At 36.3% G+C, this 72,089-nt stretch overlaps 2 protein-coding genes across 4 annotated transcripts; one reads left to right on the top strand and one right to left on the bottom strand.

Moving 5' to 3' along the window:
• Positions 1–37,085: 37,085 nt before the first annotated feature.
• LOC127101481 (TOM1-like protein 5) lies at positions 37,086–43,464 on the top strand. Of its 3 annotated transcripts, none has more exons than XM_051038907.1 (12): positions 37,086–37,240; positions 37,371–37,517; positions 37,719–37,773; positions 39,202–39,310; positions 39,959–40,037; positions 40,258–40,356; positions 40,445–40,558; positions 41,109–41,269; positions 41,720–41,795; positions 42,173–42,258; positions 42,653–42,814; positions 42,930–43,464. In XM_051038907.1, exons 4-12 carry the CDS (start codon positions 39,210–39,212, stop codon positions 43,270–43,272), a joined length of 1,221 nt encoding a protein of 406 aa, XP_050894864.1. In that variant the 5' UTR covers positions 37,086–37,240; positions 37,371–37,517; positions 37,719–37,773; positions 39,202–39,209; the 3' UTR covers positions 43,273–43,464. The 3 variants fall into 3 exon arrangements, with proteins under 3 accessions (XP_050894864.1, XP_050894863.1, XP_050894865.1); XM_051038906.1 differs by having other exon boundaries at positions 37,105–37,268; XM_051038908.1 differs by lacking the exon at positions 37,086–37,240 and having other exon boundaries at positions 37,248–37,517.
• Positions 43,465–43,711: 247 nt separating this feature from the next.
• LOC127101480 (ferrochelatase-2, chloroplastic) lies at positions 43,712–47,959 on the bottom strand. The gene is made up of 11 exons (XM_051038904.1): positions 47,730–47,959; positions 47,532–47,649; positions 46,320–46,647; positions 46,082–46,225; positions 45,815–45,916; positions 45,546–45,649; positions 45,324–45,450; positions 44,891–45,043; positions 44,677–44,777; positions 44,365–44,566; positions 43,712–44,269 (listed from the first exon to the last, which is right to left on the bottom strand). The coding sequence occupies exons 2-11, from the start codon at positions 47,627–47,629 to the stop codon at positions 44,045–44,047; spliced, it is 1,584 nt and encodes a 527-aa protein (XP_050894861.1). The 5' UTR covers positions 47,630–47,649; positions 47,730–47,959; the 3' UTR covers positions 43,712–44,044.
• Between the last annotated feature and the right edge of the window lie 24,130 nt (positions 47,960–72,089).

Raw genomic sequence — 72,089 nt, 5'->3', positions numbered from 1 at the left:
TTTGTGAACCAAGAGTTGTTTTGTTTGTCTTGTCAGACCTTGTAGCTTAGACAAACATCTCCTTACTTACTTGGTAGCCGTATACAGGAAAACCTTTCTCTGTCGATTATTCCAATATAGTGACACTATTCTTGGGTCCCTCACTTGTTGGTTCATACAATTTTTACTCTTGGGTTCATATTTTCACCCCTTGTTGGAGTTCAAATCATACTAATTTTTTGGTTCAGACCATACTTATTATCACTCTTCGTTTCACCTCCCACCATCAGTTCTATGAATTATGGAGCTCTAAATTCCTCATTGCACTATGAGGATACTTAGGCATGAGGGCCCTAATCCTCACCGAGCACTTCATCTATTTTCTTTCCTTTTCCATTCATTCTTTTGTGAGTAATCTTTAGATATCACACCTATTCGAGCGAGAATAATCAAAATGATTCCCATGGAGTACCATGGATATTAAGGGTGCTAATACCTTCCCTTTACATAACCGACTTCCTTACCCAACATATCTCTTTCCCCGGGGTTTTATCGATGTTTTCCCTTTCCTTCGGGAATAAATAAAGTTCGATGGAGACTCTGTTATATGTTCGAGCGTGCGATAAGTTCGGATATATTTCCGCTAGCTTCAGAGGGAAAATTTTAGAGTATAACAGAAAGAACCATAATAAGGCTCTCCACTTTTTTGTGGAATGCTTAGACACTATATTGTCTAGAGTATTGGTAGACGTCGGTTCATCATTAAATATGTTTCCCAAGATCACTTTATCCAAACTGGTAGTGGATGGATCGACTTTGAAGCCTAGCTCCTTGATTATGAAGGAATTTGATGGCTCGAAAAGATCTGTGGTTGGAGAGGTTGATCTCCCAGTAAAGATAGGTTCCCATGTTTTCTCTATCACCTTATATGTGATGGATATCCTACATGCATACACTTGTTTACTATGAAGACCATGAATCCATGTAGTGGGCGCTGTAACATCAACTCTCCACCAGAAACTCAAGCTTTTGGCTGACAACAAAATTGTGGTGGTTGAAGGTGAGGAATGTATTGTGGTTAGCCATTTGGCGCCATTCATATATTTGAATATATATGAGGAGGTACATTAAACCCCTTTCCAATCCTTTGAGATTGTTAACATTGTGATGGCTCCCCCAGCGGAGAAGACAAAGTTGCCAATGGCCTCCTGGCAAGACGTAAAAACTGTTATTGAAGCTAGTCATCCTGAGGGATGGCGAAGAGTATTGGATCATCCAATTAATAAGTATCGCTCCGACCTGGGTTACAAGCCTCATTAGGTGGCGCTAAGGAAGTCTGCACCAAAAACTACTAAGGGACCCGTTCCCTCCATTCGAGATACTTTTACTAGCGTTGGTCATCTTCGAGAGAATCAAATCTATGGGATTAGTAACAAAGAGCAAGTTGTTGAAGAAGGTTGCTTCGTGCACCCAAAGACTGAAGAACTTGGGAATTGGACTGTTTCGGAATTGCCAACCGTGACATTTATGGAAGAGTAATGTTTTGTTTTTCTTTAATCAAGACCCATTGTTATGCCCAAGGCATTGTAGTCATTTTGTATGGGCCACCCTTTTCAAATTCCAATTAAATTTTAATTAAATCAATGAAATGAACCTTTTTGCATTCAATTTATGCTCTCTTTTTTTTCAATTTTCCATTTTTTATAATAAATTTTTTCACAAAAAATAATAAATGGCAATGAATCCTTTCTTTTGCATATTCCTTCATTATTTCTTAAAAGTCATTTAAATCAAGCATGAACCCAAACCATGCAGATCCACCTCGAATTCCACTGTTAACAATGCCACTATGACCTATTATAACTTTGACAACCCAACCTACCATGCCGACGAAAATTGTGACGAAGATTGCGAGCTCCCAGAGGATATAGCTAGGTTTCTCAAGTAGGAGGAAAAGGTCATTCAACCATACGAAGATTCCATAGAGGTCATCAACCTTGGAACTGAAGAGGACAAGAAGAAGTTAAGATAGACGTTGCCCTAAATGATGAAGTGAAAAGAAAGCTAATTGAACTCTTGAGAGAGTATGTGTACGTATTTTCTTGGTCTTACCAAGATATGCCTGGGTTGGACACCGATATTATAGTATCTAATCTACCTTTCAAAGAAGGTTGTCCTGCCATTAAACAAAAATTGAGAAGGACACGTTCGAGCATGGAAATGAAGATAAAGGAAGAGGTCCATAAGCAATTAGATGCAGGTTTCTTGGTTGTGGAAAAATACCCACAGTGGATAGCTAATATAGTTCATGTGCCCAAAAAGGACAGAAAAGTATGAATGTGTGTGGATTACCGAGACTTAAATAGGACTAGCCCCAAAGATGATTTCTCACTACCTCACATTGATGTATTGGTGGACAACACTGCCCAATTCTCGGTATTTTCATTTATGGATGGTTTCTTAGGATACAACCAGATTAAAATGTCCCCCGAAGACATGGAGAAGACCACCTTCATCACGCCTTGGGGCACATTATGCTACAAAGTTATGCCATTTTGCTTAAAGAACATCGACACGACATATCAACGTGCGATGGTGACTCTTTTCCATGATATGATTCACAAGGAAATATAGGTTTATGTTGATGATATGATCACAAAATCCCAAACCGGGGTAGAACACCTGGTTCACCTTGAGAAGTTATTTACAAGGTTAAGGAAATTCAGGCTTAGGCTTAATCCTAACAAATGCACCTTCGGGGTACAATCTGGTAAGTTACTTGGTTTTATTGTAAGCCAACGAGTAATAGAAGTTGACCCCGATAAGGTTAAAGCTATACAAGAGATGTCAGCGCCAAGAATCGAGAAGGAGGTTCATGGTTTCTTAGGTAGATTGAACTACATTGCAAGATTTATATCTCACCTAACGGCCACATGTGATCCAATCTTCAAGTTACTCTGCAACGATCAGGCGATCATTTGGAACAACAATTGCCAAATAGCCTTTGATAAAATCAAACAGTACTTGCAAAGAGCCTTCTATCTTAATGCCTCTAGTGCTAGACAGGTCATTAATCATATACCTAATAGTTCCCGAGGGATCCATGGGTTGCATCTTAGGATAACACGATGAAACGGGTAGAAAAGAACACACTATCTACTACCTAAGCAAAAAGTTTACCGACTATGAGTCAAGGTATTCAATGCTAGAGAAGACGTGTTGTGCACTTGCTTGGGCTTCCAAACGCCTTAGGCAATACATGCTTACGCATACGACTCTTCTAATCTCTAAGATGGATCCCATTAAGTACATCTTTGAGAAGCCTGCCCTCACCGGTAGAGTTGCTCGTTGGCAAATGGCATTGACGGAGTACGACATCCAACATGTAACTCAAAAGGCCATAAAAGGTAGCGTGTTATTAGATTACCTAGCTTATCAACCTGTGGAAGATTATCAACATATGTGTTTTGACTTCCCCAACGAAGATATCATGCTTGTAAGAGATTGCAACATCCTAGGCCCTGACGAAGGAGCTGATCCAGGCTCACGTTGGACGCTTGTGTTCGATGGTGCTTCCAATGTAAAGGCAATGGAATTGGGGCAATAATCACTTCCCCAATTGACTTTCACTTACCATTCATATCTATATTGTGCTTTGATTGCACTAACAATATGGCATAGTATGAAGCATGTATGTTTGGATTAGAGGCAATCATTGATTTAAGAATCAAAATTCTTGAAGTATATGGAGATTCAACCTTGGTAATCAGCCAAGTAAATGAATACTGAGAAGTCAAAGATCACAAGTTGATCCCTACAAGAACCATGTCCATAATCTCATTCCTTACTTTGATGAGATATCATTCCATCATATCCTTCATGGAGAGAATCAATTGGCAGATGCCCTAGATACCCTAGCATCCATGTTTAAGGTCAAGTGGGTAAACGAAGCATCGTCTATTCGTATTGAATACTTGGATGAACCAGCCTATTGTCTAGCTACCGAAGAAGAATCTGATGGAGATCCATGGTTCTATGACATTAAGAGGTTCATGTAGAAGCAAGAGTATCCAACCAATGCATCCATAACTGACAAGAAGTACCTACAAAGGCTTTCAGCTAAGTTCTTCCTCAACGGAGATGTACTTTACAAGAGAAATTATGATTCGGTCTTACTTAGATGTATGGACAAACACGAAGCAAACTGTGTCATAATGGAAATACATGAGGGCTCCTTCGGGACACACATCAGTGGGCATACCATGGTAAAGAAAATATTGAGGGTTGAATACTATTGGTTATCTATGGAGGTTGATTGTCACCGTCACGTGCAAACCTACCACAAGTGCCATATTTACGCCGATAAAATACATGTGTCACCTACACCACTAAATATATTGACATCACCTTGGCCTTTGGCCATGTGGGGCATTGACGTGATCAGACGCATTGAACCAACAACTTCTAATAGGCATCGCTTCATCCTTATAGCCATTGACTACTTCACCAAGTGGGTAGAGGTAGTTTCCTATGCAAACCTTACTCGGCAAGTGGTCTCTCGTTTCTTAAAGAAATAAATTATATGTCATTATGGGGTTCCCAATAAGATCATTACTGATAATGGATCTAACCTCAATAACAAAATGATAAAAGATCTTTGCAAAGAATTCAAGATCGAGCAACATAATTAATCGCCTTACCGTCCTAAGATGAATGGCATTATTAAGGCAGCCAACAAAAATATCAAGAAGATCGTCCAAAAGATGGTCAGAACATATAAGGACTAGCATGAAATGCTACCATTTGCTTTGCATGGTTATCATACTTATGTATGCACATCAACCGGGGAAACTCCTTTCTCTTTCATTTATGGCATGGATGCAATTATGCCTGTTGAAATAGAGATTCCTTTGTTAAGGATTATGATGGACGTCAAACTGGACGAAGCTGAATGGGCACATGCAATATTTGATCAGATTAACCTCATCGACGAAAAGTGCCTAGCTGCCATTTGTCTTGGTCAGCTCTATCAGAAAAGGTTGAAGAGAGCATTCGACAAGAAGGTTCATCCTCGAAACCTCCAAGTTGGTGACCTAGTGGTAAGGAAGATTTTGCCTATTCATACAGATCCTAGGGGAAAATGGACACCGAACTATGAAGGCCCATATGTCATAAAAAAGGTCTTCTCCGGAGGTGCTTTAATTATAGCAAATATGGACGGTGAAGATCTCCCCTCTCCAATCAACGCTGATGCAGTAAATAAATACTACGCCTAAAAAAATGTATAAACCCGGTGGACCATAAAAAGAAAGGTCTAGGCAAAAAAGGAAAAATAAAATAGCCTGATAAGTTGAAAACCCCTAGGGGAAACTTAGGCATAAATGGGACATCCCGGTAGACTTAAAACCCGAAAGGGTGGTCTAGGAAAAAGTTAGGGATTCAAAAGACAATAGACTGCAGTCAGCGAAGGATATGTACATTCATTGCAATCCCAGATACATTGAATGGAAAGAATAAACCTAGTCACTCCCCTTAGAGGTGAAGGTGCAAAGGACAATCAAAGATTATATAGATTATAGTGGTGTCGAAACCCGGTGGAAATCTGAATTTTCTCATTTCCATTTGTATATATTTCATATTCTTTTTGCGGTCCCCTCTTTTAGGATTTGTTTCCATATGTAAATCGCCCTATTAAGGTTCCATTCTTTATAATCAATAAATATTTCTTTCACCATATGTGCTTATCCTTTTACTTTTCTACTTGTTCGCAAAAATGTGACTTTTATTGGTTAATAAACACATTGGAATTTTTGGGTAAAAATAATTTCGTAAAACAAGAACTTACTTTTCTTTTAAGAAGCGCTTAAAGGATAACCACGATTTTCGAACGGTACACTTGGGGAATGAAACATACCTTCAAGCTACAAGGGCTAATTTAGCTTGTTCAAGATAGGGGAATTCCATGCCTAAGAACCGTGCCCTCATTGCTTAAACGGAGAAGATGTCGGGAAGTCAAGCTTGTCTCCCCTTTCTCCCTAACATAAAACCTAAGTCCAAGCACGCTTGGCAAACCTTATATTCATAACTATATTGCATTTTTCATATCATCATGACATTTTTCATAACATATGCCCATTGAGTCTCAACATGTACGCTTTCTCGAAAACATAATACAAAGGTTCCACCATAGGGATATTCTTTCCCCAACTGTAAAAGGTATAAGAGAACCGTTCATGAATCTACCCTGGTAGATCTCCTACAAATATCTTTCTCTTGAATGAACAATTTCTTTCACAAAGGAGTCGTTGCTACCTTTCGTACAAGACATTAAGTCTTTCTTAACCTTGTGTTAGGAAAATCCCTAGCAAGTCCTCATCACTTCTTTTGTGTTGAAGATCTATTTTTCTTTCTTCTTAACCTTATGTTAAAGAGTATCTTGTCATATTATGTGTCGAGAACCATATCCCCAAACAGAGTTTTCATTGAGTAGTTTGTTCATGGTTTTCTTAACCTTACATTAAGGAGTATCTCGTCATTTTATATGTGAGAGAAATCCCCAGTAGGATCCTAATCGGGCAGTTTTTCAATGATCTCTTTAACCTTACGTTAAGAAGCATCTTATCGTTTTTATTTCAAGGAACATTCCCTTGCAGTATTACTTTCCTTAGATTTATGCTAAGATATTTCTCATTACTCTTGGTATGAGAAATATTTATTCAGTTATTTCTTACTAAGGAGTCGTTGCTACAATTAGTACAAGAATTCATTGATAGTCTTTCCCAACTAAGAAGTCGTTGCTACCTTTATTATAAGGAATCTTACATACAATTGGAATGTTGTTCCCTCTTTGGAAAGTTTCAACTATATCACATAAGATCGGAGAGTCTTAGATACAATTAAGATGTTGTTGGTGTAAGCCCTAGAGGCCAATACTTTTGGTACTTGTATCAAATTATTTATTAATAATAAAAGGCTTTTTCTTTATTATGTTGGTTTAATAAAATCCCTAGAGTAGCTAGTCCGTTTAATGTATCAAGTGTGACTTAATCATGAGATCACATTAAACATAAGGACACTATTATTAAAGTATCTGTAGTCGAGCTTTATTGTGAATTGAGATAACATTAAAGCATTAAAACTATTATGTATATAGACTGATGATCACATCTCATAGATCATGTATCATGGATAAGGAGTTATCAAGTCTTAAACATAGGTAATAATATTAAGAGTAATATTTATATTGGATTGACCCACTATGAGAATACTATATAGAATGTTATGCAAAGTGTCATAAGTTATTTTCATGTTGATAATGGTGTATACCACCATTTGACCTGAAACCACTATGGACCCTGGATGTAGAGTCGAGTGCCTTATTGCTGATCAAACGTTGTCCGTAACTGGATGACCATAAAGACAGTTGATGGCTACTCCACGAAGCATACTAAGGGACATGAGTGACCTAGATGGAATTTGCCCATCCTCCGTAACAGGATAAATGTCTATGGGCCCAATATTGAACTGGACAAGGATGACACGGTCTATGCCTTGTATTCAATATAGACATAAGGGCAAAAGGGTAATTATACACATAAGTATTATCACAAAAGGATTTGTCAGATCACATTACATTTTCGTGTCTTGGGTAGCAGTGATGTGTTGTTAGATACCGCTCACTGTTTATTATGTTAAATGTGTGATTTAATATAATTGCCAATGCCGCGAAAACCTACAGGGTCACACACAAAAGGATGGATTGATGAGAGATAGAGTAACTAAGGAACATCGTAAGGTACGGTGCGCTTAAGTGAATTGTAGAACATCGTAAGGTACGGTGTACTTAAGTAGAATACAAAATATGGTAAGGTACCATGCGCTTAAGTGATTTTGGCATATTATAAGATATGGGCCACATACACTTAAGTGGGCTTTTTAGCTTGCAGCCCACATAAGTGGTTCTATAAATAGAACCCTTGTGCAGAAGCATTTTGTGCAGTTGCAATTTCGTTTCTCTCTCTCTCACTCAAAGCCTTCATTCGTAGCAGCTAGCACTGAGATTGAAGGAATCTGTTCGTGTGGACTGAGTAGAGGTGTTGTCATCGTTCAACGTTCGTGATTGCTTCGTAGATCTGCATCAAAGGTTTCAATCTTCACAAGAGGTAACGATTCTATCACTGATCATGCCCATTCATAATTGAAATTCTGGTATCAGATATGAGATGTCAAAGGTAATGTCACGACACTAATATCTGAACAATACAAACAGGATAAAGATAAAGAACAGTAATGCAGGAGACACAAGCAATTGTTAACCCAGTTCGGTGCAAACTCACCTACGTCTGGGGGCTACCAAGCCAGGAAGGAAATCCACTAAAATAGAATCAGTTCAAAGACTCTCAGTAAACAACACAAGTTACAGTCTTTTTCACCTAATCTCTACTCGTGTGACTTCTACCTAAGAACTCTTAGATATGAGATCCCACTCACTCCCCCTCAATCACACCAGTGATATTAAACAAGAATTACAATGAAAAGAAGACACTCTTCAAAGACACACACTTGATCTTACTTAACAGCTTCAATCAAGTAGACACACACTCATGCTTAAAAGTTTTGAGTGACAAATTACAACTTAAAAATCAGACCAATTCAATCATCTATGGATGAATTGAATGGCTTACAAGTCACACGATCACACAAGACTAAAACCCTTATTCTCTCTCAATATTTCGCTCTGTATTTCTTGTGTTTCAAATCAGGATTTCCATGTCCTTTTTATAGAAGCATTCAACTGGGCTTGGACATCATAAAACCCTAAAACTATTTTCCATTCATATCTTCTCATGACAGTTGATTAGATATCTTTGGAAAATAAGTAAATCACGTTGTAATTACTGATTGATAGTGTGTTCAATTAACTCATCAATCATACACAGATTGCCATTAAAAACACAATCACATAATACATAACATTCAAACTGAATGTTTTGTATACAGATGTCATGACATCGGGTCTGACATCCTGGAACAATCCTGCATAATCATATTTTAAACATCCAGCAGGTACAAGATATCTTATGTTAAGACATCACATGTGACATCTTGTGAACACTCTTGGTTTTACCAAAATTACTGCCAACACCTAGAACCAACAAACTCCCCCTTTGGAAAATTTTGGCTAAAACATATATCAGTCCATTTTGTTCACAAGAAAAAAAAACACATCAGCAGTTAAACAGCATAACAGCAGTTTAAGCAGCAGCAGAAACACAATTACTATCTATAATAGCAACTAGTAATACACAGATAAAACACATGGGTACTTCTTCCCCCCCTAAGTCTGTACACCAACAGACATCTCCTTCAACAACAACATCACCTGTAACAATCAGAATTTCCTTCTGACATCTCCTTCAACATCTGTAACATTCAGAATCACATTCTGACATCTCCTTTAACATTACCTGTACAACCACCTGTACAACACAGAACATTCTTCTGTTCAACATCAGCTGTCCCCTGTCTAGCCTAGCTAGCTGCTTCAGCACATAATAATTGCAGCTCTCCACATCTCCACACATTAACTGCAGCTCTCCACATAATAATTTCTCCCCCTTTTTAGTCAAAATAGACCAAAGTGACCAATTAGACAAAATAAATGTCAATCAGTCCAGCAGAGAATGTCACAAAGGATATTATAACATATAAAATGTTAAAACACAATGTCAGGAGATACAAAACCATAATTATACACAGCTGCATTAGCTTAGATAATCAAAAATCTAGGGAACTCATAAAGAGCCCAAATATTACATCATGGCATCAGAAAGACTGCCAAAAATTACAAACATCAAATAGAAAAACAACAGATCATCCAAGCATCCAAAACAGCATCCAGAACACACATCATTAACAGAGGGAACCATCAACACCATAACTTAGCCTGAAGAGGTAGCATCTTCTTCACCTTCAGATCCAGAACTGCCACTAGAATTGTCTTGAGAATCAGACCTCTCACTTGATGTATAGGCATCTGTCTCCTTGGCTTCACCAACCTTATCCATCTCTTTTTGCTCCAAGCTACTAATGAGAACCTCTAAAGCCTCTTTCCTAGCCTTAGCCACCCTAATCCCAATTTCCAACTCCTTATAGGTTTCTTTCAATTGAGCAATCAGACCACCTTGAGAGGCTGGCTTCTTCATTGCAAATGTCATGACAATGTCATTGACATGACTGCCTTCAAATAACTTGTAATGAATGGACAATGGAGGCTTCCTTCTACTGGGGATATCACTTGTGTTTAAAATACCAGGTTGCTGACTTAGAATTATCCCACAAATAATTGAGGGAAAGGCAATTGGCAGCTTCACTGCATTTGTGGAGGCATGTCTAACAATTTGTTCAAACATGAACCTTCCATAATCAACGTTGAGCTTGGTTTCAATAGCATATATAATCCTTCCAAGAGCGTTAGATATTGTTGAGATGTGGTTTGCTGGCACCCAGTTGGCTGAACCTATCTTATGCAAGATAGCATATTTTACAGTTAATTTGCCAGCTGAGAGATACTTTTTGCTTGGCCATTCCTTGACTTGACCAGCAGTGATTGTCTTACAAACTTCATTGTTTGTGGCCTCTAACTCAACAGCTCCTTCAGTTCCTCTTCCTAGGAATTTATTGATTACAGTTGGGGAGAACCTAACACACTTTCCTCTCACAAACACCTTGCAAAATTCTTTGTTGTTCTTGTCAGAAATATCCTCAGGGATATTCACCACAAACTCTTTCACTAAACCTTCAAAACATTTGGGCAATGCACTGACTGTTTTCATCAAACCAACAAACTTGATCAATTCCATAACCTCCTTCACTTCTACAGCCTCCTTCCCTAGCTCCCTTTCCACATCAACTCTCCTCTGTATAACAAATTTCCACTTGGCAGCACCATCTTCCAGATGGAATGAAATGTTGTCCAAATGCACAACTGCAACCTTAGCTGGAGACTTTCTAACAGTTTACCTTTTGGCAGGAGAGATGTCTGGGACATCGTCTTCGACATCATCTTCAGAATCAGAGCTTTCTCTGGCCTTTCTCTTCTTGACCTCTACTTTACTCCATGATTTAGAAGGACCTACAGCAGCAGCCTTCCTACTAGTTCTGGCTGTCAACATCTCAGCCACAGTCTTGCCTTTCTTGGTCTTCATTTTCTTTGCAACACTTGGTTTCAAGTGATGAACCAAGGTGTCATCTTCCTCTTCTGAACTCTCTTCCTCCAAATCAATAACCTTCTCAGCAGTTTCATGCTTCTTAGATTGAGAAGCATTTACAGGTTTCTTGCTAGGCATGGTTTTTCCTAGAGAACACAGTCCCTCAGCAGCAATATCTTTCTCTGATCTAGATGAATCATCATCTTTCTCAGTTTGAGATTCCACCTCAGGTGAGGGGTCCCTTCTAGACAGAGGAGTTGAAACTCCCTTGACTGAGTGTCCTTTATTTAGGATCCTAGTTACCAGGTTCCTAATGACACGATCTGTATAGTGCATGTCATCCTTAGGTGGAGGGTTTTCAGAGTTGTTACCTTGATTGTTTCCTGCCGTGGAAGAAGGAGCAGGGACGTCGCCTAGGATTACAGAAAGAGGAATAACCTCCAAAACATATTCATCTAGAAACTCCATGGAGGGAGTCCTTGCTTTGTGAGTGGGTTTTGAACCAGAGGATGAGGGATGTTGTGACATTTTGTTGAACTTTTGAGAGAAGTTTTGTTGCCCTAGCAGAGATGGCCTGAGCAGTTTGATGAAGATGGAAGTGGTTGTGTTGAGGTAGAGTGTGAAAATGGTATAGATGGTAGTTCCAATATTTGGTAATGATTTCCCATAAATGGGGCACTTTCTTTTAAGTGGGCAGACAATATTCTTATTACCTTTTCCACTCCATATTAATTGCTATAAATTCTCATGGATACAAATCCCCAATTTCCCTCTTAAACATTCAAACTGATTAGCATCCAAAGCCTTTGTAAATATGTCAGCTAATTGCATTTCAGTAGTAACATGCTTAAGTGCTATGATTTTCTCTTCCACAAGTTCTCTAATGAAGTGATGACGAATATCAATGTGCTTTGTCCTGCTGTGCTGAATAGGATTTTTGGAAATATTTATAGCACTCAGGTTGTCACAGTACAATGTCATGACATCTTGTGTGACATTGTATTCAGTCAACATTTGTTTCGTCCAAACCAGTTGAGAACAACTACTCCCAACTGCTATATTTTCAGCTTCAGCAGTGGATAGGGACACACAATTTTGTTTCTTGTTAAACCATGATATCAAATTGTTCCCCAAGAAGAAACATCCTCCTGATGTGCTTTTGCTATCATCAGTACTTCCAGCTCAGTTAGCATCACAGTAACTAGTCAGCATAGATCCAGATCTATGAGTATATAACATCCCATAGTCACTGGTGCCATTGACATATTTCAGTATTCTCTTCACTTGGTTTATGTGACTGACTTTTGGTTTAGCTTGATATCTAGCACAAACACCTACAACAAATGCAATGTCAGGTCTGCTTACTGTGAGATATAGCAGACTTTCTATCATGCTTCTGTATAGACTTTGATCTACACTAACACCATTTTCATCTTTGGAGACTTTCACATGTGTAGGAGCATGTGTCCTTTTATGACTTGTATTCTCCATGTCAAACTTCTTAACAATGTTCTTGGCATATTTGCTTTGAGATAGAAAGATAGAATCTTCCATCTGCTTGACTTGTAGCCCAAGAAAGTAGGTCATCTCTCCAACAAGGCTCATCTCAAACTCAGGATGCATTTGTCTAACAAAATGTTCAACCATCTGATCTGACATCCCGCCAAACACAATATCATCCACATATATTTGTGCCACCATGAGTTTTCCTCCTTCATTCTTCACAAATAGGGTCTTGTCAATACCTCTTTTCCTGTATCCATTGTTAGTGAGGAACATTGTGAGTCTCTCATACCAAGCCCTAGGAGCTTGCTTCAAACCATAGAGTGCTTTCTTCAATCTATACACATGCTTTGGAAGATTTGGATCTGTGAATCCTTTAGGTTGTTCAACATATACTTCTTCATTTAAGTAGCCATTCAAGAAGGCACTTTTTACATCCATTTGGAACAATTTGAATTTCAGAATGCATGCCACTCCAAGCAATAGTCTAATGGACTCAAGGCGAGCTACAAAAGCAAATGTTTCATCAAAATCCACTCCTTCAACCTGAGTATATCCTTGTGCTACTAGTCTTGCTTTGTTTTTAGTAACCACCCCTTGTTCATCAGATTTATTCTTATACACCCACTATGTACCTATGACATTTACTCCTTCAGGTCTAGGAACCAGTTCCCATACTTCATTCCTCTTAAATTGACCTAACTCCTCCTGCATGGAATTGATCCAGAACTCATCAGTCAAGGCTTCCTTGACATTCCTAGATTCAATCTTGGACACAAAGCAGCCATGTGAGATCACTTCCGTTGATCTAGTTGTGACCCTTTTATTTGGATCTCCTATAATGAGATCTTTGGGATGATCCTTCTGAACTCTGATGGAGGGTCTCTTGTTGATTTTGTCATCTTCAGGTTCAACTTGAGGAGGTTCACTCTCCTTATTTTTGTCTGAGAACTCAGTTGGGAAATCATTCAGAGATGTCTCAACATCGTCTGTGACATCAGTCTGTTGGTCATCAACCACAACATTAATAGATTCCATCATTAATTTAGTTCTGGAATTAAAGACTTTGTATGCTCTGCTGTTTGTTAGTAGCCCAGAAATATTCCCTCATCACTTTTGGGATCCATCTTCCTTCTTTGTTCACGATCAGTCAAGATATAGCATTTGCTACCAAATACATGGAAGTATTTGACTGTAGGTCTTCTTCCTTTCCAGACTTCATATAAAGTTGTAGGAGACCCTTTCTTCAATGTCACTCTGTTGTGAACATATCAAGTTATGTTCATGGCTTCAGCCCAAAAATGATAAGGCAATTTCTTAGCATGAATCATAACTCTGGCTGATTCTTGAAGGGTTCTATTTTTCCTTTCCACCACACCATTTTGCTAGGGAGTAATGGGAGATGAGAACTCATGATGAATTCCTTGTGAAGAATAGAATTCAGCAAATTTGTTATTCTCAAATTCCTTCCCATGATCACTTCTAATCTTGATAATTGGACATTCCTTTTCTCTTTTAAGTTTTAGACAAAGATCTTTGAAGACTTCAAAAACATCAGATTTTTCTCTTATCAAGGTCAGGAACTCCAGGGTAGTCAAGCTTACCAATCCCCTTGATTTCACCCTTTGCTCCATCACCAAAGGTTACATAGCTTGTGGCATGAGGATGTAGACCAGTTAACAGGTTTTTGTTTCCAGTCATGTGTCTAGAGCACCCACTGTCAAAATACCAATCTTCTTTGGCTGAAACTCTGAAGGAAGTGTGAGCTATCAGACTTGTAACATTAGTACTAGGAACCCATTGCTTTGTGTTGACAGGTCTGTGATGTTTGGCTCTGGGTTGATGATGAGCAGGACTAGGATAACCATACAACTTATAACAGAAAGGCTTTATGTGGCCAAATTTTCCACAGTAATGACATCTCCATCTTTGGTGTTTTCCTTTCTAGTGTCTTCCTTTATGATGTTGTGACATGTAATGTGACATCGCAGGTTTGCTATCAGTATGGCTGCACTTAGGTTTGGATTTAGGTTTGCCACCAGTGTAACTGCACTCAGGCTTAGATTCACTGAACCCAATGCCAGACTTGTCTCCTGTTATTTGTCCAGTCTTGAGAATTTTGTCTAAGGTGTCATATCCATTATTTAGCATTCTTACATACTTGGTCATCTCATCCAGTTTAGAATTCAAGAATATAGCTTCAGTCTTCAACTTGGAGATGGTTTCCACATGTTCTGCCTTCTCATTCTTCAGTTGTGTTATCACTTTATTCTGGCTTTCAACTTGTCTAGACACTTCTGCACTTCTGTGACACAACTCTCTGTAGGTAGTAGCCAACTCTTCAAAGGTTACTTCATCATCACTTGAATCTTCATCAGAACCCCATCTTCCAGTCAAGGCAGTCACAAGGTTTGCAGAATCTTTTGTTTCACTTTCATCAGACCAAGTGGCACCAAGACTCCTCTTCTGTTTCTTGAGGTAGGTCCCACATTCAGTTCTAATGTGTCCATATCCATCACATTCATGGCACTGAACTCCTTTTCCTTCTTTGGGCTTTTCATCTGACCTTGTTCTTCTTCCAGCATTGTTGGATTTACTGATGTCAGATGCGGTGTTCTTGACATTAGCCTTAGATCTTACATCCATCTTTTTCATAAGTCTGTTGAACTGTCTTCCCAGCATTGCTACATCATTTTCCAGATCTTCATCAATATCTTGACCACCTTCCTCCTCTTCCTTCTCAGTGTTTGACTTGAAGGTTATGCTTTTGGCTTTCTTTTCAGATCCATCACACATTCCCATCTCAAATGTTTGGAGGGATCCAATTAGCACATCAACTCTCATATTGGAGATGTCTTGAGACTCTTCTATGGATGTCACCTTCATAGCAAATCTCTTAGGGAGTGACCTGAGTATTTTCCTTACTAATTTTTCATCTGACATCTTCTCTCCCAGGGCTCCTGAGGCATTAGAAATTTCAAGGATATTCATATGAAATTCATGAATATTTTCATCTTCTTTCATCCTTAAATTTTCGAACTTGGTAGTGAGCAGCTGTAGTCTAGACATCTTCACTCTAGAGGTGCCTTCATGAGTGGTTTTGAGAATGTCCCAAGCATCTTTAGCCACTTCATAGTTGTTTACCAATCTGAAGATATTATTGTCTACTCCATTGAATATATCATTCAATGCTTTGGAATTTCCAAGGGCTAGATCATCCTCCTCCTTGGTCCATTATTCTTCAGGCTTCTTACCAGTTGTAGCTTCTCCTATAGTAACTACTGGATGTTCCCAGCCTGTTAACACAGCCTTCCAAGCCTTATTATCCAGAGATTTTAGGAAGGCTACCATTCGAGGTTTCCAGTAGTCATAGTTGGATCCATCCAAAATAGGTGGCCTGTGAACAGATCCTCCATCTCTCTCCATAGTACCAGAAAGTATCCTCCCTAGATCTCACCCAGAACCAGAGTAGGATGCCTGCTCTGATACCAATTGAAATTCTGGTATTAGATATGAGATGTCGAAAGTAATTTCACAACACTAATATCTGAACAACAGTAATGCAAGAGACACAAGCAATTGTTAACCCAGTTCGGTGCAAACTCACCTACGTCTGGGGGCTACCAAGCCAGGAAGGAAATCCACTAAAATAGAATCAGTTCAAAGACTCTCAGTAAACAACACAAGTTACAGTCTTTTTCACCTAATCTCTACCCGTGTGACTTCTACCTAAGAACTCTTAGATATGAGATCCCACTCACTCCCCCTCAATCACACCAGTGATATTAAACAAGAATTACAATGAAAAGAAGACACTCTTCAAAGACACACACTTGATCTTACTTAACAACTTCAATCAAGTAGACACACACTCATGCTTAAAAGCTTTGAGTGACAAATTACAACTTAAAAATCAGACCAATTCAATCATCTATGGATGAATTGAATGGCTTACAAGTCACGCAACCACACAAGACTAAAACCCTTATTCTCTCTCAATATTTCGCTCTGTATTTCTTGTGTTTCAAATCAGGATTTCCATGTCCTTTTTATAGAAGCATTCAGCTGGGCTTGGACATCATAAAACCCTAAAACTATTTTCCATTCATATCTTCTCATGACAGTTGATTAGATCTCTTTGGAAAATAAGTAAATCACGTTGTAATTACTAATTGATAGCGTGTTCAATTAACTCATCAATCATACACAGATTGCCATTAAAAACACAATCACATAATACATAACATTCAGACTGAATGTTCTATCTACAAATGTCATGACATCGGGTCTGACATCCTGGAACAATCCTGCATAATTATATTTTAAACATCCAGCAGGTACAAGATATCTTATGTTAAGACATCACATGTGACATCTTGTGAACACTCTTGGTTTTACCAAAATTGCTGCCAACACCTAGAACCAATAGTAAGGATCACTAAAGGAGAAAATTTTAAATTCCACTGCGTTTTGGATCGCTATTCTCCTTAAGTGGTATCAGAGCCACTTACGAAACCATGCATATGATAGTTGTTTATTTTCTGTATTAATATGATTAAAAGAAAGAATGAATCAAAGAATAAACGAGTAATTAAATTTGGCATCATGTGTGTACGATTTGGATGATTGATGTTGACTATGCTTCGGAATCCGACATTAGTATGGTGAAGCAGCGATACATCGATCATCCATAGGTTACGCAATTGAGATCGATCAAGTTATATATATGATATAAGTAATCCTAATGCAAAATACGGTATATATGATATATTGTTACTGTTTCGTTCATTCAAACACTTAATGGTTGTTTTCCTTTGAGCGATCAATGGTCGTTTGCTTCTTGATCCGACATTAGTATGGTGAAGCAATGACCTGTTGATCAATCATACTGAATCAACAATCGAGGTGTGTTTGACGGTCTGAAATTGGTGTTAGTGACGGCACAAGGGTTGTGCTGTCAAAGAGTTATGAATTGAGGGCTTGTTGGATCACGTCTGTTGACTGTTTCAAAGCGCTGATTTTGGTCGCGTGATGTTCGTCATGGGCTTGTGACGGTCGTGACAAGATGGACGTGACGATCGTGACATGCTTTGTGACGGTCGTCACATTCAGAAAGTCTGTATTCTCGGCGTTTCTGTTTTGTGACCGGGCAGCGGACCCCGGCTAACTCTGCATAGTGTGATCGGTCGCCGAAATTTAATTTGGTTTTAATTAATTAAAAGAATTAAAATTAATAATAATAATAATAATGTGTTTATTATTATTGTCTTGTGGTGATCGGTTATGGCCTTAGTTTTCCTTTATTTTGTTTTGGGTTTTTAAAATACGACCTGCGTGTCGTGCCTCTCTTTTAATCTCTTAATGTAACTTCTTCTCTCATCTCACTCCCTCGTATGTAAAACGAGTTTCTTTTATGTAATGTAATGTTATGAAGAAAGAGAAGACTTCAATATCAAAGGAGGACAACCTTGAAGATCTTGCTTGGAGAAGCTTAGATCGTTATTAGGTTAGCTTAGGTTCTCTCATTGGCTTGGGAGAACAATTGCGCTAGGGGCCATAACTGTTTCATTATGAATGTATGTTGATGCATATGAACGTATATTGATGCATGTGAGAGACGATTTATATGATAAATGAGCCGGTGAGATCATAATAATTGCAATCCCTCAAATTAAATATTAAGTTTATGCTTTCCAAGTTTTAGCACTCATCAAGACTAGTATCGGATAATGTAGGTTTCGCCTACACGAGGTGCATGTTCTATATTAGTAAGGTGCGATGAGATAATTGTAATATCCAATTGTTAAAACAATGGGTCAAACTTAACTAAACAAATTATAATAAGATTATATGTGTTTAGAAGCAAGAGTTGGAAATGATCCATGTGATGGATTGGAATAAGGAGTTATTCACCCAACTAAAATATTCGAGAGTTGTATTAGATACAATTGGAAGGAGCTCCTACCTAAATAAACTAGTTTTGTGTAATCCGCCTACGCGGACTTAAAACAAAGTGAAATGTGGATCTCAACCCACTAGAAAATCTTCCAACGGGATTTTCCGAATCAAATGATGAGGGTCATTTGTTTTGAGTAAAATAGTGGGAGCATATTTAATTAAAGACCTAATTAAATATGTTATTGATACTTATATTTTCATTAATTTCATGTAGATTACCATGACAATAAACACCTCTAACAACATTTTGCGATCAATCCTTGACAAGGAAAAATTGTCTGGGACAAATTTTCTAGATTGGCACCGAAATCTGAGGATTGTCCTCAAACATGATAGAAAGTTGTATGTCTTGGAGAAACATGTTCCTGAAGAGGAACCTCCTAGTTCTGTACCTAAGGCAGAAAGATATGCTTATAAGAAATATGTCGATGATGCCAATGAAACTGCTTGTCTCATGCTAGCTACCATGAACTCAGAGTTGCAAAAGCAACATGAGAACATGGCAGCGTTCGATATGATAGAACACCTGAAGATGCTCTATCAAGAGCAAGCAAGGCATGAAAGGTTTGAAGTTTCAAAAGCCCTTTTTCAAGGCAAGTTATCTGAGGGAGCCCCTGTAGGTCCCCATGTGCTCAAGATGATTGGGTATATGGAAAACCTTGAGAGGTTGGGTTTTCCCCTCGGAAAGGAACTTGCGATTGATTTGATCTTGCAATCGTTGCCAGATAGATTCAGTAAATTTGTCCTAAATTTCAATATGAATGATATGGACAAATCTCTTCCTGAACTGCTAGCCATGTTAAGAACTGCTGAGCAGAATCTGAAGTCAAAATGGAAGTCCATTCTGATGATCAGAAATGGAAAGAGACAGAACAAAAGACCCACCGAGCAGGGTGATAAAGAGAAAGGCAAGGAAGTTGCCAAACCCAAACCCACTGTTACTGCTTTGAAGCCTAGTGGAGACATAGCAAAAGAAGGCACCTGCTTCCATTACGGTAAGACCGGACACTGAAAGAGAAACTACCCAAAGTACCTGGAAGATAAGAAGAATGGAGTAGAGACTTCAACTTCAGGTATTTTTGTTATTGAAATTAATTTATCTACTTCTGCATCATGGGTATTAGATACTGGATGCGGTTCTCACATTTGTACAAATGTGCAGGGGCTAAAAAGGAGTAGAGATTTGGCAAAAGGTGAAGTTGACCTACGAGTTGACAGTGGAGCAAAGGTTGCTGCTTTAGCCGTAGGAACTTATGTATTGACTTTACCTAGTGGTTTAATAATTCAATTAGAGAACTGTTATTATGTACCTGCAATTAGCAGGAATATTATTTCTGTTTCTTGTTTGGACAAGTTTCATTTTTCATTTATAATAAAGAATAATTGTTGCTCAATTTATTTAAATGATATATTCTATGCTACTGCACAAATGAACAATGGACTATATGTCCTTGATCTTGAAATGCCTATTTATAATATTAATACTAAAAGGATGAAACCTAATGAGTTAAATCCAACTTACCTTTGGCATTGTCGATTAGGCCACATAAATGAGAAACGCATTTCCAAACTCCATAAAGATGGACTCTTGGACTGCTTTGATTATGGATCATATGAGACATGCAGATCTTGTTTAATTGGAAAGATGACAAAGTCTCCATTCACAAGAAAAGGGAAAGAGCTAATGATCTTTTTGCCCTCATACATATTAATGTATGTGGACCACTGAACATACCAGCCAGAGGAGGTTTTCAGTACTTCATCATATTTACTGATGATTTTAGTAGATATGGTTATGTGTATTTTATGAAACATAAATCAGAGTCCTTTGAAAAGTTCAAGGAATTCAAGAATGAAGTACTAAACCAACTAGGTAAGAATATAAAAACTCTTCGATTAGATCGAGGTGGTGAGTATTTAAGCCTAGAGTTTGATGACCATCTGAAAGAGTGTGGGATCCTATCCCAACTTACTCCTCCTGGAACACCCCAATGGAATGGTGTATCTGAGAGAAGAAATTGAACCCTGTTAGACATGGTCCGATCCATGATGAGTCACGCCGATCTTCCAAACTCCTTTTGGGGACATGCACTATTGACAGCAGCTTACACACTTAACCGTGTTCCATCCAATAAGGTTGAGAAGACACCATATGAGATATGGAGTGGTAAGAAACCATATATGTCGTACATGAAGATTTGGGGTTGTGAAGTTTATGTGAAACGACAAATTTCAACTAAGCTTGAGCCCAAATTTGACAAATGCTTATTTATGGGGTATCCTAAAGAAACAATAGGGTATTACTTCTACAATCCTTCTGAGGGAAAAGTGTTTGTCGCTCGAACTGGAGTTTTCCTAGAAAAGGATTTTATTTCCAAAGGAATCAGTGGGAGGAAAATAGAGCTTGAAGAAGTTCAAGAATCACAAAGCATTGATACACCTATGGAGGAATTAGAGCAGGAAACACAAGTAGTTGTGGAAGAGCAACCTGCTCAAGTAGAACAAGACCAACGTAGGTCAAGCAGGATACGTCACCTACCTGAGAGATATGGATATCTCATAACTGATCAAGGTTATGTATTACTCATGAATCAAGATGAGCCTGTGACCTACCAAGAGGCCATAATTGGTCCCGGGTCTGAGAAGTGGCTAGAAGCCATGAAATCTGAAATGGATTCCATGTACACAAACCAGGTTTGGACCTTGGTAGAGCCTCCTGGAGTTAACCCTATAGGATGCAAGTGGGTCTTCAAAAAGAAGACTGACATGGATGGTAAGATACATACCTATAAGGCAAGACTGATTGCAAAAGGATATAAACAAATTCATGGGGTTGACTATGATGAAACCTTTTCACCAGTTGCAATGCTTAAATCTGTTCGGATTTTACTTTCTATCGTTGCATATCATGATTATGAAATATGGAAAATGGATGTTAAAACTGCTTTCCTTAATGGGAATCTTCTTGAGGATGTGTACATGACACAACCTGAAGGATTTGACATACCAGAAGAAGCCCAAAAGATATGTAAGTTACAAAGATCAATCTATGGATTGAAGCAAGCTTCCAGAAGCTGGAATCTTCCTTTTGATGAAACAGTAAAACAATATGGATTCATCAAGAATGAAGATGAGCCTTGTGTCTACAAGAAGGTTAGTGGGAGCATGATCGTTTTCCTGGTATTATATGTAGATGACATATTACTCATTGGAAACGATGTCCCTACCCTACAACAAGTAAAGTCTTAGTTGGGGAAATGCTTTTCTATGAAGGACCTAGGTGAAGCAGCCTATATATTAGGAATCAGAATCTATAGAGATAGATCACAAAAACTGCTTGCCCTAAGTCAGAGTACATACATAGACAAAGTGCTGAGACGCTTTAATATGCATGATTCCAAGAAAGGATTCATACCTATGCAACATGGTCTGTGTCTATCAAAAACAAAATCCCCTTCAACTAAGGAAGAAAGGGATCGCATGAATAAGATTCCATATGCATCTGCAATAGGATCTATCATGTATGATATGTTATGTACTCTACCAGATGTCTCGTATTCTTTAAGTGCAACGAGTAGGTACCAATATGATCCTGGTGATGCTCATTGGGTAGCTGTCAAGAATATCCTTAAGTATTTGAGAAGGAATAAGGACTCATTCTTGATATATGGAGGTTAGGAAGAGCTGGTTGTAATTGGATACACCGATGCTAGCTTCCAGACAGATAAGGATTACTTTAGATCGCAATCTGGTTATGTGTTTTGCTTAAATGGTGGCGCTGTGAGCTGGAAAAGTTCAAAGCAAGATACAGTTGCTGATTCTACAACCGAGGCCAAGTATATTGCTTCCTCAAGTGCAGCAAAGGAAGTTGTTTGGATCAAAAAGTTCATTAGTGAACTTGGCATAGTTCCTAGCATTATGGATCCCATTGGTCTCTATTATGATAACAATGGTGCTATCGCACAAGCTAAGGAGCCTAGATCTCACCAACGATCCAAACACATACTTAAGTGTTATCACCTCATTCGAGAGATAATAGATAGAGGAGATGTGAAAATATGCAGAGTACCTACACTTGACAATATTACTGACCCACTGACAAAGCCTCTTGCGCAGCAGAAGCATGATGGCCATACTAGATCTATGGGCATTAGGGGTATGCCTGATTGGCTCTAGTGCTAGTGGGAGATTGTTGGTGTAAGCCCTAGAGGCCAATACTTTTGGTACTTGTATCGAATTATTTATTAATAATAAAAGACTTTTTCTTTATTATGTTGGTTTAATAAAGTCCCTAGAATAGCTAGTCCGTTTAATGTATCAAGTGTGACTTAATCATGAGATCACATTAAACATAAGGACATTATTCTTAAAGTATCCGTAGTCGAGCCTTACTGTGAAGTGGGATAACATTAAAGCATTAAGACTATTATGTATATAGACTGATGATCATATCTCATGGATCATGGATAAGGAGTTGTCAAGTCTTAAACATAGGTATGAATATTAAGAGTAATATTTATACTGGATTGACCCGCTATGAGAATACTATATAGAATGTTATGCAAAGTGTCATAAGTTATTTTCATGGTGATAATGGTGTATACCACCCTTTGACCTGAAACCACTATGGACCCTAGATGTAGAGTCGAGTGCCTTATTGCTGATCAAACGTTGTTCGTAACTGGATGACCATAAAGACAGTTGATGGGTACTCCACGAAGCATACTAAGGGACATAAGTGACCTAGATGGAATTTTCCTATCTTGCGTAATAGGATAAATGTCTATGGGCCCAATATTGAACTGGACAAGGATGACACGGTCTATGCCTTGTGTTCAATATAGACATAAGGGCAAAACGGTAATTATACACATAAGTATTATCACAGAAGGATTTGTCATATCACATGACATTTTCGTATCTTGGGTAGCAGTGATGTGTTGCTAGATACCGCTCACTGTTTATTATGTTAAATGCGTGATTTAATATAATTGCCAATGCCGCAAAAACCTACAGGGTCACACACAAAAGGACGGATTGATGAGAGATAGAGTAACTAAGGAACATCGTAAGGTACGGTGCGCTTAAGTGAATTGTAGAACATCGTAAGGTACGGTGTACTTAAGTAGAATACGAAATATGGTAAGGTACCACGCGCTTAAGTGATTTTGGCATATTATAAGATATGGGCCACATACACTTAAGTGGGATTTTTAGCTTGCATCCCACACAAGTGGTTCTATAAATAGAACCCTTGTGCAGAAGCATTTTGTGCAGTTGCAATTTCGTTTCTCTCTCTCTCTCACTCAAAGCCTTCATTCGTAGCAGCCAGCACTGAGATTGAAGGAATCCGTTCGTGTGGATTGAGTAGAGGCGTTGTCATCGTTCAACGTTCGTGATCGCTCTGTAGATCTGCATCAAAGGTTTCAATCGTCACAAGAGGTAACGATTCTATCACTGATCATGCCCATTCGTAAGGATCACTAAAGGAGAAAATTTTAAATTCCGCTGCGTTTTGGATTGCTATTCTCCTTAAGTTCCACCTTCAGAAAGTCTTGATTTTATCATACAAGAGGCCGCTTCATTGACCCTTAGGGAGTCATCTTATGTTCCTTTCTATCACATAAGATCGGAGAGTCTTAGATACGTCGTTCAACGTTCGTGATCGCTCCGTAGATCTGCATCAAAGGTTTCAATCGTCACAAGAGGTAACGATTCTACCACTGATCATGGCCATTCGTAAGGATCACTAAAGGAGAAAATTTTAAATTCCGTTGCATTTTGGATTGCTATTCTCCTTAAGTTCCACCTTCAGAAAGTCTTGATTTTATCATACAAGAGGCCGCTTCATTGACCCTTAGGGAGTCATCTTATGTTCCTTTCTATCACATAAGATCGGAGAGTCTTAGATACGATTATATGTTGTTCCACCTTCGGAAAGTCTTGATTTTATCATACAAGATGCTGCTTCATTGACCCATAGGGAGTCATCTTATGTTCCTTTCTATCACATAAGATCATAGAGTCTTAGATACGATTAAGATGTTGTTCCACCTTCGAAAAGTCTTAATATTATCATACAAGATGTTGCTTCATTGACCCTTAGGGAGTCATCTTATGTTCCTTTTCTATCATATAAGATCAGAGAGTCTTAGATATGATTAAGATGTTGTTCCACCTTCGGAAAGTCTTGATTTTATCATACAAGATGTTGCTTCATTGACCCTTAGGGAGTCATCTTATGTTCCTTTTTATCACATAATATTGGGGAGTCTTAAATACAGTTAAAATGTTATTCCACCTTTGGAAAGTCTTGATTTTATCACCATTTCTTCATTTCTTTTTCTTTTTACATTTTACATGCATTGCATATCATCTCATTTGCATAACTGCACCACATTTCCTACAAAATACAGCAGTTATCCCTAAACAGCCCTATGCTCATAACATATATATTATTCCCTTTATTAAAAGGGTAAAAACTCCATATATGCTAGTAGTTAAGCCATACTATTCATCCATCCAGGTCCAAGAAGATTAAATAGGGACAACTGTCATACCCTCATTTTTATCCTACCCTCTTTTACTATCTATTCATCCATATCATACATCTATCATAACATTATTCATATCATAACATCATATCACTTCTAAATATCAAGCATGGTCAGTCACAACTTGGTTCATGGGATACAATACCTAGGGTTTTCACTCTGATTGCTTCCTGAGACTTTGACTCACCCAAATTGATCCCTTATCATTTCATACACTTGTGAGGATTAAGGTTTTGGACTTAACTTGTACGCTAACCCCTCATGCAAGGAGGTAATCACCTAAAGATCTAGAGGGTCATCAAATGCAAAAGCTATACAAATAGAGGAGTCTTGATTCATCATCGTCTCTTTCAAGAGGTTTGACCTGGCATGGTCAAACTCTCCCTCAAGAATCTCTTAATCCAAAGGAGGTCTTCATAAAAAAGTTCACATGGTCAAAATTAACTCAAATTGACATCAAGATATCAAAGGATATACCTGATTAGGGTTTGATTGCTTTAGATCATTCAAAACCCTAATTTGGAGCTAGCAAGCAGTTGTTCAAGGATTCAAAACCCTAATAGAGGATCATGGATTACTTTGAAATGGTTGTAACTTGTTTAAGCAAATAATCAAACCCCTAAGAGTTCATCAATGTGGATTGGCAACTTGTGGTGACTTAAAGCCCTAAGGATCAAGCTCAAATCATCAATAAACTGGCCTCCTAACCCTAATTTTCCACCAACCAAAATTTAACCACTCAAAATAACTCAAAGGTGATTCAAGCTTAAACTATTAAAACCACCTTTAGGCCTCCCAAAACCCTAGATCATTAGGTTTGGTCAGATACTCAATGCAGTCAATTCAAAAAAGGTGTAAACCCTAGTTTAACTGACTGAGCCTTTTGACCTAGTTACTTCCATCTTTTGGCATGCAGAATTTGAGGAATTTTTGTTTAAAAGGACATTATTAATCTTGTTTAATATCCACTTTTCTCCATGATCATTTCTACAACAAGTTCCTTTGAAAAATCCATCCGAAAATGTGTAAACCCTAATTTCTTGATTGTCAGATTTCTCATTGATAGAAGCGTTTTTTTCCTTGCTTCCACAAGATCACTTTTGTTTAAAATTACATACCTAAACATGTTCAATAGCCTAATTTTTATGTTGTCCTTTTATTCATCATGTTCTCCATTGAAGCTCACACTTGGGACTTAGAAATTTTCCTTGTTTTTAACCTAATTCATGATGATATGTTGCCTATAACTTTTGACCTTCATCCTTATGGTTTTTAGACAAAACCTTGAGCATGAAAGTTGTAAATCTCATAAAGATGTGCAACTTTGATGTCACACATTTTCAAATTCCCAAAGTATCATCATTTTACATGGCCATGAAAGTTATGGTTTTTTAGCTTGAAAAAGTCCAACACTTAGAAAACATTTCTAAGTCTTAAAATATGAATGAGAAGCTCTGATAATCACAAATTTTGAGACACTTCCATTTTGCATTTGGAAAAGCCATCAACATCAAAGTTGTAGATCTCAGCGAGATCTACGACTTTGATCTTAATAGTTTTTTCGAATTCCAAAAGGTTGAACTTGTAACATATGATCAAAGTGGAAAATTAAAATTCCAAGGGAATGTTGAATTTGGTTCAAATTGCCAAAACTTATCATGCAAGCCACAAAACCTATGGAATCCATCTTGTTTCAGCGTATTGTTTAAGTTTACACATTAATTCAATAGACCAAAGGCTCCTCCTCACAAGCAAGCCAAGATTAACAAGTTATGGACAAAAATGAACATGGTGAACTCCTTAAGCCATTGGATAATAGAGTTCTTGTATCATTTTAAGGCCTACAAAAAAGTTAATTGTGCCTCAAAGCCAGCAAGAAGGGTTTGCACGCGCAACCATCAACTTCACACATTGCTCAAAAAAATTGATAAACATCAAAGACACTTACACACTTGATAGAAAAACAAAAATAAAAGAAAATGAGCTCTCACTCTCAACTTCATTCAACTTAAGAACCAAGGCAAAAGGAGACTCCCTCACTTGCTCTCAAGATACAAGGTATGGTCATGTGAATCTCATATCTTCATTCTTTGTTGACTACTATTTCTTCATGAAGAGAATATGAAACTTTGTTTGATTTTACGTTGTTTTTATAGCAGGACGTTTGTGGTTATCAATAACATGATTTTATGGTGAAAATATTGGCTAAAATATTTGAATATATTGGTTAAACAATGGTTGAGTTTGTGTTGAAGAGAAGAAGAAAATTGATGGAAAAAAATTATGCATGTGTATGTTAATTTCAGTTCATGTTGCTAGGCTTTAAATATATTCATATGGGTTTGTTTCCTTATCACCAAAGGGATTGTAACCTAGTTGGTTTTACAACTCATTGGTAACTCTAAGACCTCAATTCAAGTCCCATTGGGACCACTTATTCTTGTTTCCCTGTTTCTTTCTTTTTGTCATGCTTATTTATTTCATTTTTTTATTTCATTTTTTGTACCACTAATCTCATGATTTATTTTGACCCTTAAGATCATTAATTATGGAAAAATTCCCAACATGAGATTCTCTAGGATAGTAAATATATTTTTTTCATAGTTTTTTGGGCACTGTGAATAAACCTTTTTGCCCCTAGACCAGAATGTTGTATTACTTTACTTTTAGGGTTTTCTAAGCATTGTTCTTGACCTAATCATGTTTAATTCATCTTATAATCACCTAGTATCCATTTATGAATGTCATATTTATATTGATTCATGTTCATACATTATATATATATATATATATATATATATATATATATATATATATGCCACCATGCATTATTTCTTTGATTTTATTTCAATTTAACTTACATTAAAATAAAAGACCAAAAATATATTGATTGTTTGTTCAAACATGATTGAGTTGTTTGTTGTCTTTACTTAATTTGTGTTAAATTCATTCACATGCCATTAATTAGGGTTCAAGTCCCATTGGGACCACTTATTCTTGTTTCCCTATTTCTTTCTTTTTGTCATGCTTATTTATTTCATTTTTTTATTTCATTTTTTGTACCACTAATCTCATGATTTATTTTGACCCTTAAGATCATTAATTATGGAAAAATTCCCAACATGAGATTCTCTAGGATAGTAAATATATTTTTTTCATAGTTTTTTGGGCACTGTGAATAAACCTTTTTGCCCCTAGACCAGAATGTTGTATTACTTTACTTTTAGGGTTTTCTAAGCATTGTTCTTGACCTAATCATGTTTAATTCATCTTATAATCACCTAGTATCCATTTATGAATGTCATATTTATATTGATTCATGTTCATACATTATATATATATATATATATATATATGCCACCATGCATTATTTCTTTGATTTTATTTCAATTTAACTTACATTAAAATAAAAGACCAAAAATATATTGATTGTTTGTTCAAACATGATTGAGTTGTTTGTTGTCTTTACTTAATTTGTGTTAAATTCATTCACATGCCATTAATTAGGGTTTCATATTTGTGTTAATTAGGGTTTCACCTTTTACATGCTTACTTGATTCATTCTTGATGCATTTTGTTTGATTGTCTACTTGTTCATGTTCACTTTGTTTCGTTCAAACCTTTAGGGTTTCATTAATAACTTGCTTGGATTTAAATTAAATATACTTGTAAGTTTCAACTTTGAATTTCATTTGTGATTGTTGTTTTTTAACCTTAGGGTTACATACTTGTGAGTTTGTTTGTTTTCATGATTGCCTTGTTTCATATTAATGCACTTATTAACCTTATGTTCTAAGTTCTTATGGGCTTGATTACTTACTAACCTTTTGGTGTAGGTTTCTCTTATGATTTATTTGTAACCTTTTGTTATGAATGTTAATCACTTGTGCACACACAAATTCCTCCACTTGGGCTACTAAGCAATGAACTCATTTGTTTCTTAAGATTGATCATCCCTTGTAAATTTTACTTGTATCCCACTCCCCTTTTGAATTGTAATTCTTTTACTTTGTTTTGTTCCATTTGCAAGCAACTCATTAGGGATAGAATAACTTCAAACTTTTTCCTAATCAAACAACAAACCCTCGATCCAATGTCAAGTGGCCTTTTTTTTCTCAAATCAAATCAAAATACATTAAAACTATGGTAAGAGTTATATGCCTCAAGCCTTAAGTGGAAGAGAATGAATGGGAATGGAGCTTTCCTACCCCCCATTCTGATTATGTTAAACACAAGACGTTTGGCTTGGTAGTTTGACATAATCACCTCAACCCATAGTTTTTAGTGCAACTCTAATCATAAACAAAAACAACAAGTTAAAGATTGTATACCATGAGCCTTACGTGGAAGAGAATGAATAAGAATGGAGCTTTCCTACCCTCGTTCCGATTATGATAAACACAAGACATTTGACTTGGTAGTTTAACATAATCACCTCGACCCATAGTCTTTAGTACAATCTTAAACTTCCTTTCAAAGCTAAAAGCAATCTCAACATATCCAAATCTTTTTTGTGTGTGTCTTAGGACACCAATCAAACTAAGTCCTTATTTAAGGCAACCTCAAGTCCTTATTTAAGGCAACCTCAAGTCCTTATTTAAGGCAATCTAAGTCCTTCTTCAAGGAAAATCAAAGTACTTCTTTAAGGAACTCCCCAAGCCTTTTTCTTTAAAAGGTACAACAACACACAATCTTTAATTCACCATAGGCCAAACTACGGTTGCTCTGATTCTTCATTAATCAATGAAGGTACGTAGGCATGAGGGCCCCAATCCTCAACGAGCACACTAATAAAAAAACACCCATTTCCCCATGTTAGTCAATAACCTTTAGCAATAGAAGAAAATAAGATAGAATATACACATACAAACATAAATACCTAAAGAGTTCCCATGGAGTACCATGGACGAGAGGGGTGTTAATACCTTTCCCTTGCGTAACCGACTTCCGAACCCATAATTTTGGTTGCGAGACTAATTCCCATATCCTTGGAGAGTTCGTTTAGAGGGTTTTATCGTTGTATTTCCCCTTCCCTTCTTATTTAGGATAACTTAAATCTGGTGGCGACTCTGTGCGTTCATCATCTTTCTTTAAAGAGAACATGTGGTTTCCATTTTTTTTATGGTAGCGACATGCGGGATTACAACTTGAACGATCAAAATATAATCAGGAAACTTGCAAAATCTTAAACTAAGGTGAAAATATTTCTCAGTGTGAGAAAATAACCACTTTGCAAAAATTGAATTTCTGCCTAAAATAATTTCTAAAAAACTTGGATGATTAAATCTGAATTCTAAAGACCTATTTATAGCGCTAAAATTTGTAAAGGGATGTCCCAAATCATGCAAGAGGTAGTGGAGAAAGTGGGGGAACTTCTATTTCCAAGTCTAAAAATATGCCTTATTTTTATAAACTGCAAAACCATGACGGACACCATGGCTCTGACGCCTTGCTCGTCACAAATCATGGAACGATGACGTGCGTTATCTGGATGATGACCTACCCATCATCCAGTTGGCAGTCAAAGTCTTCAGGTTTTGTCTTATAGTGGTGACGGTCTAAGGGCGCCACATCAGGACGAACGTCATGCTGGCAAGGAAGGCGTCATCACAGTGCATAATTGCATTTTTACTCCCGTTTTTGTTGTTTCGCATCGTTTCTTCGCACAAACACTCATACAACCAAAATACCTGAAAAAATTACCAAGTACAAATATAAAACTATAAAAAGGAAAGGAAAATGACTCAGAATGGCATGTGAATCGATTCGGAAACGCGGTACTTTTTCGAGTTATCAAAGACCACCTGCAAATGGATGTGGGTGTCGCTGGTGATGATATGCAGGTTGAGTACCACTATTAGTGTGTATTGAGGTGTTACCTTTTGTTCCTGGTTGATACATCCATGTTTTTGGACAAAAGTGAAACCTACGTCGATGTGGTCTACCTTAAATACTTCATCGACTTGACGAAGATTCACGAGTACAACTAGTGGGCGCCTGTTTGGTCTACCTGTACTCGAAGTTGGGTGAAAGTTATGTTTGAAAGACAAAGCAGTTGATAGGAAGTTACATGTTGCTTAAGGTAATTTACTGTTACTAATATTTTCATAACTCTTTTGTTAAACTTGTTACTAATATTTTATTTGAACCATTTTTCAGGGATGAATCATCTGTCACCTTCCTCACATTTTTGAGTGGGAACATGTGCCTAACTACACTAAGGATTGACCATGTGCTTGTGCCTTTGACTCTCTCAAAGGGGATCAAGCAATCGAGCCTTTTCAGGTGTATCTTGACTATCATATAGCAGATGACATTGTCTTTTGCCCATACAACGATCGTTGTCAGACGCATCAGTTAGACGTCATTTCATTATACTCTGGATGGTTGGCTTGTGGGTCAGGTTTGATGTATATGTATATGCCCGAGTGAATGATGTGTGTGTTTGGGTATTTGTAGACTATTAAAAGATACTCCTTAGAGTCTCATATTCCCATCGTCTATCCTAGAGATCTTAATTCCATATTTGAGGATCTCGAGAGTTATTTAGTACTAGAGAACTATCATAGGGTGATAACTCATGTACAATAGGCTTATGCAGACTGTTACATAACATGGTTCTATAGGGTGTGCCATCATATTATGACACCGAATGCTCTTGGAAGCCCATCTAGGTTATCTAATCATGAGGTATTTGAGGCTAGGGATGAGCAAACCCAGGACGTACACAACATTTGTTAGCGTATTATGGATATGGGGAGATCGGGCATAGAGGCGGGACTTTTTGAGAAAGGCATCCCCCAATTAGCCATCATAGAAGGCATTATTGTCGAGACCCATAATGCTTTATAGTACAGGCAGAGAAGCTGGGGGTTAGACATACACAATAGTTTATGTTTGGTTGTATTTTTTTTTGCATTTTAGGACAAATGTTATGTGATCGGTACTTTTTGAATTTACCTTAATTAATGTATGAATTTTTTAATGTATGTGTAGTATGTTTGAATCAATTAATGTATGTGTTTTCTAATCTATGGCCTAAAATGATCTAAAATATAAGTTGGCCTTGAAAAAATATTAAATTTAGGACAATATTGTTGCCTAAAAAGCATTCATGAGGGTTTCCAGAGATGTATATCTGAAACAACCCATGTTATGTGCAATAAACACGCATCTAGTAGCTTAAAATAAATTCAAAATGGGTATACGGAAATGTATCTCTGAACACACCCCAAATAATTTTCAGAGATGCATCTCCGAACCATATTTTGGCAAAATAAGTGTGTGTGTTTGAATTATGAAGGTTAATGTGATTTTGGGTGCGTCCAAAGATGCATCTTCGAACACAGTAAAAATATTTTTGAGTTTTCAGATGTATGGGGCATACCCTATATGGTCGGATGAACATTCTTCAAATTTTTATTTATTCGAATGCTTTTCTCAAATATAACTGATATGATGGACACAATTGAACTGTCCGATTGAAATTGACCGACCCCTTGTCTTTTTTTTGCAAACAGATCGAGTGTCGGGTTGATCTGGTTGCTTAATTTGGATAGTATATGGTTGCTTCGTTCAGACTCAGGTGATTATTTTGGACCCGTCGAAAACTGAACCCGATCAAATCCAACTAATATTTATTTTATTTATTTTATTTTATTTATTTATTTTTATTACTATAGAGTTTACCCATTACTAAAATGGGATTGTTAATGTTGTCAAGTTATTATCATTTTTATAATTTTATGATATTGTGTACTCACGAGATGACAAGATATGTAATATGAGTATTATATAGTTTGTGGTTTAAAATATGATAATGACTAAATTAATTTGGCTTAAGTGAACTTTTGACCCCCCACTTTGATGATTTTTAATTTTTAGTCATCCAATTTTAAAAATTAGCTTTTTGATCCATGAATTTTACATCATTTGGGATGTAAAATGTCCCCCTCCAATTTTGCAACGTGGCAGAGATGATTGGGAAGAAAATATTTCTAATGAGGTGGATTTGGTGACTAGGATAATTTAATATTTTTTTAGAATAAATTAAGTTATTAATAATTTTAATTATATTTTTTAAGAAATTTATTGAGATTAATTAATATAAATATTAGGCCCCCATATGCTACTGTGTCATTCTGCATAGGATAGACGAGACAAAATTGAGGACCAAGAGCCAGTCTTTCTCTATGTCGCATGCATCAGAACATGAGATTTTAAACAATGAATACAAGAGGAGGTATGAAGTTTAAGATTGCATTGTCCCATATTTACATCACATTGCGTTGTCCCAATGAAACCTACACCAACAGAAACCGGTGGATATCATTGGTAGCAAACAATGAATATAATTTCATAAAAATGGGTGGATACAAGTCCCACATTTTTTTCTCAACTAAAAACTTTAGTCTTTATATAGCTTTGAAAAAAATATTTAGTGGCTGTGAGCACTTGTGAATTGGATTGGATTTTTCTAGCTTAGGCCCCCATAAACATTCTTCTAAAGCTAAACTAAATAATTTCAAACTATATTTATAAAAAAACTTAATTAAATAAATAAATTTATTAATTTAAACGATATTAATAAATTAATTATCTAGTCAATATTATCAACTAATTAAAATTATTTTTTTCCTAATCATCGCCTCTACTTCATTCTTTGTTGTTTTCTCCACTCAAACATTTCATGTTTGTGGTCCCAAAACAAAACTCCATTGAAGATGCACTAAAGTAGCAAGTAGTCCCAACGACTTCGAATTTCATTACTTGTGGTCCCAATATTGACGAAGCTTGCTTTGAATCTTAACTCTATTTGTTGCGGTCCCAACATTAAGGTTAGTCCCACATGTACTATCATGTGTTATGCTTGGTTGTATTATGATTTGTTTATGTTCTCGAATATTGCATGTCTATTATGTGCCCCACTTGCTTTGAAATTCATGCATGTTTGTTTTGTTTTGTTGACTGTAAACATCTAGGTTTTGTCTTTGACTATGAATGTAATGTCTCATTTACCCTCTTTCATATTTGTAATGTACATGATATGTGGTTATTTAAGGTGATATTTTACACCAAGGGTTCATTTGTAAAAGATGAAAGGTTAAGATATGATGGTGGGGATGTTTATGCTTTAAGTGGGCAAGACTCTGACTTTTGGTCCTTCTTTGAAGTTTGTGACTTAATTAAGGGGATTGACTCATCCTTGAACATTGATGATGTGAAATTATGGTGGAAGCATGAATACGGTTGTCTTGAAAAGGATCTAAAACCCTTTGTTAATGATGAGGATGCAACAGTGTTAGTTTTTTACACTGAGAAGAGTAATTGTGATGTTGAGATATACACAGAGCCAAGATCATCAAGCGGTGAGAAGACTTATATGGAGAGGTTAATAGAGAAACAAAAGGGATAAAAAAGTGTTGATGAAAATGAAAGTGTTGGGGAAAGTGAATCAATTGAAGATTTTTTGGATGCAACAATGTTAGTTTTTTATACTGAGAAGAGTAATTGTGATGTTGAGATATACGCAGAGCCAAGATTATCAAGCGGTGAGAAGACTTATATGGAGAGGTTAATAGAGAAACAAAAAGGATAAAAAAGTGTTGATGAAAATGAAAGTGTTGGGGAAAGTGAATCAATTGAAGATTTTTTGGATGGTATACACTTTGAAGGCGGTGAAGAAGAGATAATTCATGATTTTGATGAAGACATAGATGATGGGTTAAACATTGGAGTGGATAATTGTGAGTATATAAGAGAGCCTGATGATGATGCTGGTACAAGTCAATGAAAGAAGAAAGTGCTTACTACAGTTGATATGGATATGGAGCATATCATAGAAGATGATTACATGACTGTTGAGCTTGATAGTAGGGCATATGAAGATAGTTGTGATGACATGCCTACAATGATTAGGTTTAATGAAGAGGAAATATTTAGAAAGGATTTCATATTTAAGGTGGGAATATAACTTTCATCTTTGAAGCAATTTAAGAAGGATGTACTGGAACACAATGTGTTGAATGATAGGGAGGTAAGGTTTACCAAAAATGATGCGAATAGGTGTTGGGTTGTTAGTAAGGACAAATAACATTGTGACTACATTGTGCTATGTAACAGAGTTTTAAGAACCACTTCATTTAAGATAAAAGTTTATGTATTGAAGTGAATTTCTGTTATGAAATTTGTAGAGTTTTGACACAATGAATTTATGTTATGAAATATGTTATTTTCTGGAGCTTATGTAATATGAAACTTAAGTAATCTTTTGATTAGGACATCAATGTTATGTAATTTAAACCTTATGTACTATTTTGTTTGGACCTTATAAATGCTCAAGTCTCCACATTTCCAACCAATATGAGACTATTATCCACACTACTCACACTTGATACATTCTTAACAACATCAAACTTATGTATTGTAGTGAATTTCTGTTATAAAATTTGTAGTTTGGAACACCAATCTTATCAATTACTGTCACCAATGTTTTGTATCATTTCATCAATCTTGCCAATTACAGTCAAGTTACAACCAATTTATGCCAAATTATGCCAAATGTGTCAACTTTTTAACATTATGTACACCAATTTGGACTATCTTATGCAAATTAACCCAAACTATTTCAACACCTTTTCATTAACAATACAAATCCAAAATACATTACATTCAACAAACTCTTCATTGACATTGCAAATTCAGTATATTACAAACTCTTCATTGACATTGCAAATTCAAATAAAACACATCAAATTCAACAACTACATTTTAAAACAAAATACACATTAATCATAAAAGACATTGCAAAACACAATATCTTCAATTCTCCATGAAATTTCTCTATTTTCAATTGGGTCTTCAAATTCTTATTCTTCTTCCTTGATTCTTCATACAAAGTCTTCATATATCCTATAGATGCCATAACTTCCAGCTCTGAGTTCATAATGCTTCCCCATCTTCATTTTCAGATTTTGCTCCAAGGTCTTTATCTCATATGAACAGATTACACGTATCAACACTCCTCCAAATAAGGAAATCTCCAAAACAATCTTCCTTTATTTGGTTCATTCTTACATTGATATGAAACCATACGAACCTGACACCCACAAAATTTCCCTACTCGCGATTTTATAGACGCGGAAGACATTAAGTTAGGTAGCAGGGAATGAGGATTGGGTGAAAGTGAAAAATAACGAGGCTTTGAGAAACGAAGCAGGAAAGATGAACGAAGATGAAAAACAAGGAGGTTATAAGATAGCTGGACGAAGATGAAAAAGGAAGACACTGGATGAAGAAGATGAGGGGAAAGAAGCAGACAAAGAGGAACGAGGCTTGGAGGAAGAGTGATTTATGTCAAAATGAAAATGACTCAGCTTTAAACTGTGGCATTTTACACGTTGTATTTCATGAAAAAAAAAATAAAAAAAAAAATCACCTGTCTTGCCACGTAAGCAATCCGTTAGTGGCATTTAACGTCAGAGACTAATTGTATGGACCAAAAATTTTAGAATGGCGATTTCTTGAAAGAAATTTTTTAAGGGACTAAAAACAAAAATCGTTATATTTAAAGGGATCAAAAACTTATTTAACCCATATTTTTATTTTCAATAATTAAAATAGTTTTTCTTTTTATCTATTCTTATATTTTGATAATTTTTATTTAAAAAAATTAAAAATAAATGTATGTCAATTTTATAAAAAAAGAAGAAGATATTTTTATGATTTTACCTCAAAAAATATCAAATTGACCAAACTTATTTGATTTATCAGATAAACTGATTTAACCAAATTCATCAAAAAAATCAAAATTTTATTTGTGGAAATTAGACTTTTTAAAATAAAATTGCGGTTTGGGTCGGATTTAAGTTTTTACTCGCTCAGGATCGTTTGTCTGCTAAAAAGCGAGAGAGCATCGACTACTGATTACGTGTCACGACATAAAAGGATAAAGCGAGTCAACAAAAAGAGTGGAAGGTGAAGTTAACAAATTGCAGCTTCTCCTTGGAAATGAAGCTTTAGCTTGGGATGAGTAGGGTCAGTGATAACGACATGTCTCGTGGCGGTGACGCACTTTCTTCAATTACAACAATCTTATAGTAATAGATTCATTCTTTATTACTACAAAAACAACATCCAAATCATACATTCATAATTGATTTTGCAGATAAGCTTTAAACTAATTAAAAGAAAAAGCGGCAAGATAATTGATTTTGGGTGCCACTCTGGGAAATGTTGAACGTGTTTAGGGTTTATCAGTGCTTCCTCGCCTTCGTCCTCGTAATCTCTATCTTCATATCCGTCGTTTTTCAAGGTACGGATATCTCTATGTAAAATTTTCACTGCTTCTACCTTGTCCATGAATCATAATAAACTCTAGAACTTCCGATTTTAACTTAAGGTTTCTGATTTCAGGTTTTGCTTATTTGTTTCTGTTTCATTACTTTGAGCTGAGATTGAAATTGAGTTTAGTGCTGAATTAGATCCTTTGGACTTTTATTTTTATTTTTTGCAGGTCGTTCGTGATTTGCTTGCAATTCAGACTTAGGTTTCTGCTATAGTAGCAAGAGGTAATAGATAGATGATTATAGTCATTTTTTATATTCTAATAGCAGCTGCAATAGCGGTTTGGGACCGTAATTAGTGGCTGCTACAGCCACTATTGCTGACAACGGCTCATCGACCAATAGCGCTGTGATGAATCCTATCACCGCTACACTATTTCGCTATAGTGTGCCATTGGCAATACATGATATATGATAGAGTGTTATGGCGCCGATTCCACTTCGAGCATAAGGCTTAGTTGTTGTGGATTAATTACCTTTCCCCTATGAAGCTCTGACACGCCATTCACACGGCGTGTCGCTGTATCGGACACGTGTCGGACACCGACACGCGTACGACACACGTACGACACGTATCAGACACGTTTTTGAAGTGTCCAACTAAAATAAAAAATTTAATTGCTACAGACACGGATACGACACCTTATTTCAAACAAAGGACACGGCTCAATTCAGAAAATTCCAGAAGTTTTTTTAAAAATAAAAACTCAGCTAAAAAATTTTCAAAATTTAAAAAATAAATACGTTGTTTAGCTTTCATATTCCACTTTTTAACTATAACAATAACACAAGGATTCCTTATTTTTTTTATATTTCACTGCTTTTGTCTCTACAAAATTCTTTTATCTTCTTCGGTTATTTTCATCTTTGCACACTATTGTTTCGATTTTCACAAGGTATCTATGAATATCAATTATCAGGTTCGAAATTTGTTTGAAAATGTTGAAAGAATTTTTGATTATTTTATCTTAAATAAACATAATTTTTGCTTTTTATTTTAAACTTTTTACAAATTTTGCCCATAAATTGTATTATTATATTAATATATAAAGTATATATAACCGTGTCCGTATCCTATAATTTTTACATTAGCGGAGTCCTCGTGTCCGTTTCATGTCCCGAGTCCGTGTCCGAGTCCGGGTTTCATAGTCTTTCACTTTCTTTGTTTACAATGGTTTGCACTTAATAGTCTATTGCAATATTAAACCCAGGATTTCATATATTTACAGTTAGTCTATGTTCTATGGATTCAAAGGCAAAACTGTTCAATTTTTTTTCAATTTGATGAATTATGACTTAGGGTTTAATTCTTTCTGTTATCTCACATGTTTATAAGGGGCTTCTGAAAAATGAACAAGTGAGAGTACATTAGCAGTTTCCATCATTTGATCCGTGTAGCTGACTTCACCTAATGAAAAGAAAGCTTTGGTTGTTGTAGTATATTAGCTAGCTGCACTTTTGAGAGTGTATTAACAAATGAAAAGTTTTTGTTTGCTAATTTTCTAAATCCAACCCTTTATTTTCATGTAGCTGTTCCTACTATGCTTCTAGTGATCAAAGTTGATACTTAACTCCTTGTTCAATATTTTTGCTTTCTTGTCTGAAATATATTTAAACTGTTTTATTCTGTTCAATTCTTGAATGTTTATGTAGAAATAAAGATGCAAGCTGAGTTAGTCAAGGCTGCAACAAGTGAGAAACTGGCAGAAATTGATTGGACGAAAAATATTGAAATCTCTGAATTAGTTGCTCGTGATCAAAGGTACTCCAGAGTTCTTTCCCTATATCTCTCTATCTCCATACACATAGTGCTGTTTCTTTCTAATTCATCATTGAACAATGCCCCACAAAAGTAAAACATGATGAAACTAAACTCAACTTTTTATTCATATCTTTTAGGCTTTTTGTTATGGCACTTTATGTTGTATTATCTTATTTTTTGATTTGGGAATCATACTTATGCTCTTCAAATAACTCCATTACTAATGCCCTTACCACTTGAACTATGCATAGTCGGCTAAGTAGGTTCTTTAATATTGAAAGATAATCTTCATGAAAGACGATTATTTTTCTTCTTAACCCAATTAACTGTATTACCATATTTGTCATGCCAAATTGTGTATTTCTTTTTCATTTAAATTGTGTTGTGTGTGTTTGTTTCTGGTTTGTTTTTCAGAAGGAAAGTTTAAATTAGAAGCGTTTGGTTGGTTATCAAACAACTGATACTTGGTGCTAACTTAATTTGCGATTCAAAATCTTTTATTCATGGTACTTGTTGAACACTACGTCTAGATTGATGTTTGAGCCTAGCTGGTCTTTCACTTGACTACGAACTTAATAATATGCTATAATATTCCAAGGCTCGGAGTGGTGTTGCTGTTAATACCGTCATTGTTTTATGAATGTTCAGGAAAGCTAAAGATGTTGTTAAAGCTATTAAAAAGAGATTGAGTAACAAGAACCCCAACACTCAACTTTTTGCTGTCATGGTGAGTACAATGACCTTATTATGAAATAGTCTATTTAAAAAATTCCATGATTTTTCTAAACCATTTCACCTGGACCCCCAACTTATAAGAAAATAGTTTGCTACACATTGTACCCGAAACAGAGAAGATTGGATACACGACTTTATTTTCTTGAATATTTACCTTGTGTGTTTCTGCACTGGTGTTCAACTAACTAATGTTATATCTGTTGAATTTCTAGTTGCTGGAAATGTTGATGAACAACATAGGAAATCACATTCATGAGCAGGTGGTTGATGCCGAAATTATTCCTATTCTTGTGAAAATTGTAAAGAAAAAGGTGATTTTTTCTAGAAACTATTTGATATTGTCTGTTCTCAATATTGACTTTTCCTTACTTACTTTGGGTTTTTTTTCTTTGCTTGCAGTCAGATTTGCCTGTCAGAGAACGAATATTTCTCCTACTAGATGCAACTCAAACATCCCTTGGTGGTGCTTCTGGAAAGTTTCCTCAGTATTATAAAGCATATTATGATTTAGTGGTAGGTGCATATATGTGAAGTACAACCCGGAGATCTGCCTTAGGTTCCAGTATACGTTGTTTGATTTATAAGGTTCTGCGTGATGATACACAAGGTTCTTTTTACTAGAGGGCTTATAAATAGAGGAAGCTGATATAACATGCGTTGTTTTTGGCTTCACATCCTAATAGGATATAGCTGGTGCTAAGTGCTAAGCATATATACTGAGTTTGGGTGATGGTATTTGTGATGATATTGTGGTAAAATTGTGCTAAGAGTAAAGTGGTAATAAATGATCCTTGGATAGTTATGTTGGCAGAAAATGGTTGTATTTTTGTATTAAAGCTCATGGATGGTCTGCAAATATTATGGGAATCAAATATTGTGAATCTTTCAATTTGCTTATGAACATATTTTTGGAACACATTTTGTACCTGAATTATAGACGGCCATGACGTTTCTACTTCCCTTTGTATATGATATTACAACTATGGAGTTTTTGTAATTAATCAATACTAATTTGTTATTTATCTGCACAATGCTAACGCTAAATTGTGTTTTACAAATACAGAGTGCCGGGGTGCAATTTCCTCAAAGAGCTCAACTTGTTCAATCAAATCGTCCTAGTTCAGAACCAAATAGGACTAATAATGTACCCAAAAAGGAGCAGGTCCCACTTAGACATGGAGGGGTTCCTAAAAAAGCAGAACCCAACACTGTTCCTGAATCTAGGTGATTATTGCCTTCAGTTTTGGTAAAACTTGATGTAGACTGGGTCTTAATATTATTCTTCACTTAGTAACCCCATTGTTACATTTTTTTAAATAAAAATGATCTTCAGTGTCCATGCTTTAACTGAATGCATTGACAAGGGTGTAATTATGGTAAGAAATTATTTATATTTATTTTGGGGATGGAAACTGGATACTGAGATTTATCCAAATACCATAGTTTTTATCTAATGAAATAAATGGAGATTAGTTTGAAAATATGTCTTCGGTTTGATACTTTTTCTCTGATCCAGTGTGGGTGCATGTCTGTTTTAAATACAAATGCACGGATGATTCATGATCTGTTGACCTCTTAACTGATTTGGAGGAAAAGTATCATTTAAAGACATTTGTTTTGTTGTCATTTTTCGTCGTTGGTAAACCTCTCTTATTCTGTAATTTTGTTATCCAGCATTATCCAAAAGGCTAGTAATGCATTGGAAGTTCTAAAAGAAGTCCTTGATGCTATTGATGCCAAGCATCCTCAGGTGAGCTAAGGAGTACAGCATTGATATGTCTTGTGATGTTTCTCTATTGAAACAAAGTCTTGCGTCTCAAATTTGTTTTGCTTCTGGGTTTGAATTGACAACAAGAAATGAGGTTAAGAGGCTAAAGATAGTGATAAAAACCCGTAGTAACTTTTTTTAGTAAATATAATTAACATCAAAATATCACAAATTTTAAAATTGTAGAGCAGAAAAAAATAATGAGGCATATCCTGTCAACTGGAAGGTATTTGACAAATGACTATGATGCTCTCTTAATAATTTTTTTCTTGTCCTGTGAACTAAAAGCACTGTGATTTTCTTATGAAACATGTAAATAATCCTGTTTCACTTTTTGCTGAAACTGATTTATTTTCCAGGGAGCAAGAGATGAATTCACCCTTGACCTTGTTGAGCAATGTTCATTTCAAAAGCAGAGGGTAATGCATCTTGTGATGACTTCTAGGTAAGGCTGCTTTAAATTTCTCTTTACTGCCAAAAGGAAATACATTTTCTTTCATTTCCAGACTTGAAATCTTTCAGTGGGTGGATTTTATTGTCTTTCCTTCGGTGCCATAAGATTTTGATGCCATTCCACTGTTCATTAATAACTCGTGCAATAGAGTTTTGCTGTTGTCCCGAAAAAACATTTTTTTTCCATGTGACTTGCTATTTTCTAAGATGTAAGCAATAGGCTGAATCTTAAATGAATTTGTTATCTTCATTTTCAATGAATAAATAATAATAAGTAATATAATGGAAAAATTGATACACTATTGTTAGTGCATTTGTGTGTGCATGCATGCATTTATTCTATGGTCAGTTTATGCTTCAACTTCTTTTTCTTGGATTGTTTGTAGAGATGAAAGGATAGTTTCCCGAGCAATCGAAGTGAATGAGCAGCTTCAAAAATCTCTAGATAAACATTATGAGCTTCTTTCTAGCAAGGTTACAACAACCGTGAATCACTTCGACTGTGAAGAAGCGGAGGAGGAAGAAGAACCCGAACAGTTATTCAGAAGGTGACTTGCTAGTTATTGAACATGCTAAATTTATTTCCTTTTAAAGAAGGATTAAACTTGGTATTTGAGTATATTCATTCATCTCCATATGACAAACAATGCCTGATGCTGGCAGATTACGCAAAGGAAAAGCTTGTGTAAGGCCTGAAGATGAAGAAACTGAACCTCAGTTTCCTCGATTGAGTTTGCTTGAAGAGAGACTCAATCGTCCACTAATACGACCACTAGAATCATCTCAGGAAGCTCACGCTGCTCCTGTACCTGTTGTAGTTCCACCTCCAAGTGCAAAGCCTCCTCCTGTTACAATTCCACCGCCACCTTCAAAGCACTCAGAGAGAGAAAGATATTTTCAGCATAATAAGGACAGTGGCACTTTGGCTGGCCACATCAGAGGCCTCTCTTTACATAGTCGCAATGGCAGCAGCTCGCAGAGTGGAAGCTTTGATTTTAGTGATTGATTTCTTAATAGAAGAATCTCCCTTTTAACCTTTTATTTTATTCTAGGTTGTCTTCAAAATTTGGTATTTGAAATTGAAATTTTGGGGGCCGGTGGGTGTGTGGATTATATGTATGCTACAGTTTGTAAAATGTATGTAATAACGAGCTCTCTGAGATGATTGATCATCAATTCAAGTTTTTTTTACGTTCCAGGTGCTATTGTAATAATGCCTTTTGTATTCTTTTACTAGGGAGAGAGGACTACACTTTCTCCACTCCATTAATTTTTTCATATAAACACAACTAACATGCATTAATTGTCATATAATTCAGTTTAAATTGAAAGACTAATAAAAGTTTTGAATCGATTTTTGTGACTCAAAATCAGTCATGTAAGTCATCCGAATTATTATAGACCAAAAATAAAACTAGTGTTGACAAGCTGGGAAGCAAACAAAATGAGCAAGAATTTTCACACCCTTTTCAAACTCTATCTCTCATGTCAACATAGCATAATTGACAGTCTCTTTATCAATAACTGCTGTTTAAGCTACAACAGCTATATCACTGAGTCATGGAACCCAAAATATAAATCCTTTAGATACATAGAAGAGGAAATCTCTATACATTATTTTTCTCTTTCCGTCCACAAATGTTGCTTCTAAACTAGATTTTAGAATTCCTTCCGTGCGCGTGACTTGGATTATAAGCGGAGCATATGTGATGCTAATGGTATACATATACATGCAAAAACTAAATTCCATGGCCATTGAGTGGGGAGGAAGGTCTCATTCACCTAAACAAGGGCAGTATTCCCCACTGGTGCAAAAATCCCTCTCCTGTGGTGACTTCTAAAAACAACAGAAGTAGCACTGCAATCATAGCTGCTCTTCCGTTCCATGTTTCAGCACTTCTTGTCCATCCCCATTCCCACACCAATATCGGCGGAGGCAACTCCCTACGTTGCGAGTCATACGCTGCCAACAACTCTTCTACACTGCCCAAGGGAACCAAAGACTGCCAACAAACCAAAACTTTTTGTTAGATCATACAATGTAATGAAAGCAACAACTATAAAATAGAGACATAAATATGAGAGTTGATAAGAGTACCTGTCGAGCTTCAAGGTTTGAAACAGCCATCGCACCAACATACGGGAGACTCTCAATTACAGCATCTGCCAAGTCTGAAATGAAAGTTGGTTCACATCCAAGAGCAGGAACTCGGCCCCATTTTTCTATTCCAGATTCTAATGCCAGTTCTTTGTACTCAACATCGATTTCTTCTAGTGTTTCAATATGTTCACTGACAAAGCTGTGAATAAAGAAGTTAAACCAAATAGGAGCGTCACTTACTCTAGTGCAGCCCAGAGAGAGTTCGACAACTATACGTTAGTAGTAAAAAGCGAGGGAAGTTGATGTTACCTAATTGGTACAGCCAGCAAACTTTTTACTCCCTTTTTCCCAAGTTCAATTATTGTCTCATCAGTATAGGGCTTTAACCATTCCACAGGTCCAACTCTACTCTGTACAAGAATTATAATAAATTGTTAGAAATTTGGAAAAGGATGTATTAATATCATCAATTAATACTTAGAAGCAAGAAACTGAGGGTCATAAATTTGTAACAAAAAAGTACCTGATAAGCAAGGGTGTATGCATTAGATATCTTTCTTTTCTCAAGCTCTTCCATGATCAAATCCACACATTCTTCCATCTCTGCCTTGTATGGATCACCAGCCTCTTCCACATAAGCAACCGGCACCCCATGTGCACTAAAGAATATCATGACCTGCAACAAAAACTAATCACTAGGACTAAAACAAATATTTACAAAGAAGTGACGCCCAACCTTAAGCTCAAACGAAGCTTGATTTCTAGAAAAACTGTCATCATTCATCAATGCCAAAGTAAGGATAACATGATCTACTGTCATCATTCTATTATTCTAACCCAAAGTATCTGATAGTGATGGATTATGCTATCAACATTTGAATTAGAAGGATAACATGATAAAGATGAAAATGTTTAGGAATCACACTCTGATCATTTAAATATAAATGAAGTGGTACCTTCTCCGGGCTATCAAAACTCTTCAGCTCTTTTTCAATTAAATTCCCCATGGCTTTTATGTATCCTTCACGTTGGTACCATGAGGGTATCACCGTGTGCTGCATGTTGACTAGATACTCATCCTCTCTACAGAGCCAATAAATAATTCATAAAATAACAAAGTGTTAGATAATAAATTCGAGTATGATGATTTGATAATAGTAGATTTTGTTAATAATCACCTGAATATACTCTCCAAGAGACGCAGACTTGAACCACTGGTTGAAATTGAAAATTGTGGATAAAGTGGAAGCACAACAAGCTTTGTAATTCCATCCCGTTTAATCTACATGATATATTTCAAAGCAAAATCTGTTAGATCACGTATTTTGATAACATAGAAACCTTAACTGTCTCAAAAGAATACAAGATTCATACATTGAGAATGACGATGGTTCCGTACAATCTGTGGCTAAAACCAATTTGAATCTAAGATAAAGATGATAAATACCTGCTCAATAGCCTCTTCTGTGAACGGATGCCAGTAACGCATGCCAACATACACTTTGGCTGGAACATTCTTTTCTGATAGAGATTTTCTTAACTCTTCAGCCTGCATAGAGAATCATTAGAGCAATAAGAGAGCTCAAAACCATTCTCTCACACATAACCGATTCAATATCGGGTAAATTAAAAAAGTTTTCAATGTGCTATCTAACTATTCAAATGTGAAATATGTGCTGTAGAGTATGGAAAAGGTTATCAGGAAGTGTCATGCCTGGGCATCAGTCATGCGTCTAAGAGGGGATCCACCACCAATGGAAGCATATCCTTCTTTGCTCTTTGGTGCTCTTAAAACAGATACAAATTGAGCCAATGGCTTCTGAAGAAAAGTAAATAATCTTGGCAACCGTATAATATCCTGCATAATTATACAGAAAATGTAAATAATGATAAGAAAAAACAATTTGCTCATATCATATCATATGAATATTGTGCTAAAGCTAGAGTATTACTGGATCGGCAAAAAGGTTAAACAAAAAAGGCTGCACATCGTCTAGAGTCTCTGGACCTCCAAGGTTTAACAATAAAACTCCGATTTTATCATCACCAATAAGAGGTGTATTAGAAACATCTTGAGTCGTTGAAGTTACTAAAGCTTCCACAGGTAACAGGTGCCTGTTGAGCGATCGTCTGGAAACCAAAGGCTGTGCTTCAGACCACCCTGTACTAATTTTGCCAACTATGCAAGTTTTCAACGGATTAGCATTAATAGAAGCCTCCACATGGCCTCCAGAGCAGCGATACACCTTTTGAGTGGTACATATTGCCTGTGGCAATAGCCTAGAAAAACAAAGAATATTAGAACATTAAAACACTTTAGTAAAAATTAGTAAGGATATAATCAAAAAGCAGAAAAACACAATTTCACACGAGGAAGAAGTTATAAGAACTCTCGGTGCATTAAGGTGATGTAAAATTGTAAATGTAAACTGATTCGAATAGGCAAATGAAGGTTTTATCTTAGCATACAACGCATGCAAAATTAAGAAGCCTAGACAAGTTAGTCTTCAATCCACAATTGGAAAGAAATTATAAACATGAACCCTAAATCATGACCAGTGACCACTTAAAATACAAAACTTATGGTCGTGAAAAATTCAAGTAAAATTGAAAGGGAACAAAGAGTACATGAAATTTGCAACAAAAATAAAACAAAAAAGAGTGTTAAGAGTTGTGGTTGAGCTTAACTCATCCCTACAAAACCTACTTGCAGGGTGAGGGCATGCTCAGTTCATATATTATCCGATGCGGGACTTTTAACACACACCATCAAGCACAGGACCGGACATATAGGGCGTGAAAATGGCCCAACAATCTTAAATTAGACTCTAATATCATGTTAAGAGATGTGGTTGAGTCTAACTCATCCCTACAAAACCGGCTTGTAGGAAGAGGATTGTCCTCATTTATAAGTACATGTTCAGCCATATATTATCCGATGTGAGACATTTAACAAAGAGCACATGAAATACTAGTATACTGGAGAAATTTGGATTCAACCACATAGAACTGCACATAAATACTCAAATCAGTAAAATGCCAGGCCAATAGTTCAGATTTAAACTATGGTGCTTCTGGTTAAATGGCCTCATCTTCAGATCCTATCAACTAAACTAGAAACAAGAAATAACTTGGTTACTAAAAATGTTTAAAGGAACACTTACAGAGGAAACTTGAAATTTCGAGAAGCACAAGTGAGGCATGAATGAGGACGAATATATGAGCAAGAAGAAGATGAAGGGGCACAAATAGGAGGATTCATAGCTAGCTAGTTAACAATTACTGCACAAATGCACATGTTTGAGTCATTAGCAACAAAACTCAAGCCAGAAATTGAATTGAGAAAAAGGAAAAAACTTTACCTAATTCCCACAAATTGGGAAATTTATATTTGGGCTGTTTATGAAGCAAAGGTAGAAAAATGGTATAAATGTGTTTGAATCTGAAATCTAAATTGAGAGAGGGACCCTTGAGGTTGAGAGTGACTAGTGAGACTGAAAAAAACACAGACCTCTTCTTCATTTTTTGTTTATCATCTCATCTTCTTCAACTAATTTTACTGCCCACTATTTTCTTTTTCTTTCTTTCTCATAATTTGGACAATATCTCATTAAATCAAATGTTCCTTTCAACCCTATCCAAAATAAATGCAAATACAAAATAATTTCTTGAATGAGATTTTATTTTTCAATTATCTACTTTTTTTATTTTATTTTATAAATTATGAATTATCAATACTCTTAGGTCAATTGATAATCTTCCATCACATCAAAAAATTGTGAATTTTTTATATAAATAAGTAGTTGAATTCAAGTGATTATTAAGTCATAGTTGAAGACAAATTTTAAAAAATATATATAAATTTGAATCCAATGCGAAATTGTTAGTTAAAAATTACTTAGTTTTCGCACAAATTTTAAATTAAGATGATTCTCTTTTTCTAAAATCAAATGATTAAGACAAAAAAAAACATAAATATATAAATATATGTATAACTTAATTCAAAGCAGATAATTAAAATCAGATCAGATATCAAAATGTTTTACCTAACTATTCTATATGTCCAAAATTTTAAAGTTAAATTGGGATTAGACTTTAGTTAAATTTTATAGTGTAATTCATTTTAATTTTACACAAAAAAAGTAAGCAAATTTTCAAAACTAAAAATAATAGCAAGAACCTTGTAAGACTTTCATTTTAATATATATAATAATAATAATAATAAATTATAGTGTGTATTATGTATTATTTGTAATTATATATTGTTATATAAAATTTACTTTCATTGATGAATAGAGAACTAGAAAGGAATTGAAAATAATTTTTATCTTGTTTTTTTTTTGTTAAATAGCCTAATTATTAAGACTTTTATTTCAATATATATAATAATTATTATTATGTTGTATTATGTGTTATTTGTAATTATGTATTGTTATATAAAATTTATTTTTAGAATTACATAGGAATTAAAAATAGTTTTTACCTTCCTTTTTTTAAATAGTCTAATGGCTCGAATGCATGTTCAAACCCGCACATATGTATCTAATGTCTCTGCAGAGCTATTAACTGAACTTGCTTAATGTAATGATCTAAATATAGTAATTAATAGGTTCAAGTTGTATGCAGCCCACGATAAGCACAAATGATGGTGAATTGTTGCTCTTTAGAAGGATTTAAATAGTGAGTAATTGGTTTATGCCAATGTTATAAATAGTGAATTGATGCTCTTTAAAAGGATTTAAATAGTGAGTAATTGGTTTATGCCAATGTTATAAATAGGTGATTGGTGAATGTAATTATAATGGAGAAATGAATGAAAAAGTTAGTTTAGAATAGTTTATCAATTTTAGTGTAATTTCTCTTTGCTCCTCTCAACATCAAAAGAATTTATCATAACAATTGGTGCTCTCATTGCCATTAATTATCTTCCCTACCATTACTACCATTTGTTAGAACAAGATTTGATTTTATATTTATATATTTGAGTTTTAATGATAACAATATAGTATTTGTGTAAAAACAATCTTGGTACTCTAATGGTTTGTTATTGTGTAGCTTTAACAACCAGTTCTGATTCTGAATTTATGAGGTGCAGCGTTATCAGTTTCTGAACATTTGTTTTGAATTCCGCTTCTGCGTTGAATCACTCTTAAGAAGTCCTGAAATACATTATATGGCTGCTGCAATGTTCTTTCTGTTTTTGCGTTGATTCACTCATGAGAAGTTCTGAAAGACATTATGTTGTTGTTGCAATGTTCTTTCTGCTTCTGTGCTGATTCACTCATGAGAAGTTCTAAAAAGACGTTATGTTGTTGCTGCAATGTTCCTTCTGCTTCTGCATTGATTTACTCCCGAGAAGTTCTAGAAAGACACTATGTTGTTGCTCCAATGATCTCTCCGCTTCTGCTTATGGATGAGACTCTGATTATCAAGCTTCTGAAGAATGGCAAGTTTCTGAAGTTTTGTTACTTAGCTAAAGACTTTGAAGATCTCAAGTTAGACGTTGACATTGTCAAGGTTCTAACTGAAGATTCTAAAGATTCTGAATTTTTGTTACTTAGCTGAAGACTCTGAAGATCTCAAGTCAGACGCTGATGTGGTTAAGGCTCTGACTGAAGATTCTGAAGATTCTGATTTCAGTTGTGTGTTTCTTCTATGCTTCATCAACTTTTTATCAGAAGCCAATAAATTTGAAGATAAGATCAAGTGGATACGTGATCAAATAATACATGGTACAAATAAAAAATATTCCTTCCACTACCTAAAAACATGGGCGAAGGACGGTACTATTCATCACATTTGTCACTAATCCGTTAGTGGACAACTGCTCTTTTGGTATCCTGGATTTGCCCTCCAAACAGTCCCTTTCTTATGTTATATAAGTAGGACTTGGAGACTTGAAGAAAAATGGAACAATTTACAAGACTGCTTCTATGTGAAAAGCTCTCAACTTTGTGCATATTTTTCTTTAAGTGATTGTATTTCATTTGTGTAAAATCTGCTTGTGTAGAAGCAACTTGTAACACAAAAAGTTGTATTCAAACTTGTTTCTTTGTATTTCTTTAAGGAGACTAAGTTATAGTCGGATCCTTGAAAAGACAAAGAAAGTTGTTCTTTGTGATTTCCTTAAGGATACTAAGTTGTAGTCGGATCCTTGAGAAGACAAAGAAAATTGTTCTTTGTGATTTCCTTAAGGAGACTAAGTTGTAGTCAGATCCTTGAGAAGGCAAAGAAAGTTGTTCTTTGTGATTTATGTAATCTATTAAGTTATAGTGGATGCAGTCCTTGTGTATAAAGCGAAATCACCTTGGCAGATGGACTGTAGTAACTTTGATTTCAAGCGAACCAGGATAAAAATCCTTGTGTCTTTGCTTATTTGTTCATTTGATTGTGTGGAGTTTTTGGGTTGGTAAAAAGCTTTTGTTTTTTAAAACCCATTTCAAATCCCCCTCTTTCTTGTGTTTTTCACACATTCAATTGGCATAAGAGCTCCGATTCTGATTGTGATAAAGTTTTATCAACACTTTACTGTGTTCAGTATCAATCCACTTTGTGTGAGAAACAATGGTCGCTGCTAACAACAACGAGAAAGATCACTACAACGCTCAACCACCAGTCTTTGATGGTGAAAATTTTGATTATTGGAAAGAAATAATCAAAAGTTTCTTTCTGAGATATGATGTTGGTCTCTGGGATCTTGTAGTCGATGGCTATGTTCACCCAGTAAACGTTGAAGGAAACGATATAGAAAGAAGTGTTATGACAGATCAACAAAAGAAGGATTTCAAGAATCATCATAAGGCTAGAACGATATTGCTTAATGTTATCTTTTATACTGAGTATGAGAAGATAACAAACAAATATTATGCTAAGTCTATTTTGATTCTTTGAGAATGACTCATGAAGGGAATCTCAAGTTAAGGAGACAAAGGCTTTGGCCTTAATCTAGAAATATGAGGCATTCAGAATAAAAGACCATGAAACCGTTGAGACTATGTTCTCAAGATTTCAGATGTTTTTCGCAGGACTCAAGGTTCTGGACAAATGGTATTCTACGGCTGACCATGTCAAGAAAATCATAAGAAGTCTCGCCAAAAAATAGAGACCTACGGTAACTACCTTGAAGTTGGAAAATAACTTAGTCTTGAAGAACTTGTTAGTTCTTTGAGAAGCTATGAGATAGAACTCGAGGAAGATATACCTCATAAGTGAGGTAAATCTGTTTCCGTAAAGTCCAAGCCTGAGAAAACAAGGGCTTATCAAGATGAGGAAGAATTAGAATATTATGATGAAGACTTGGAAGATGATGATGAGTTGTCTTTGATTTCCAAGAGGGTCAACAAACTCTAGAGGCATATGCATAATGTACAAGGAAAGTTTAGAGGAGCTAGAAGAACTGCTAATCGTTCTGATTCTTCTTCTGGACCAAAGAAGCAAGGTTCTGGTAAAGAGGTTGTTTGCTATGAGTGCAAGGAGCTAGACCACTATAAGAATGAGTGTCTTAAGTTGAATAAAGACAAAAGACCTAAGAAAAAGTTTTCTAAAGGCAAGAAAGGGCTTATGGCTACATGGGACAACTCAGAATCAGAAGAATCTGAAGATTCTGATGAGGATCAGGCCAATGTTGCATTGGTGGCAACTACAGCTGATCCTGGAGGTTCTGAAGAACCAAAAGACAAAGTGTTGTCAGAGTCAAAATCAGACTTCGATTCTGAAGAGGTATTTTTTAAACTATGTATTTCTAAAATACTGGAAAAGTACCAAAGTCTTTAGAGTAGGTATAAGGACCTTAAACAAGTCCAAGTAGTTGCTTATGAAACTCGTAGTAAGCTTAAGAAAGATATTTCTTCCCTAAACAAAAAAATCTTTCCTTTATAAAGTAACAACTCTGCTTCGAAAAGCAAAATTTTAAAACTAGAGAAAGAAATAATCTTAGAAGCTTCTGATACTGATTGCATCATTAGATATGACAAATCATTCCAGTACTTTATGGCTAAAAGCATAGATAGAAGCAAAATGGCTTCCATGACCTATGGAGTTAGCAGAAATGATAAGAAAGGTCTAAGTTGTACAAAAACTGGAAAACTTGACAAAAGTCAGAAGGTATAACTGAAACCTCTCTATGAGCATTTTGTGTTTGTTGGCACTGAGCTTGATTGTTCTGCACAGACACAGAAACTTGCACAGACACGAAAGAAGAACTTAGTTCTGCAACCTAAGTATCATGCACAAATTCCCCTTGATTACTGAAGCGGTAAATTCATGATCATCAATATATGGATAAGCTAGAGATCAAATAACAAGAGTCGCCACCGCGCTTTTATTGTTTCCAAGGGAAAAGGGAAAAAGTACGAACAAAACCCAAAAGTAAGAAGTTTTCAAATCAAAACTAATAAAATGTCAGAGATTATAGGTAAGGGGGTTGGTTATACAGAGGGAAGGTGTTAGCACCCAAAGTGTCTTAGGTACTCTTAGGGAGCCCTTTTTGTGTGCATATGTATTTGGTACAAAATGATGTTTTCAAACAAAATAGAATGGGGGATGAGAAAAGAATTCATTAATTATATTTTTGTGTTTGGCAAGACCTTCGGTCTTGTGCCTACGTACCAACATAAAAATGAGGGATCAAAACCTCGTAGTTCGTGATACAAATTTCAAAGTGGATGCATTGCTTTTAACAAAAAATTAAGTTTGAAAGGCACAAAGGCCTAAAAATGGTTTGAATGAGTTAGTTATTTTTGGCTTTTTCGAAAGTTTAAGTCAAGTATAGTTAAGTTTATTTACAAGTTTGATTTAAGAAAAGAAGTTTGAAAATACAATGGCATAAGACCAAAGTTTCTATCTTTTTACAAAATGGTCAAAGTTTAGAACCAAATAAGTTCAATCAAAGAAGATTTTGAAAAAGGGAGGGAGAGATTTTGAAATTAAAGAAATGGGGAGAAGATGAAGAGACTAATCCTATGCACAAAATTAAAAGTTAAGAGTTGAAAAGATCTGACCAAATGGATAGTAATCCAATAGACAAGAGTGTCAATAGAAACCCAAAATTCCCTTGGATCTTTAGAATCAAGCAACACCCAAATGCACAATTATATTATCTTGAAGAGAAAAGGCATCAAATAAAGATAGCCACATCCAAGCATATCCATTCCATGATCTTCTTCAAAATAGCCCATGTAACAGATGAATTCCACAAGTCACAGGTTCAAAATAACAGATTCACAATGATCATGTTGCAGATGAACTCAGAGGGATCTTGAATGATGTATCAGATGAAGTTTCAAATTACAAGCACTTGGTCTCTCAATAAGTTGGCATTGGCCAAGTCCTTTAGCATAGGAATGTTGCCTAAGTTCTAAGTCCATTTGTCCAAGATCAAGCCAACAGTCCACACAAAAAGTTTTTTAGGGTTTTTGTTGTTATTATGTACATTAATGGTCAAATACCACACAAACAAGCAAAGTATACACAAATAAGGGATATCACACAATATGGTCCAAGTGGACAAAGTGAAAATTGCATTAACATAAACAATTAGAATGATATGAACAATGACAAATGAATAAAGGCTAGAATTAAATGACATTAAAGTAAATGGCTTGAAATTAAAAGTTAGTAGTTAATAGGTCAGAAGTTAGTATTGTTTTGCTTTTGCTTTTCATTTTTAGACATTCTTTGGAGAACACTCAACCCACTTATCACAAGCATGGATCCTTGAACCAAGATATCTTCCAAAGGAAGGAAAAAAGGCCAAGTTTCCACACAATACCATGAAAGAGGGGAGACTTACAATCTCATTAACTATAATGTTATGCCTTTTATGTCACAAATTTAGCGTTATGTTAAGCAATCGTAATTGGATTTATGTAGAAGTCAAAACTATTTGAGGTCGGGCAATAGAATTTTGGTGTTAATGCATGTTAGATACATAGTATTATGGGCTATGCTCATGAAACATACCACACGCAAAAAGAATATGCAAAATGTGTGGCCTAATCTCATCCATACTCATGTTAATTTTTCAATCAACTAGCTTTAGGACTTTGAGATATCATAGGCCAAATGAGATGAATGCATAAAGAATGAGAGTGAGATGAAGAGGGAGGGGAATAGATGAAAACTCAAATTGATCAAAGGAGGACCTTTACCAAATTAATATCATCCATTCATTTTGGGAGATGGAATGTATATTCCATCAATCCCCTAAATCCAATGATATTAACTTGACAAAGTCAAATCAACCTTGACCAAGGCCCAACAACAAGAGTCAAACACAACCAAGTCATCACAATTGGTCAACAAAATTATTTGGCATTTATTCAAATTAAAAATACTAAAATAATACATTTAAATTAAATATGGTTTGTCAAATTCCTAAAACCTCATCAAAACACCAAATAAATGGCCATGAGATTTATCATAGGTCAAACAAGGTCAAAGGACCTTGGAGAAAAAATTTCAGAATTTTTAAGGACTTAAAAGTATTTTTAAACAATTAAAAACAAATTAAAAATCAATTAAATCATGAAAAATATTAATAATGATCCAAAAAATAATTTTAATTCATAATATGAAAGAGGAAATTATTTAAATTTTTTTGGTGAAACTCTCATATTTTTTGGATCAATATTAAAATTAATATGAATTAATGAAAATCAAAGGAATAAAAATTAAAATAAAAAAAAATCAAAAGAACGTGGACCACTTGATCTGCCTCATTAATTGAGGTGGCATATCAAGTGGTTGAGCGCGCGCGTTCCATGATGCGCCTGAGTCAAACATCCACACGCTTGATAATCAATATGTACGCTCATGATTAAAACATTTTGAATCCATCTAATGGCTCTGGACCGTGCCACATCATTGTCGGAGCAAAGCGTCGGTCGTCTTCTCAGGCGACCTTGGCCGGACTGGTCCATTCATCACCACATCATAAATGAAAAAGGAGGACATGATCTAAAAGAAAAAATGGCGTAGAGCACGAATCTGACCTCAATTTTAACTAACTCCTCACATATAGAAAGATATGAGGAGTTGAATTTTGAGGTATGTCAACTGAGTTGCTTCGATTTGACCTCTAAGCAACTCAATCTTCTTGCCTACATTGGTAGGACTTCAGACAACCAAAGAATCAAGAGAATTGAGCAAGATTGAGAGAGAATCGAAGAGATGAAATTTTCTGGAAAAATACCTTCAATGCAGGTCTGGATTCAACTGTTCTTGCCTTGGCTCGTGCTTGATCTCACTCAGAATGCTTGCAGAAGTAGAATGAAATGCACAAAAGGTCTTGGATCCCTGGAGTTTTGAATCTCAAAACAGTGAGATTCAAACTCAATTTCAAGATGGAATTCTCAGGATTATCCTCTCAAATGGAAGGGTTAGGGGTCTAGGATCAAAGCTGGCGCAAATGTGTCTTGAATTCTGAGCATATGGAGCTTTATTTATAGCTAGATCAAGTGATAATTGCACCTTCCAAATCACTTTCCAAAATTGGCAATGGATGATGCATGGGCATGTACAGGCCCATGAGATCATTACTTTAGGTCCACAAATGAGTGTGAGAGAGTCTGAAATCAACTTGGATTGCAAGGCAAGTGTACATGGAAACTTGAAGTTTGATCTTTGCCAAATGATGATGCAATGTTCAAGCCATGTGCAGCCTACTCAATTCTTGTCCAAAATGGATGAACTTGGACTTTTTGGAAAGGTTAGATCAAGAGGAACAACTTTCATGTTCAACATTTTTCCATTTGAAGCTTGTATAGTGATATATTTTGAGGTGGAAGTTTGGAAATTTCAACATGTTGAAATTTTTTCTAAGTGTCAAGCCATATATCTCAATATTCCACCTTGCTTAACTTTTTATGTGAGCTTCAAATGAGAAACGTGTCTTCATCAAAGTTGTAGCTATTTAAAAGACCTTCAAAATGGTCATAAATTTCATGTCATTTGGATTTGAAATGATATATTTATGCATTTTTGAAGTTTGGAAAAATCACTTGTTCAATTGTATAGGTCAAAAGTGACCTATAATGTAGCCTCATATCACATGCTCATAAAAGTTGAATTAGATCTAACTCCAAACATAAAAGTTGAAGTATACATCTTGAATTTGATTTTGCAACTTGGAAATATTTCATATCATAAAAAATGAACAAGTTATGGCCTTGGGAAGTTGACTTTCAAATTAGGGTTTAGACAAAATGACCTATAATGTTTCAACATAGAAAATGATTTTCCAAGAAAAACTAGATCTAGGTATCAACATGAAAGTTGTTTGGACTGTCATTTAGAGTAACCTTTGTTTTGTAATAATTTTCATATGGTGAAAATTGTAGGATATAGGGTCTAGGGAGACCCAGTTTTGATCAGATGAATTCATCTGGCCAACCACCATCAACCAACTTACTAATCTTCAATTCTCTTGACTTTATAGGCTCATGGTAGATCATATACGCATAAGATGATGAATTTTTAAGTGTCCCTTGAGAAATTTGATCAATTGGTGAGATAGCTTGTTGGAGAAGTTACTCAAGATACCCAGTCAAACTAGGGTTTCCAAGACAAATCACCCTCAAACTCTTGAAGAAAACTTGATCAATATAACATGTAGAGATCAATGGAACTGATATATGATGCTCATAACCATTCTTGGATAAATCCATGGTTGTGCTCTTTGTCATGAGGGCCTCAAACCCTAGATATAAACTTGATAGATCAATGGAGATCATGCCTTACCTACAAAAGAGTTAGGCAAATACAAAGACACATTTTTGGTATTTTGGTTAGTGAAAATGATAAAATACAAGTATGATACAATCATAAAGTGCTTGGTGATCTCTCCTAAAACAAACCCAATGAAAAAGGGGTAAAGAGAATGTCAAGGTATGATCCCAATGCTTAATGCATATGATGAAATTACATGAGGGATCTTAGGGTCAAAATTGGGGTCTTACAATTACCCTATTGCACAAAAACCTAAGGTTGTAAAAAAATCTAGGAAAACTAACAAAAGAGGACCCATAAAGTGGGTACCTAAGGATAAGATCATTTATGTTGCAGACATCTTTAGCAGCTCAATTGAGACACCAATCATGGTATCTGAATAGTGGATGCTTGCGACACATGACGGGTAAAAGGCATATGTTCCAATATTTGGAACTTAAGCCTGGAGGCTTTGTTGGTTTCGGGGGAAACCATAAAGGTGAGATCATTGGCTCTGGAACTATTGGTAATGGTAAACTCTATTCTATTACTCAGTCTTTTTGGTCGATGTTTGATGCATAACTTATTGTCTATCAGTCAACTTAGTGACAATGGTTATGATATCATTTTTAATCAAAAGTCATGTATGGATGTTAGTCAGAAAGATGGCACAAACCTTTTTAACAGAAAAAGGAAGAACACCATTTATAAAATCAGACTTTATGATCTTGAGGATCAAAATGTAAAATGCTTAATGTATGTTATTGATGAGCAATGGGTATCACATAGACGTTTGGGCAACGTTAGCATGAGAAGGATTTCTCAGCTAAATAAGCTTGGATCAATCAGAGGCTTACCCAACCTGAAGTTTGCTTCAGATGCTCTTTGTGAAGCATGTCAGAAAGGCAAGTTTTCTAAAACTTCTTTCAAAGCAAAAAATGTTGTTTCTACCTCTAGACCGTTAGAGCTTATACACATTGATTTGTTTGGGCCAGTGAAAAATGCCTCTATCAATGGTAAGAAGAATGTGTGAGTACAACTTTCGTTAGATATGTTTTGTATGATGTAAAAACTATGATACTTTAGTGTAAACGTATATTGGACGGTATCCTCTGAATCTCTATGTGCATCTTAGCATTAGGAAGCATAACATTATTTAGAAACAATGTGGGAAAGGTCTCATGCATTAAACATGCATGAAAAATCATTTTTTTTAATGAAAAATAGCAGTACAGGTCGACACATAGAACTATAGGTCGACCTATGGAAAACTTTTCTGGCTATAGGTTGACACATAGAATTGCAGGTCAACCTGTGGAAAAACTTTCTTGGCTATAGGTCGACACATGGAGTCTATAGGACGACACACAAGATGTTGTATTAAAGCTCGTGGCCTCTGTTTCATGTGCCGAGTCTTCAGGTCGACACATAGGGAGCACATAACTGTCATAGGTCAACACATGACCTTGGATAGGTCGACCTATGCATCGAACATGTTGACGCATAACCTGTATAAGTCGACCTATTTGATATTTTTCTTCAAAAATTCATATTTTTCTATCCTCTTTTGCATTTCTTTCTGCCCTAAATCTCCCATGCATATAAATACTCCATACATGCATCATTCTCTAGTAAGGTTTCTAGAGTGAGTAAAACCTATATGAATCCAGGATTTCAAAGCATCTCATCATCTTCAACCCAATATATGCATACACATAATTAAACAACATATAATAATTTTTTATTGGGTGTCATCTAGATTAGATTGACAACGCCCAATTAGGTTTGTTGTATCGAGAATACTGGGTTGCAATCTTTAAGGGATTCAAATAAGAAAATCGAGGTGGGTTTTTCCTTCAAGATCTTGAGGGTTTGAAGGTTCTGGATAAGATTGTTCAATTCTAATCCAATCGAGTGAAAGCCTTGAGACTAGGTGTGTCAGCAAGGGAGTAGCGTGAAATGGTGGATCGTGTTGACAAAATCTTGGGTTCAACAAGTATGCGCTTGGGATTAATTTAGTCGGGTGAAATCCTTGAGACAAGGAGGCCGTGTAAGGAAGTAGAAACAACAAGTGAATTGAAGTGGCATTGTTGGTGACTTGATCAATCTTTGATCAAGGTTTTTGGAGGTGCTAGAGTCAAGAAAAAACTTAGGGTTTATGGGATTTGATTACTCATCTCTTGTATTGATACATTTGCAAAGTAAGATTTATTATATTAATATCTCAATTCGAATTAGAATTGAGGATAGACGTACCCATAGCGAGGTAGATTGGGGAACTGCCTAAACAAATCCTTGCATACTCTCTCTCTCTCTCTCTCTCTCTCTCTCTCTCTTTTATTTTTCGACTCGCAAATTGTCGATTGCTTTGATTACCGGATCAACATAGTTTGGATCATAATTTTGATTACATTTTGAATCTTGTGTTTGTTATATTGATCATTAACCATTTGGTTATGATTGGATTTCTTATAACAACAAACACCATATAAAATTCCAAACTTTGTTTTTCGTACACCAAGTGTTCGACAGATTGCTTGACTTTGTTTTTTGTGTGTGAATATCGTTTGAGATAGACATTTACTATTATATAGTATTCAATTAGTTATGCTTAATAGTTGTTGATCGACTTGTGGATTATTATCATTCTATTGGTACTATTACGCATATACGGGCTTTTCAATAGAAGGTTCGATTAGATAATTTTGAATTCGGGAAATATTTGAAACTTGCTTCCGTGCTAAAAAAATTCTAAATCAAAGTTTCAAATATTTTTCTTTTAACTTGGGATCTATTCACCCCCTTCTAGATTCATGTTTATCGTCTAACAAGTGGTATCACGAGCTCCGGTTGTTTTCGGTCTTAAGATTTGCTTATTAGATAATGGCTACCGAACCTAAAGAGGCGTATAATAGAGCACGTATTTTCACCGGAAAAAATAATGGATATTGGAAATCTTGTATGTGTATCCATATCAACTCTGTTTATAAGGGTGTATGGGACGTCATTGCCAATGGTCCTAATCAAATTACTATGACCAATGGTGAAGGCGTCATCGTACCAAAACCATAAAATCAATGGAATGATAATGATAAGAAGTTGTAGTCTCATGATTGGGAAGCATAAAATATTCTCATATCCGCATTAGGTGTTGGCGAGTATTATTGTGTCTCTCATTGTGAAACCGACAAGGCTATGCGGGACGCATTAGAAGTTGCCCATGAGGGAAATAATGAAGTCAAACAAGCTAGGATCAATACTTTGAACCAAGAGTTTGAACTATTTTGTATGAAGCATGGTGAAACCATTACCGACATATAGAAGAGATTCACATATCTTATTAATAGATTTAATGCTCTAGATAATCCTATCTTCAGTGTTATTGTTACTAACAAGGTTTTAAGATGTCTTAACAGGGAGTGGCAACCCAAGGTCACCGCTATCAAAGAAGCGAATGATCTTAAAGAACTTGATCTTACTACTTTGTTTGGTAAATTAGAAGAACATGAGCAAGAACTTACTTGTTTAGAAAAACATGAAAAAGAATATGAAAAGATGATGAAGAAAGAGAAAGGTAAAGACAAGGTGGAAGAGAAGAAGTCCATTTCTCTAAAGACTTCTAGTTTCAAGTCCTCAAAGAATGAGCCTAGTGAGTATGAAGAAAGAGACGACAAGATCTCATATGATGATGATGTTGGGTTATTTGTCAAGAGATACCAAAGGTATATTAGGAACAACAAGGCCAAGAACTCTGAAGGTAACTTAGAAAATTAAGAAGGGAGTCCAAGTCTTCAAAAGATGGTGAGAATAACAAAGGTAAATTTAGAAGCTCTTGTTATAATTATGGTGAAATTGGTCACTATAGACTGAAATGTCCCACGATTAAGAAAGACAAAGAAAGAGGCCATCACAAGAAACCTAGTAAACATAGAAGAGCTTATGTAGCTTGTGAGAGTGCAAGTGACTCCTCAAATCATGAAAGCTCCATTTCAAGTGTAGAATCGACCCAACTTTGTCTTATGGATAATGGAAGGAAGAACAAATGAGTAAGTCCTTCTAAACTTGAGCTTAGTAGTGATTTATCTTATTCTCAATTATAAGACACTTTTGATAATCTCCATAGAGAAACATTAAATGCTTTTAAGAAATTAGCTTCACACGAAAATATCTTTTTACAATTAGAAGCTAAAGTATTAGAATTTGAAAGGAAGTTGGAAGCTATTAAGAGATCTATGATATATATTCAAAGTGACAAGAATATGTGTGAAGAACCTTCTAGGTTTGGTGGTGAATTTTGTCATAATTGGCAAAAAAAGATAAATGCTCTTCAATTAAAATTAGACACAACTTTACAACCTAAAAGTTAAGTTGCTATTGATCCTTATAAGTATGAAAGATATTTAAATCATTCATACAAAAATCATAAAAAATTTAAAAAAGGATTTGAATGGTAAAAGCAAAACTCATCATAATATATCTTGTCATTATTGTTGCAAAAAGGGGCATACCATTGAAAAGTACAAATTTAGGAAGATGTTAGTTCCTAAAGGAGTCTCTCAATGGTTGCCTAAATGAAACCTTAATTTCACTCACTTCCAAGGACCAAATGAAAATTGGGTACCTATTTCCTTTGTTTAAATTCTACAGGTTGAATATCTTGAATCTACTGAAAAGATGTGGTATCTTGATAGTGGATGTTCAAGGCATATGACGGGTGACATATCACTTTTCATTGATTTTGTGCCAAATAAAAAGGGATTCGCAATTATGGAGATAACAACAAAGGAGTTATTATTGGAAAAGATAGTGTAAGTAATTCCTCATCTACTATTATCTCCGATGTAATGCTTGTTGATGGTCTTAAACACAACCTTCTTAGTATTAGCCAACTTTTTGACAAAGGATTTAAAGTCACTTTCACTAATACTTGTTGTTTATTTGAGCATAATGAGAAGAAGGATTGTGTGTTTAAGGTCTTAAGAGTCAATAATACTTATATGCTAATTTTAGACGATGTGTCCTTGGTTGGTACTAACTGCCTTTCTACCATGAGTGAAAACTCTTGGCTGTGGCATAGGTGCTTAGCTTATATTAACTTTGACTTACTAAACAAGGTAACCTAAAAGTATCTAGTCACTGGTCTTCCTAAAATGAAGTTCACAAAAGATCACCTATGTGAAGCATGTCAAATGGGGAAGCAAATGAAGGTCTCTTTTATATTAAAAAATATTGTTTCAACATCTAGACCTCTCGAACTTCTTCATATGGACCTCTTTGGTCCTTCTAGGACCAAAATATTAGGTAGAAACTATTATGACTTTGTTATAGTTGATGACTATTCTAAATTTTGTTGGATTATGTTTTTGTCTAGTAAAGATGAGACCTACCCGACTTTCAAACAATTTGCTATATTGTTCCAAAATAAAATGAATTTGAAAATTATTTCTATTTGAAGTGATCATGGAGGAGAGTTTGAAAATCTTATTTTTGAAAAATATCGTGAGAAACATGGTATTGAGCACAACTTCTCGGCTCCTAGAACTCCACAATAAAATGGGGTTGTGGAGTGTAAAAACTGAGTTTTAGAGGAGTTAGCGAGGATGATGCTTAGTGAAGGAAATTTACCAAAGTACTTCTAGGCCGATGCTATTAGCATAACGTGTTATGTTTTGACTAGGATATTGATACGTCCTATTCTAAACAAAAACCCATATGAACTACTTAGAGGTAGAAAACCTAATATTTCTCACCTTCATGTCTTTGGATGTAAATGTTTTATTTTAAACAATGGAAAGGACAATCTAGGTAAATTTGATGCTAAAGCCGATTAGGGTATCTTCCTCGGAAATGCAAGATGAACTAAATCAATTTAAAAGGAATGATATTTGGGACCTTGTTCCGCATCCAAAATATCATCAAGTAATAGGCACAATATGTGTTTGTAGGAATAAGCTTGACGGAAATAGAGTGATAACCTGAAATAAGGTCCGATTAGTCGCTCAAGGGTATAACCAAGATGAGGGTATTGACTATGAGGAGACTTATACTTCGGTCGCCTAACTTGAGGCTATACACCTTCTTCTTGCCTTTGCTTACTCTAATAACTTCAAATTATTTCAAATGGATGTGAAAAGTGCATTTCTAAATGGTTATATTAATAAAGAGGTGTATGTTGCTCAACCTCCTGATTTTGAAAATCACGAGTATCCCAATCATTTCTTCAAGTTAAAACACATTTTATATGGTCTCAAACAAGCACCTAGGGCTTGGTATGAGTGACTAAGATTTTTTTTTATTAATCATGGTACTTAAGGGGAAAGATCGACACTAATCTTTTTATTAAGCATCATGGAGATGATACTCTTCTTGTACAAGTATATGTTGATGACATTATCTTTGGATCTACAAATATGTAACTTGTCAAAGAATTTTCTAAGCTTATGTAGGGAGAGTTTGAAATGAGCATTATGAGAGAGCTAAATTACTTCTTAGGTCTGCAAATCAAACAACTAAATGAAGGCACATTTGTTTGTCAAACAAAGTATTGCAAGGACTTGCTAAAGATATTTGGTATGGTTGATGCAAAGTCGATTGACACTCCGATGGCTACGAACGGTAACTTGGAAAGGAACGAAAATGGTAAGGATGTGGAAGTGAAGAAATATAGAGGTATGATAGATTCTCTTCTATATCTCATTGTATCTAGGCCATATATCATGTTTAGTGTATGCATGTGCGCCCGATATCAATCGGACCCTAAGGAATCTCATCTCAAAGTCGTCAAACATATTTTTAGGTATCTTCACGGTACTTCGAATTATGAGCTTTGGTATTCCAAAGGGAGTGATTGTAGCTTAGTTGGTTACATCGACTCCGACTTTTCCGGTTGCAAGTCGGATAGGAAAAGCACTAGTGGGACTTGTCATATATTTTCAAATTCCTTAGTTAGTTGGCATAGAAAAAAATAAGTTTTAGTTGCTTTGTCAACTGCCGAGGCGGAATACGTAGCGTCCGGTAGTTGTTATGATTAAATTTTGTTGCTTAAACAACAATTACTTGATTTTGATATAAAACTAAGTCGTATTCCAATTTTGTGCGACAACACTAGTGCCATTAACCTAACTAAGAAACCGATGCTACACTCTCGTACTAAGCATATTGAGATTCGTTATCACTTCCTACATAATCATGTTGAAAATGGCGATGTCGTTTTTGAGCATGTTGATAGTAAAAATTAACTAGCCGATATTTTTACAAAACCACTTGCAATCAAACCATTCTTTAACACTCGACGGGAATTAGGAATTCTTGACATCTCAACACTTGCCTAAATATTATGTTAATGCATATTGAATATATCTTGTCTATCTAACATTTCTTGACAAGCATACTTCATAAGAGTGCATTCCTCATCATTTCACAAACAATGTACTATCGTTTCATTTTTTGTTTTTGTGTATTAGCTTTCTCTTTTCGCATGTTGTTTATGGTTCATATGATTGATGTTCTTGACATATAAAATAACTCATATATGATACTTCCAATAATGTTTAATTGATGCATGTCGATTCATATGCTTATAGTGACATTATGTTATCTTCACTCTTCTTGAAATATAGTATTTGGTGCGTCGATTTGTTATCTATTTTTCTCATGATTTATGATTGAACATGTTACATTGTTAACAATATCCTTGATTGTTTGTCATTTTTATGTTTTCATCTATGTTTTTAGTTTGTGTGGTGCTACTTTCTTTATTGCCTTGCTAGAGCACATGTGTGTGCAACATTTCGGGAGCATCAAAGGTGTATGTCACATAATCATGTCATTCTTTGTAGCATGTCAAGTTTTGCTACCGGGATTTCATGATAACAAAACTGGGACTAAAGAGATGCCAAAGGGAGGAAAGATCAGAAGAGTCGCCACCAAATATTATTTGTATGCCCCTATAGGAGAGGCGAGGGGTGTCACAACCTGAAAAAGGAATGCGAAAAAAACAACCGGCGGGAAAGAAAAGACAGAAGAGTCGCCACCGTGCGTTATTTATCCCAAAGGAGGGAAAGGAAACGCTCGAAGTAAACCTGGAAAAGGGAAAGGAAAAGACAAGGTCTCGCAACCAAATCTTGGGTTCGGGAGTCAATTATGCGAAGGGAAGGTATTAGCACCCCTACGCATCCGTAGTACTCTACGGGATCCACTTTTGTTGTTCTTGTCTAAAGGGCGTGGGTTTATCTAATGTATTATTTGCTAAAAGAGGGGGTCAAAAGAAAATGACTCGCACGGATATCGCATCCACTGCATACGTATCTCATCTGGATATGAGAATCAGAGTCTTCGTAGCTCGGCTGCCTATGGGCTAAAGAGGAGTGTGCTCGCTAAGACATCGCGTCTTATGCCTACGTATCTCATCTGGAATGAGAATCAGAGCAAGCCGTACTTCGGCTAACTACGGGTTAAGGGTTGTGTTTTTTAGATGAACGACGTTACTACCAATCTACCGGATGCTCGACCTTTGGAGACTTACTCGCCTGTAGTAGAAGGAGTTAACGTGTTCCTAGGAGAAGAAAAATCAATGAGTTTGTTTGTGTTTTAGGGATGCTCATGCAAAAAAGGAAGTCATAGACGAAGGAACGGTGCTACCTTAATTGACATGCAAACGAGAGACTATACGAAGCCTAGAAATCCTATGGGGAGACGATCACACCATACAAAACAAACATGCATAAAGTAAAATGCCACCAAGGGGGTTCAAACCTACATGGGTAGGGCTTTAGTCAAGAGGGGTCATATCAACCTCGACAAACAAGCCATGGAATAGGTAATCAAATGGGCTCTTAACCATTGACACTGAACGTCAGGGTGAGCAGATCAGAAGGGTAATGAGGATAAGACCTCATAGCTCTTAACCCTGGACAGGGTGAGCTCATGACAAAAAGTGGGGATTCAGAAAGATGGAACCCTCTCCACTGACTGACCAGACAAAAGATCTCGGGCTTTTGTTCTGAAGCATCAGCACGTAGTGCGAGCATAAAGAACGACACACTGAATAACGGGGGATTGATTACTAATCCCTTTTATCCGTCAATTGCCTCTTCGTGGAGGTCTTTAGCACTAGTGCCTCCTTTTGGAGGTCTTTGGGCACAAAAGTAAACAAACAAAAGAAAACATTGCCTCCTATCGAGGTCTTCCAACTAAGAAAGCGGTAAAATACGGGAAAGATAAAGGATCAAGAGATCTACCACACGGATAAAGATCCGAAGTAATAACAGCTAAAGAAATAAGAAACCCAGAGATCTCTCGAGCTGGCACCATCAAAGAAAGCAAGTCAATACAGGTAATCGGAATAAATCTCCAAATGGTATCCCACAAATAAAGTGGAATGCCAAGCAAGTTATCCTTTCAGGGTTCATGTGAGCCCTCACAAAAAAACTCAACAAACAGGTTAGAGAAACAAGATGGAGTGCAATCAAGAATTGCACCAAACAGAGAATCACATGAATCATGCCATTAAAGTTCACAAAAAGCTCATAAAAAGCAACCAAAGGTAGGAGGCCTAAACCTCTTGTCAAACAAATGCATTAAAATGGTATCAAAACTCAAAGTTAGGGGGCAAGGATCCACACATCAAGACATGACATACATACTAAAACATGTGCCCACATGCAAAACCTAACGATACCCACTCTTCCAAATTCACCCATAATACCTCATACATTCAGAGTATTCAAATTAAAAGCATAAAGTAATGGGAATAAGGCAAACCTGACTGGAGAGATCGAACGAAATTGAATTGCACTGTTGGGTTCGCAGAATAATCTTAGGGTTTATACGAGGTAGAATAGGTTCTTTGCAGATGAGTTCCCTTCAGTCTCTGGAGGTTGCTCTGAATTAGTTAGAATCTCTCTAGGGTTTTGTTCCAAGGAAACTTCAGAGTGTTTTCAGCTTTCACCAATTCTCCCTCCCTCTCTTTCTTTTTCCTTTACTGAAGTTTCAGAATTTATAACCTGATTTTCGTGGCTTTGTGGGCTCAAATGAGAGAGGTCCAAGTCCAAGATTTTTCTGTTATATTTTATTTATTTATTTTATTATTTTATTTTATTTTTTTTGTTTTCGTTTATATATATATATATATATATATATATATATATATATATATGTTTTTTTTTTTAATTTTTTTTTCGTTATATATATATATATATATATATATATATATATATATATATATATATATATATATATATATATATATATATATATATATATATATATATATATATATATTTATATATATTATTTTTTTTAATTTTTTTTTTCAAAACGCGTGGGCTTCGCCTAGCGAGCATGACAGTTCAAGAAATTCCTCTGAGCGTAGGTGATTCTGGTGGCTTTTCTTGGGACTCGCTAGGCGACCCATTCTGCTCGTCTAGCGAGCATGACAGCTCATGAACAAACTTTTGCTCCTTCAAGATTAACGTTTTGACTGATGAATAGACCCCATTTGAACATGTTGGAAGTATCTCAAGCCATTCCCTTGTGTTGACTGATCACCCAGATAGGACCCACAAAGTGTCTTGGATGATATTCAAGCTTCTTGGATCTAATTTCGATTGACATGATGAAATGCAATATGAAATGTTAAATGACCTAAAAATGAATGCATGAATGAGGGGGCAAATTTTGAGGTATTACAGCTGCCCCTATTCAATCAACTAGAGACCCGAAAAGAAGATAGCAGCGGCTTTCGCATTTTCGAGGTATCAAGGGATTGAATACAATAAAAGCCCGAAAATTTGCATTGAAGTGAAGTGAAGTAACAATGCCTGTCAGAATCGGCAAAAAGGTGGTCTTGAAAGAAGAATCCGTCTGGTACGGTGAGAGTCAGTCTGAATACCGAAAAAGAATGTTAACCTGGATACCAAAATAAATGGTAACACAGAAATAACCATGGCCTTAATGTCGCTCATCAGTCTGAATACTGGAAATGACTTCGATCTGAACATCGGAAGATATGAGATTATTAATATCGGTATGAACACCGAGAGGCTGGCCTGAATGCCACAAGTTGCGTCGACCTGAATGTCAGAAACTTCTTCGATTTGAACATCGGAAAACTGGCCTGAACGCCACTTCGATCTGAATGCCGGAAACTGGCCTGAATGCCACTTCGGTCTGAATACCGGAAACTGGCCTGAATGCCACAAGTTGCATCGACCTGAATGTCGGAAACTTCTTCGATCTGAACATCGGAAAACTGGCCTGAACACCACTTCGATCTGAATACCGGAAACTGGCCTGAATGCCACTTCGGTCTGAATACCGGAAACTGGCCTGAATGCCACAAGTTGCATCGACCTGAATGTCGGAAACTTCTTCGATCTGAACATCGGAAAACTGGCTTGAACGCCACTTCGGTCTGAATACCGGAAAAACTTCATGCCTGTCAGCATCGGCAGAAATAGGGAAAGATAATAGAGGCGACGCATGGGCCAATGACACTTGCTAGAGATAATAAAGGTAAGTCATAAACAATCTTCAGTCTGAGTACCGGAAACAACTTCTGGCTTATCACTTGGGATACCGAGAATGTTTTATGCTTACATGCGTATGTTTGAATTTTTCAATGGCGTAATGCTCCATGAAAATGGAAATGCTACGCGATTTGGGAGGATGCAATGCAATATGATTCTACATGCAGGGATGCGAAATGCTGGGTAGAATGCCAAGCCGAGGCAAGGGAGTCTGCTGGGGAAATGATCACCATCTTCTGGATCCTGGCAAGGCCGTTGGAGATGCACAGCGCAAAGAACTCTGTGGGGAAATGACCTGCCACACAGTGTTCTAGCAATGACGAAATACCGAGACTCTGACTGGGGAGAGAACGACACTGAAAACCTGATGTTGGGGAAAGCGATAGTGGTTCTGGCAACCATAATCTGCGAGAGAGACGACTTAGCAGGGGAAGCAAACACCGATATGGTACCGAGATTCTGCTTCAAGGAAAAATACCATGGATCTGGCGTCGAGATCATCGATCTGACATCGAACCCTGAGGAGCAGCCGCTTCTGCTGGGAAGATACAGTCTGGCACTGTGAACTCCGCTGAGGATATATAGTCTGGCACTGTCAACTCTATTGGGGAGTGTATATTCTGAAACAACCGCTTGGGGGAGGTACATCAGTGAGAGCCTGCTGGGGATTGAAGAATCCAATGCTCTGATCAGCTCTGCAGGGATAAGATACCAACTTCGACTGTTGGGGGAAAACATTCGCGATCATCGGCTGGGAACCTTAAGGAAATGCCCCGAGGGTACCTGTTCTGAATAGACGATCTAAAGCACTTAACATTTACAGCAATTTTAAATGTTTATTAAGCATGTACCTGTAAAGCTCTTATGTTTCATGATGCAATGTTTATCAAAAATTCGGACGTCATTTTTGCAAATAAAACAGTAAAATGAAAATGAAAACAGAGATATACTGAATAACATGATTTTATTGATTGAATGACCTCTGAATAGGCATTACATCAGGAAGAAATCCCTGGAAAGAGGTAATCGCACAAAAGATAAAAACAGAAATTAATCTAATGGCAATGTGAAATGTATTTCTATTGGGTTCCAATTCTGCTATGACTTGCCCGTCTTCAAGATCCTCCAGATGATCAGCTTTCTGAAAAGAGTGATTGGACTATTTCCTATCCTTCAAAAGTTTCCAGTCATTGACACGAGATGAGATTCAGAACTACTCAGAACACAGTCATTCGTTTAATCCCTAACTTTTGCCTGGATCGCCCTTTTCGGGTTTTCAATCCACCGGGATACCCATTTTTGCCTAAGTTTCCTTTTCAGGTTTTCAACTTACCGGGTGTACGATCTTTTCATTTTTAATCCCTAATTTTTGCCCGAACCTTTTCATTTTCTTGGTTCGTCGGGATGCCCATTTTTGCCTGGACTATTCTTTTTACTGTCCAGCAGGTCTATTTTATGCAAAGTATTTTTTAACTGCGTCTGAGTTCACAGGGGAAGTGAAGTTTTCACCATCCATAGTTGCAAGCATTAAGGCCCCACCATCAAAAACCTTGGCGACAATATACGGTCCATCATAGTTAGGAGTCCACTTGCCCCTGTGATCTGTCTGAGGAGGAAGGATCATTTTCAACACTAAATCTCTGACCTGGAAGCATCGAGGATGCACTTTCTGATCAAAGGCTCTCTTCATCCAACTCTGATACAACCGCCCATGACAAATGGCTGCCATTCGCTTCTCTTCGATAAGACTCAACTCATTGAACCTTGTCCGAATCCATTCAGCTTCGTCTAACTTGACATCCAACAGGACTCTTAGAGAAGGAATCTCCACTTCAACAGGTAGGACTGCTTCTATACCATACACAAGGGAGTAAGGGGTTGCCCCGGTCGATGTTCGTACTAAAGTACGGTACCCATGCAAGGCGAAGGGTAGCATCTCATGCCAATCTCTGTACGTGACAACCATCTTCTGCACAATCTTCTTTATGTTCTTATTTGCTGCCTCAACAACACCGTTCATCTTAGGGCGATAAGGGGAAGAATTGTGATGCTGAATGTTGAAGTTCTGGCACAACTCCTTCATCATTTTGTTGTTGAGATTAGAACCATTATCAGTAATGATTCTTTCGGGAATCCCATAGCGACAAATGATTTCTTTGTTGATGAAACGGGCAACCACATGTCTGGTGACATTCGCGAACGATGCTGCTTCGACCCACTTGGTGAAATAGTCGAGGGCAACAAGGATGAAGCGATGCCCATTGGAGGCGGTCGACTCAATCTTTCCAATCATATCGATGCCCCACATAGCAAAAGGCCACGGCGAAGACATCACATTCAAAGGATTTGGCGGCACATGTACCTTATCAGCATAAATCTGACATTTATGACACTTCCGAGCATATTTAAAACAATCAGATTCCATGGTCATCCAGTAATAACCCGCTCTCAACAATTTCTTAGCCATTGCATGTCCGCCGGCATGAGTACCGAAGGAGCCTTCATGAACTTCCTGCATTAACATGTCTGCTTCGTGTCTATCCACGCATCTGAGCAAAACCATGTCGAAGTTCCTCTTATACAGAACATCGTCTTTGTTCAAGAAGAAACTACCTGCCAATCTCCTCAGGGTCTTTCTATCATTATTGGATGCCCCTGCAGGGTACTCTTGATTCTTCAGAAAGCACTTGATGTCGTGATACTAGGGCTTGTCGTCAACTACCAGTTCAGCAGCAAACACATACGCGGCCCTGTCGAGGCGCATCACATTGATCCTAGGAGCGTGGTTCCACCGAATCACGTTGATCATGGAGGATAGAGTGGCAAGAGCATCTGCCATCTGGTTCTCATCACGAGGTATGTGATACATCTTTACTGTTGTGAAGAAAGTCAATAGTCTTCTCGTGTAATCTCTATAAGAGACCAGATTGGGATGGAGGGTGTTCCAATCACCATTCACTTGATTGATCACTAGAGCTGAATCTCCGAAGATGTCCAGAGTTTTGATTCTCAAATCAATGGCTTGCTCAATACCCAAGGTACAGGCTTCATACTCAGCTTCATTATTTGTGCACTCAAAAGTCAGACGAGCGGTGAAAGGCATGTGGGCACCTTTCGGAGTAGTAATGACAGCGCCAACTCCACTTCCTCTGGCATTGACAGCCCCATCAAACAACAAAGTCCACTTTTCATCTGGATCAGGTCCCTCCTCAACAATTGGCTCTTCACAGTCTTTCATCTTGAGGAACATGATGTCTTCATCTGGAAAATCAAACTTCATCGGCTCATAATCATCAATCGGCTGCTGAGCAAGATAGTCTGACAGAATACTCCCTTTAATGGCTTTCTAGGATGTATACTGGATATCGTACTCTGTCAGTACCATTTGCCAACGAGCAACCCTTCCGGTGAGAGCTAGCTTCTCGAATATGTATTTGTCTGGATCCATCTTGGAGATCAGTAAGGTTGTGTGAGACAGCATGTATTGTC

The sequence above is a fragment of the Lathyrus oleraceus genome, chromosome 7 (assembly GCF_024323335.1).
Source record: "Lathyrus oleraceus cultivar Zhongwan6 chromosome 7, CAAS_Psat_ZW6_1.0, whole genome shotgun sequence".
Lineage (NCBI taxonomy): Eukaryota > Viridiplantae > Streptophyta > Magnoliopsida > Fabales > Fabaceae > Lathyrus > Lathyrus oleraceus.
This window is presented reverse-complemented; position numbering and strand designations above follow the sequence as displayed.

Coding starts and splice junctions, on each gene's coding strand:
- LOC127101481 (XM_051038907.1), top strand. CDS start 39,210: ATGCAAGCTGAGTTAGTCAAGGCTGCAACAAGTGAGAAACTGGCAGAA. Junction 42,259..42,652: donor CATCTTGTGATGACTTCTAG/GTAAGGCTGCTT, acceptor GATTGTTTGTAG/AGATGAAAGGATAGTTTCCC. Junction 42,815..42,929: donor CCCGAACAGTTATTCAGAAG/GTGACTTGCTAG, acceptor TGATGCTGGCAG/ATTACGCAAAGGAAAAGCTT.
- LOC127101480 (XM_051038904.1), bottom strand. CDS start 47,629: ATGAATCCTCCTATTTGTGCCCCTTCATCTTCTTCTTGCTCATATATT. Junction 46,648..47,531: donor CGAAATTTCAAGTTTCCTCT/GTAAGTGTTCCT, acceptor TTGTTTTTCTAG/GCTATTGCCACAGGCAATAT. Junction 44,270..44,364: donor CAAACCTTGAAGCTCGACAG/GTACTCTTATCA, acceptor GTTTGTTGGCAG/TCTTTGGTTCCCTTGGGCAG.